This window comes from Manihot esculenta, chromosome 7 (genome assembly GCF_001659605.2).
Source record: "Manihot esculenta cultivar AM560-2 chromosome 7, M.esculenta_v8, whole genome shotgun sequence".
Classification (NCBI taxonomy): Eukaryota; Viridiplantae; Streptophyta; class Magnoliopsida; order Malpighiales; family Euphorbiaceae; genus Manihot; species Manihot esculenta.
In genome coordinates this window covers 32116405-32177352 of record NC_035167.2, presented here as the reverse complement: position 1 = coordinate 32177352, position 60948 = coordinate 32116405, and the positions used below count along the sequence as shown (strand labels likewise).

At 33.4% G+C, this 60948-nt stretch overlaps 7 protein-coding genes, 1 long non-coding RNA gene and 1 other non-coding gene across 13 annotated transcripts; 3 read left to right on the top strand and 6 right to left on the bottom strand.

The window, feature by feature from the left end:
* Positions 1-17826: 17826 nt before the first annotated feature.
* Positions 17827-18853, top strand: LOC110618865. The gene has a single exon (XM_021762138.2). It carries the CDS (start codon positions 17951-17953, stop codon positions 18626-18628), a length of 678 nt encoding a protein of 225 aa, XP_021617830.1. The 5' UTR covers positions 17827-17950; the 3' UTR covers positions 18629-18853.
* Positions 18854-22708: 3855 nt separating this feature from the next.
* Positions 22709-22781, bottom strand: TRNAK-CUU. The gene has a single exon. It is a non-coding gene; the product is annotated as a tRNA-Lys (tRNA).
* A 68-nt stretch (positions 22782-22849) lies between these two features.
* LOC110619688 (dolichyl-phosphate beta-glucosyltransferase) lies at positions 22850-28527 on the top strand. Of its 2 annotated transcripts, none has more exons than XM_021763227.2 (10): positions 22850-23010; positions 23135-23183; positions 23913-24019; positions 24520-24565; positions 25558-25692; positions 25826-25915; positions 26047-26178; positions 26322-26405; positions 26586-26650; positions 27880-28527. In XM_021763227.2, the coding sequence occupies exons 1-10, from the start codon at positions 22892-22894 to the stop codon at positions 28064-28066; spliced, it is 1014 nt and encodes a 337-aa protein (XP_021618919.1). In that variant the 5' UTR covers positions 22850-22891; the 3' UTR covers positions 28067-28527. The 2 variants fall into 2 exon arrangements, with proteins under 2 accessions (XP_021618919.1, XP_021618920.1); XM_021763228.2 differs by lacking the exon at positions 27880-28527 and adding an exon at positions 26798-27048.
* A 447-nt stretch (positions 28528-28974) lies between these two features.
* LOC122724087 lies at positions 28975-30183 on the top strand. Its single transcript, XR_006351362.1, has 2 exons — positions 28975-29524; positions 29624-30183. It is a non-coding gene; the product is annotated as an uncharacterized LOC122724087 (long non-coding RNA).
* A 1761-nt stretch (positions 30184-31944) lies between these two features.
* Positions 31945-34749, bottom strand: LOC110618645 (actin). 3 transcript variants are annotated; one of them, XM_043957998.1, is made up of 5 exons: positions 34591-34749; positions 33758-33840; positions 33039-33432; positions 32331-32944; positions 31945-32234 (listed from the first exon to the last, which is right to left on the bottom strand). In XM_043957998.1, the coding sequence occupies exons 2-5, from the start codon at positions 33815-33817 to the stop codon at positions 32169-32171; spliced, it is 1134 nt and encodes a 377-aa protein (XP_043813933.1). In that variant the 5' UTR covers positions 33818-33840; positions 34591-34749; the 3' UTR covers positions 31945-32168. The 3 variants fall into 3 exon arrangements, with proteins under 3 accessions (XP_043813933.1, XP_021617515.1, XP_021617516.1); XM_021761823.2 differs by having other exon boundaries at positions 33758-33827; positions 34591-34747; XM_021761824.2 differs by lacking the exon at positions 34591-34749 and adding an exon at positions 34524-34567 and having other exon boundaries at positions 33758-33827.
* A 4410-nt stretch (positions 34750-39159) lies between these two features.
* LOC110618652 (actin) lies at positions 39160-41916 on the bottom strand. Of its 2 annotated transcripts, none has more exons than XM_021761836.2 (5): positions 41794-41916; positions 40834-40902; positions 40221-40614; positions 39512-40125; positions 39160-39433 (listed from the first exon to the last, which is right to left on the bottom strand). In XM_021761836.2, exons 2-5 carry the CDS (start codon positions 40891-40893, stop codon positions 39368-39370), a joined length of 1134 nt encoding a protein of 377 aa, XP_021617528.1. In that variant the 5' UTR covers positions 40894-40902; positions 41794-41916; the 3' UTR covers positions 39160-39367. The 2 variants fall into 2 exon arrangements, with proteins under 2 accessions (XP_021617528.1, XP_043813948.1); XM_043958013.1 differs by lacking the exon at positions 41794-41916 and adding an exon at positions 41690-41707.
* Positions 41917-44015: 2099 nt separating this feature from the next.
* LOC110619378 (very-long-chain enoyl-CoA reductase) lies at positions 44016-47924 on the bottom strand. Its single transcript, XM_021762785.2, has 4 exons — positions 47556-47924; positions 47279-47318; positions 44892-45646; positions 44016-44379 (listed from the first exon to the last, which is right to left on the bottom strand). Exons 1-4 carry the CDS (start codon positions 47622-47624, stop codon positions 44311-44313), a joined length of 933 nt encoding a protein of 310 aa, XP_021618477.1. The 5' UTR covers positions 47625-47924; the 3' UTR covers positions 44016-44310.
* A 1417-nt stretch (positions 47925-49341) lies between these two features.
* On the bottom strand, positions 49342-53353 carry LOC110619826 (KIN17-like protein). The gene is made up of 2 exons (XM_021763389.2): positions 51948-53353; positions 49342-49611 (listed from the first exon to the last, which is right to left on the bottom strand). The coding sequence occupies exons 1-2, from the start codon at positions 53144-53146 to the stop codon at positions 49578-49580; spliced, it is 1233 nt and encodes a 410-aa protein (XP_021619081.2). The 5' UTR covers positions 53147-53353; the 3' UTR covers positions 49342-49577.
* A 3544-nt stretch (positions 53354-56897) lies between these two features.
* Positions 56898-59676, bottom strand: LOC110619068. The gene is made up of 4 exons (XM_021762325.1): positions 59130-59676; positions 58206-58917; positions 57804-58121; positions 56898-57717 (listed from the first exon to the last, which is right to left on the bottom strand). The coding sequence occupies exons 1-4, from the start codon at positions 59674-59676 to the stop codon at positions 56898-56900; spliced, it is 2397 nt and encodes a 798-aa protein (XP_021618017.1).
* Positions 59677-60948: the final 1272 nt, after the last annotated feature.

The window sequence follows — 60948 nt, the reverse complement described above, 5'->3', positions numbered from 1 at the left end:
AACAACTCTATTAAACTCCCCAAGAATCCCCTTAAACTCACTCAAACATCCATGCAAAGCATGCAAAAGAAGGCTGGATAGGACACTTTCGGCGGCAGGTTTGGCAGCCGAAAGTCCTCTCCAGAGACGAAACTCATGCACCTTCTGCGGCCGAAACTCTATTTTCGGCAGCCGAACCCTTTCGGGGGCAAGTTTCGGAGGCTGAAAGGTACTCCAGAGACGAAAGTCTCTAACCTTCGGCTGCACCTTCAGCGGCCGAACTCCCTTCCAGAGCCGAAAGTCCAAAAGCTCGGGGGCAAGCTTGGGCAGCCGAAGCCACCTCCTCATGGGTTCGGCGGCCGAACCTGAGTTCATCCGTAAGGCAGAAACTTGCTCTGCCTCTCGCCAAAAGCACCAAAACTCTCTCCAACTCAAACACCTCAATCCCTCAACTTGCATACACTCATGTATATGCTCAAAGGGGTCAAAAACTGCCTTAAAACCCCAAACACACAACACACACAACACATAACCAAGCGTTACTCACAAAATCATCAAAACCTCACAAATAACCCTATTCATGCAACTCTCCCCCAAAACCTCATAAAACCTTCAGAAAAAATAAAAACAAGCTCAGGATCTTCACTTACCTCTTGAAACCAAGAAGATGAACAATCCTAACGTGGAGTTTTGGAGCAACTCTCCTTCAAACTCTCCAAAATACACAACTTTGAGTTTTTAGCTTAAAACCTTCAAAAGAACATAAAAACTAATCAAACCTTTGCAAGATTGGATAAAAACATGTAAAATACTCAAGGACAGAGTCTCACCTCAGAAATCGAAAGGAATCGGCGTGCCTTATCCTTTCAACCGACTGAGGGCCTTTTATAGGTGGCTGGCCAGACCACCTTCGGCGGCCACACGTGAAACCGAAAGCCATGCATGTTCGGCGGCCGAACCTGGCTTTTCTGCCTTGGTTCATTTCACTCACAAACTTCATTCCTTATGCTTTAAAACTATGAACATATCAAAACATTTTAGAAAACCATAAATCTAACCCTTCTCGAGACTTTCGACATCCCGGACTCCACCGGAAAGTAGAATTCCGATGCCGGACTCCAGCCGGGTATTACAGATTAAGTTTAGTTCCACTCACCTCTGGTTGACTCTAAAAAACACCGAAGCAGCTGAACTCACTGCTGGGGTTCTCGGTTCCTCGGGTCTGAACCTACACAGGTGGACTCAAATGAGGGACCTAACATACATAAACATAACTCTAAAAACATCCCCCAAAAACCCCCTAAAACACCTTAAAACAATCAAGGAAATCATGCAAAGGAGGTCTGAACAGGGCACTTTCGGCGGCAGGTTCGGCGGCCGAAAGTCCCTCCAGAGCCGAAAGTCAGGCACCTTCGGCGGCACTTTCGGCGGCCGAAGGTTCCCTCCAGAGACGAAACTCATGCATGTTCGGCGGCACCTTTGGCGGCCGAAAGTCCCCTCCAGAGACGAAAGTCTACTTTCGGGGGCAGGCTTCGGCAGCCGAAAGTTGCCTCCACAGGCAGGTTTGGCGGCCGAAAGTCCCTTCGGCTGCCGAACCTAGTTTCTCCCAAAGGACAGAAACCCGGCTCCAACATGCACAAATGCCTCCCAACTCAATCAATCATGCATTTTCCTATTCTACAACATGCATACTCAAGCATACAAGCTCCTAGGGGCTTCAAACTATCCTAAACCCCAACTACAACACATCAAACAACCCACATTGTTCATAAACATACATAAACCCATAAACATAACAATAACCTAACATGCATTTCTACTCCATAGATCTTCATAAAACTTGTTTAAAATATGCAAGAAAGGTTGGATCTAAGCTTACCTCTTAAAGATCGAGAGGAAAGACGATCCTAGCTTGGAGGTAGGGAGAAATCCACTCTTTGGTCTCCAAGCTTCCAAACTTGCTATTTTGCTCAAGGATCTTCAAACCAAGTGAAAACTCATAAGAAAATCATGAAGATTCGAAGGAAGAAGCTCAAAATCGATGAGGGACGGCGGAGAACTCACCTTGGCCGAAAACGGGGAGAAAAGCTCTCCCGTTCGGACATGGGGACCCCTTTATAGGTGGCTGGCCAGACCACTTTCGGGGGCCTAACGTGCCTCCGCATGCATGCCATGTTCGGCGGCCGAACCTGGACTTCCCTCACTTATGCTTTCGGGGGCCTAACGCACTCCCGAAACACATGAACGTTCGGCGGCCGAACCTGGGTCTTCTTCCAAAGCTATTTTCATTTAAAAACTCTACTTCCTTTTTACTTAAAATTATAAAATACATCAAAACATTTTATAAAAATATGATTTTACCCTTCTAGAGGTTTCCGACATCCGAGATTCCACCGAACGGTAGGAATTCCGATACCGGAGTCTAGCCGGGTATTACATTCTCCCCCCCTTAAGAACATTCATCCTCGAATGTTCACCAAACACATAAGCATAGCAACAAACATGAACACACCTACAAAGCACATAAAACTTACCTTAGAAGAGATGGGGATATTGCTGGAGCATGGACTCCCGTGTCTCCCAAGTGCACTTTTCAATATTGTGGTGATTCCAAAGGACTTTCACCATCGGGATTTCCTTGTTCCTTAGCTTCCTGATCTGGGTGTCTAGGATCCGTACCGGCTGCTAAACATAGGTGAGATCCTCTTGGATCTCCACATCAGGCTCACTAAGAACCTTGCCCGGATCTGACACGAACTTTCTCAACATAGAAACATGGAAAACCGGATGGATTCTCTCCATTGAGGCAGGCAAGTCCAGCTTGTACGATACATTCCAAATCTTTTGCAAGACTTCAAAGGGTCCGATGTACCGTGGAGCCAACTTACCTTTCTTCCCGAACCGGATCACCCCTTTCATTGGAGACACTTTGAGCAATACTAAATCCCCCTCCTGAAACTCTACTTGCCTTCTGCGGACATCTGCATAACTCTTCTGTCTGCTCGCAGCAGTCTTGATCCTTTCTCTGATTATGGGTACCATCCTGCTGGTGATCTCCACTAGCTCAGGCCCTGCCAAGGCCTTTTCTCCAACTTCTTCCAAGCAAACATGTGATCTGCACTTCCTTCCATACAAAGCTTCATATGGAGCCATCCCGATGCTAGCATGATGGCTGTTATTGTAGGCAAACTCCACCAAAGGTAGATGTTGCCTCCAAGAACCTCCAAAGTCCAGCACACACATTCTGAGCATATCCTCTATTGTCTGGATGGTTCTTTCTGACTGTTCGTCCGTCTGTGGGTGGAAAGCAGTGCTAAAATCCAACCTGGTACCTATGGCATTCTGCAGACTCCGCCAAAACTTGGAGGTGAACTGGGGCCCTCTATCGGACACTATTGAAACAGGGACCCCATGCAGCCTGACAACCTCATCAACATACACCTACGCCAATTTGTCCACAGAATAGCCACTCCTGACAGGGATGAAGTGAGCAGATTTGGTGAGTCTGTCCACAATCACCCATATGGAGTCCAATCTGTTGGACGCTGCCGGTAACCCCACCACGAAGTCCATAGCTATATTCTCCCATTTCCACTCTGGAATAGGTAGTGGGTTAAGCATTACAGCCGGCTTCTGATGTTCCAGCTTCACCCTCTGACATACTTCACAGGCTGACACGAACTGTGCCACTTCTCTCTTCATAGCTGGCCACCAATAAACTTTCTTCATATCTTGATACATCTTGGTGGCTCCAGGGTGAACACTGTATCTGGCATTATGAGCCTCTCTCATAATGTCTCCCTTCAGCCCTATGTCATCTGGTACACAAAGTCTGCTCCCATAGCGAAGGATCCCCTTGCTGTCGAATCTGAACTCACTATCCTTGCCTGAATGAACAGTCCTGGCAATCTTCACTAACTCTGGGTCCTCATGCTGTTTCTAAGCCACCTGCTCCAGAAACACGGGTGCCACTCTCATCTGGGCTACTAAAGCACATGTACCAGACAACTCCAACTGTAGACCTTCATTCATGAGCTCGAAGAACTGCCTCACCACTGGTCTTCTCTCTGCTACAATATGGGACAAACTGCCAAGTGATTTCCGGCTTAAGGCGTCTGCCACAACATTCGCCTTACCCGGATGGTACTGGATCTTGCAATCATAGTCACTAAGCAGTTCTACCCATCTCCTCTGCCTCAAATTCAGATCCCTTTGACTCAAGATGTACTGCAGGCTCTTATGATCGGTGAAGATCTCACATTTAACCCCATAGAGGTAATGCCTCCACATATTGAGTGCAAAGATTACTGTTGCCATCTCTAGGTCATGTGTAGGGTAATTCAACTCATGCTTTTTTAACTGTCTAGAAGCATAAGCAATCACCCTTTCATTCTGCATTAGCACACAACTCAGTCCCACACAGGATGCATCGCAAAAGACTGTGAAGTCCTCATTACAAGTCGGCAGAGCTAACACCGGTGCTGAAGTCAATCTCTTCTTTAGCTCTTCAAAGCTCTCTTCACACTGGTCGGTCCACACGAATCTCTGGTTCTTCTTTGATAATCTGGTCATGGGAGCTGCAATTTTAGAGAAGTTCTGAACGAACCTCCTGTAGTAACCTGCCAAACCCAAGAAACTCTTGATCTCTGTCACTGTGGTGGGTCTTGGCCAGTTAGCTACAGCTTCCACTTTCTTGGGGTCTATCTCGATTCCATTTTCTGACACCACATGCCCCAAGAATGAAATGCTCCTCAGCCAGAACTCACACTTGGAGAACTTGGCATACAAGCCATGTTCTCTCAAGGTCTGCAGAACTAACCTCAGATGATGGGCATACTCCTCTGCATTCCTGGAATACACTAAGATATCATCTATGAAGACAATAACAAAGTGATCCAGGTATTGACTGAAAACTCTGTTCATGAGATCCATGAATGCTGCAGGGGCATTGGTTAATCCGAACGGCATTACAAGGAACTCATAATGCCCATATCTGGTCCTAAATGTTGTCTTCGGTACATCCTCTTCCCTTATCCTCAGCTGATGATACCCCGATCTCATATCTATTTTGGAGAAACAACCTGCTCCTGCTAGCTGGTCGAATAGATCGTCGATCCTTGGCAGCGGGTACTTATTCTTGGTAGTGACCTTATTCAACTGCCTGTAGTCGATACAAAGTCTGAGAAATCCATCCTTCTTTTTCACAAATAGCACTGGAGCACCCCAGGGTGAGGTACTCGGTCGGATGAATCCTCTATCTACCAACTCTTGCAACTGCTCCTTAAGCTCCTTCAATTCTGCTGGTGCCATCCTGTAGGGAGGAATAGAGATCGGTCTAGTTCCAGGCATCAATTCAATTTCAAACTCTATCTCCCTAGTAGGTGGTAAACCTGGCAGCTTGTCTGGGAAAACATCTAAGAACTCTCACACCACTGGCACTGAGGCGGGCTCTCTGACATGACTATCCAGCTCTCTCACATGAGCTAGAAAACCCTGACAACCCCTCCTGAGTAGCCTACGAGCCTGTAGGGCTGATATCAAACCTCTAGGTGTACTCCCAGTGTCTCCTTTGAAGACAACCTCTGACCCATCCTGACATCTGAACTTGACTACCTTGTCCCTGCAGTCCAAGGTAGCACCATGGGTAGATAACCAATCCATCCCTAGAATGACGTCAAAATCTGTCAAATCTAGAACCACAAGGTCGGCGGAAAGACATCTTCCCTCCATAAAAACTGGACTATACTGGCAAACTGACTCTGCCACTGACGGGTCACACTTGGGTCCACTGACCCATAGGGCACACTCTAACCCAGAGACCATCAATCCCAACCTCTCGACGGCTCTCGGAGCAATGAAGGAATGAGATGCACCAGGGTCCATTAATGCATACACATCTGAACAACCAATGATGAGATTACCTGACACCACGGTGTTGGATGTGTTTGCCTCTTGCTGAGTCATAGTGAAGATCCGTGCTAGAGCTGATGGACCTTAACCCCTGAAACCCGTTGAAGAAGAGGCTGCCCCTCTCCCTCTGCCTTTTCCAATAGCCTGAGTCGCGGCTGGAGCTATTGGCTGAGCCACACTGCCTGAAGCTGTCTGCTGAGACTGTACCCCAAAAGCTGGCCTAGGACACTCCCGTGCTATGTGTCCCTCCTGCCCACATCTGAAGTAGACTGACGTCCCAACCAGACATACCCCCTTGTATGGCTTCCCACATTTCTTGCATACTGCATTATCTGCACCAGAGCTTGAGCCACTCCCTAATCCCAGACCTGACTTGATCTTGCTCCAAAACTTGTTCTTCTTAGACTTGGCTTTACTCCATCTCTTACTGCCTGAAGCTGCTGCACTCAAAGTAGAGGGATCTAACCTTCCCCCACCTGGGGTTTTAGAACCAGAAGACTGTGCCACTGACTGTTTGACTTTCCATTCGATGATAGCACTAGCCTCCATCCTCCGAGCCATATCCACTATGGCATGGAAACCCTCCCTCTCTGCTGACTGAATCAAGGAGGAATACCTAGAATGGAGCTTCATGATATACCTCCTTGACTTCTTCTGTTCAGTATCCAGATTCTGCCCAGCAAACGGCAACAGCTCCAAAAACCTGTCTGTGAACTCATCCACACTCATCTCATCCGTCTGCCTCAGCTGTTCGAACTCAATCATCTTCAACTCTCTTGAACTGTCAGGGAAAGCCCATCCTGCAAACTCATTTGCAAACTCCTCCCATGATAGGCTGTCCACCCTCGGGCTCACATAGCTCTTAAACCACTCTCGGGCTTTCTTACATTTCAGTGTGAACCCGGCCATCTGAATGGCTCTACTGTCATCAGCTCCTATCTCATCTGTAATCGTTCTGACCCTCTCAAGGTACACAAATGGGTCATCACCGGTTTCAAACTGGGGAGCACCCAGCTTCATGTAGTCGGTCATCTTGACCTTGCTTCCTCCAGATGAGCTAGGTTTAGGGTCTTGGGTTGCTGGGACAGCAGGTGCTGCTGGTGGTGGAGGAGGTGCAACATCCCCTGGGGTAGGGTTTGCTGTACCTGGATAGAAAGATGGGGGTGGGTACATAGGGTACTGTGGGTATGGTGGATAGTAAGGTGGGTATGGCATGTGGGTGGGATAAGGATTAAAGCTAGGGTAATCCGATGTACCTCCCATCGAATACCCGGGATTTTGTGAAAAGGGTGGGTAGTAAGGTGGCTGAACAAATCTCGAGGCCTGAGTGCCTCCTTGGGATTCTCCCATGCCCTCTTCTGACATACTTACTCCGAGACTGCCATCCCTCCTCTGATCCACATCCATCTGATCCCCCACATCCTCTGACATATCCCCTTGCACGGTTCCCCTCACTGATCTGCTTCTACCTAGATCCAAAGACCTTCTAGGGTCTCTTACTGCTCTTTCCCTGCTGGACCTGCTAGACATTGCCCTTGGCAATGCAGGGGGACGGGCACTCATGCCCTCATCCTCCGGTGGTACTCCAGTCAATCGTGCAGATCGACGAGTTCCTCTCATCCTGTTTACTGAAAAACAGCACACATCACATAAACATTAGCATCATATGGTTCATGTGCAAACACATGAACCCGCATCACATACATAACATATCATTAATGCACATGCATATTATCATGACATTACACATCATCATTCAAGACAGGACTCTACATTCTATCCTAGTGGACATGATTTTCCTATTGTGCTTGACCTTCTACAACATCTATGAGCCTAACACTCTAGGTCTGACCATATGAACCTAGGGCTCTGATACCACTCTGTAACGACCCGAAAATCGGACCGCTACCGGCGCTAGGATCCAGATCGGCTTAAGGCCGCCGGGACCCGTAGCAAGCCTAACATGCAACCTGTGAACCTGATTAATCCCATACATGATCAACAATATACATAAAAAAATTGAACTTTTCTTTTTCATTCATAAACCAAACTCAACCTGTGCATGCATTAACATAGACATTAACATTAACCCCACCTTGGAGTCCTCATCGATGCTCCAATGGGGTGACATAATCATGCATTAAGTTTGGTTAAACATAGTCATCCATAAACATTTAAGATAATGTATCTAAAAAGGGATTTACAACATACTATGGTCAAGCACACTTCTAGACCTCAATATCATCATTACATTACATAACTCAACTTTACATTACAATATCCATCATGTCCACTACGAGCTATAACATGACTTAGACTTTACTCTATCCGACCTCCTGCTCTATCATGTACCTGCAAACCTGGGGGTCAAGGGAGAGGGGTGAGCTAACAAGCCCAGTGAGTAGAACCATAAAAACATGTTAACAAACATGCTCATATGAAATGCATCATAGCTCAGACAATTCACATCAAGGGTTGGGTGAACTTGTCACCAAATAGTCCCAGCATCATTTCGTGCCAGGCCGTAGCATAGGGTCCTGGTCTTCCTGTCATGTCATACATTACTTACCATTGCCCCAGGGCCTCCTCTGGACACCTGGTCTTCAAGTTCCATATCTGTGCCAGGCCGTAGAATAGGGTCCTGGTCTTTCCTCAGGGACTAATTGGGTCATCCAACATTCACCCACATCAACAACAGAGAATGCGATGCAACATTTTCGTGAAATCTAATGCAATCATCCTATTGCATAATCATGATGCATGAAAAATGATAAAACATTTAATTTCTCAATTTAAAAGATTAAGTTTAGTTCCACTCACCTCTGTTTGACTCTGACAAACACCGAAGCAGCTGAACTCACTGCTGGGGTCCTTGGTTCCTCGGGTTCGAACCTACACAGGTGGACTCAAATAAGGGACCTAACATACATAAACATAACTCTAAAAACATCCCCCAAAAACCCCCCTAAAACACCTTAAAACAATCAAGGAAATCATGCAAAGGAGGGCTGAACAGGGCACTTTCGGCAGCAGGTTCGGCGGCCGAAAGTCCCTCCAGAGCCGAAAGTCAGGCACCTTCGGCGGCACTTTCGGCAGCCGAAGGTTCCCTCCAGAGATGAAACTCATGCATGTTCGGCGGCACCTTCGGCGGCCGAAAGTCCCCTCCAGAGACGAAAGTCTACTTTCGGGGGCAGGCTTCGGCAGCCGAAAGTTGCCTCCACAGGCAGGTTCGGCGGCCGAAAGTCCCTTTGGCTGCCGAACCTGGTTTCTCCCAAAGGACAGAAACCCGGCTCCAACATGCACAAATGCCTCCCAACTCAATCAATCATGCATTTTCCTATTCTACAATATGCACACTCAAGCATACAAGCTCCTAGGGGCTTCAAACTATCCTAAACCCCAACTACAACACATCAAACAACCCACATTGTTCATAAACATACATAAACCCATAAACATAACAATAACCTAACATGCATTTCTACTCCATAGATCTTCATAAAACTTGTTTAAAACATGCAAAAAAGGTTGGATCTAAGCTTACCTCTTGAAGATCGAGAGGAAAGACGATCCTAGCTTGGAGGTAGGGAGAAATCCACTCTTTGGTCTCCAAGCTTCCAAACTTGCTCTTTTGCTCAAGGATCTTCAAACCAAGTGAAAACTCATAAGAAAATCATGAAGATTCGAAGGAAGAAGCTCAAAATCGATGAGGGACGGCGGAGAACTCACCTTGGCCGAAAACGGGGAGAAAAGCTCTCCCGTTCGGACATGGGGACCCCTTTATAGGTGGCTGGCCAGACCACTTTCGGGGGCCTAACGTGCCTCCGCATGCCATGTTCGGCGGCCGAACCTGGACTTCCCTCACTTATGCTTTCGGGGGCCTAACGCACTCCCGAAACGCATGCACGTTTGGCGGCCGAACTTGGGATTCAGCGGCCGAACCTGGGTCTTCTTCCAAGGCTATTTTCATTTAAAAACTCTACTTCTTTTTTACTTAAAATCATAAAATACATCAAAATATTTTATAAAAACATGATTTTACCCTTCTAGAGGTTTCCGACATCCGAGATTCCACCGAACGGTAGGAATTCTGATACTGGAGTTTAGCCAGATATTACATACATGATTTACAAGGATTAGTTAATTAACCACTCCTGAAACTTGTCTTCCAGTAAACAAAATGATTCTCATGCGTAAATAAGAATGCCTCAGCAATTGGGGTTTTTATTTAAAAGGTATTAAAAAAATTTTATTCACGAAGGAGAGGGCATAAGAAATTATTTATGAAGTAGGTGAAAAATACCATATCAATAATGGGTGTTTGTCAAAATATTTTACCCCTGTATTGGGGCTGTGCACAATTCTTTAAAATTTTAAATCAAACTGAAAAATCATATTGAATTAAAATTGAAAACAAATCAATTGTTGAAAAATCAAACCATATAAAATTTATTTAGATATTTAGTTCTGATTTTTTTATCAAAAATTATATCAAAACTAAACCAAAATCTTATTGAATCTGTACTGAAAAATCAATTTATATATATATATATTTAAATAATTTATAGTCGCACGAAATAATATGTAATTTCAATAGTGTATTTTATATATTATACAATTTCAATAAAATTACACATTATTTAATTATTAAATATTTTTTTATTATTTTATTTAGTAAATTTAATTAATTAATTATAATCTGTAATATATATATATATATATTACAAAATAGAATCAAACCGTTTTAAAGTAATAATTGAATTGAATCAAAAAATTTCTATTCGTTTATTCATTTCAAAATCCCCTTATTCAATGAATACCTTGCAACATCAAAAATAAAATTTCATCCAAAAATTAGCAATAGAACAAATCTAAAATACAAACTCTAAACCCTTACAATTTTGATTTTTCATGTAGAAAAATAATCATTCTTAATTCAAAAAATTTCTTTCATTATTGAAAAATCTTGCATTTAAAATTTATCAACAAATAGATTTAGAAATATAAATAGATTTAAAAATACAGAATGCAGATTCTTTCACAAAATAAAAATATGTAGATTTAAGAAAAAACAAGCAAAACAAACGGCAACCGTGATGATAGTAGAGGGAGACCACAAGCAACACGAGAGATAGTCTACGTCTAGCTCTATAGCTTGTAAAGTAAGAGCGACAGTAAGATTGAGAACAATAAACGGAGAGAGCGGCCACGACATAGGCAAAGTGAGAGCAGCACAATGATACCAGTGAAGCAAGCACATCAGCAATGCAGGCAAAGCGAGAGAAGCAGCAACGCAGACGAAGCAAGAGCAGCACAACGACACCGGCAAAACGAGAGCAACAACAGCACACAAGCAGGAGCACGAGCAATGGCCGAAGTGAGAGAGATAGTGAGGGGCGAGAAAAAAAAAAAAAAAGGGTATAGCAATCGGCTGCTGAAAGAGAAGATAAGGGAAAAATTCAGGATTTTAAAATGATAAAGTGATGAATTTATAATAGTTTTTCAATGGTTCATATTCCTTCAATTAAAAGGAACGGCGAGAATCTTATTAGTTTTAAAATAAAATCAGTTTTGTAATTTTAATAAAATCAGCTTTTAATTTTTTTTATTACAGAACTGATGGAATGCTTATATCTAATTTAAAAGCTATGATATAATAAAATAATTTAATTTCAAAATTTTTTAAGATATTTAGAATGTGAAATTTTGGTGTTATTGAAAAATTAATCGAAAACTCAATCAAATAGGTATTTCAAATAACTATTTAAATATTAATATTTTTTTTTGAAATAAATTTAAGTTCAGTGACGGTCACAAAATAGTAATTCACGAAATAATAATTTAATTTAGTGACCATAAATTACGTGTTTTTCATTTTGAAAAATTCATAATTTTTCAATTTAGGGAAGAAAACATAAAAAAAAATAATTATTTCAATATTTATTATTTGATTTATAAAATTTAGAAAATAAAAAATTTATTTTCTATTTTTCAATTAAAATAAAAAATTAAAAGGAACATATTTTATAATTTTTAAAAAATAAAGAAAATTTGTTTAAAAAACAAACATATTTTGTATAACTAAACACATTCTAAAATTTTAGATTTTTTCAAAATTATAGCATAATTTTTTAATTTTAATGACAAAATTCATTCCTCAAATTTCATTATAATTACAGCTAAACATTTCAATTAATTTTGATTAAAAACCATCAATTATAATCAAATAATTAAATTTCTATTCCTTAAAACTCCAAATTAACAAACTCATATCTCTAAAACCGAGCAGCATCCAATCCTTTGCCTGTGTCAAGCTAAGCCATCTGTGACCAAGAAGGTAAGTTCTATAACATTTTACTCAAAACTAATTTGCAGTGCAAAGGTGACGTCAGGTGATGGATTGGTTTATGGCAGGAATGCATATTTGAGATCAGATCAGGTGCGGAGCGAGCAGTGGGCTAAGGGACTTTTGGCTTCTGAAATTTTTTAAATTTTTTTGAGTATATATATATAATTTTTTTTAAAATATAAAAAATTATTATTAAATTATTATATATTTAAAAAACTTATGAGCCTCATTTTTATTTTAAAATTATTTAATTAAATAATCATTATATTTTATATAATCAAATTCTTTAATCTATTTGTTAAATTTTTTTTTTACCATTTAATACCTAATTTTTCTATTATTTTTCAATTGAAAAATTTTAATTCTTATTTTCAAAATTTTAAGTCTAAATCTCTATTTAATTTTTTTTTTTAAATTATGCGCTATTATTTAATTTAATTTTATATATTATTTTTATTATTATCTAATAATTTTTTTATTTATCTCACTTAATTATTAATTTATTTATATAATTAAAATTTAATTTTTACATGTTATAATCATAACAAATAGAGATTCTTTTTGTAATAAATGTTATTAAAAGTGGACTATATAATAAAATTAATGGTAAATCATGAATAATTAAATGATAATTTATATTAAAAAATATATTTATAAATATTAATAATGATATCAATAAAAATATTTTTTAATTAATAAAAAATAGATGAAAATAATCATAATTTAATTATAATAGTTTATTCATTTTTTATAAAAAATTTTATAAGAATTTTTCTTTTTGAACATGTATTTATTTTATACTCTCTATCCCATAATTTTTATTCATTTTAATTTTTCACAAAAATAATTTATTTTATTGAGTTTTCAATTATAATCATTTTAAAAATATTAAATTTTATTAAATATTAAGAAATATTTTTAATACTTATTTATAAAAAAAATAACAATTGATGATAGATTAATTTGGAAATAATATAAATTTATATAAAATTATAATAATTAATTATATGTTATTATAATAAAAAAAATAGACAATGATTTTGAGATAATAAAAAAATTAATAAAATAACAAAACGTGAAAAAATATATTTTATTTACTTTGATTACTTATTTAAATTAAATCTTCTAAATTAAATTTTTGCATCTGCCGCCCGGTGTTGAAAAAAGATATTCAGATTTAGGGATTTGAGTTTCCTAAATTGAAGGTTTTGGGTGAGCTTTTATTAGGTTTATGGAATTAGCGTTTCAAATTTGGAAGTTTTAGAGAGTTAACGGTTATAAGGTAATTCCTTATTTTGAAATTAAAAATTTTAAAAAATTAATGTGGATTTTGTTTAAATTAATTTAATCGTTTAGTTATAATTATAATAAAATTTAAAAAATATATATTTTGTCATTTAAAATTAAAAAATCACATTATAAAAATATAAAGTTTTAAATTTTAACCTTGACTAAAATGAAGCAAATTGATTAATTTTTAGATGGATAAATAAAATTTTAAAGATGAAAATAATAGCAAATCTAACGTGGTCTGCGTGAGCATTCGGTCGATTTGATTTAAAATTAAATCAAACTGAATAAATTGAAAATTAAAATTTTAGTATTTATGAAAATCAAAACAAATTGATTTTGATCAGAAACCGAATTAAATCAGTCTGATTCGGTTTGATTTGACCGGTTTTAATTTTTAATAAAATTTTTATTTTTTACATTTTATTTTTAATATTTTAAAATTTAATTAAAATATTTTAATTTTAATATGATTTAATTTTTCTATATTATTAAAAATAATATATTATTATAATTAATCGATTCAATTTAATTTTTTTAATTTTTTTTTTATGAAAACTGAACCAAATCGAAATAACCGAAATTAAAAACAGAATCAAACTGAATTAATAAAAAATCAAATTAAAATTTTAAATTAATTTAATTTAATTAATTTTTTAATTTAAATCGAATACTCATGAATAACAACTATCCAACTATTTTGTCCTAGCCTAGAGAACAACCGCCAACCTATTTTGTCCTTATGCAATGATCTCACATATAAATCTTAATCTCTCCCGTTACTATAATTTTTTCTTAAATTATTTTGATCACTTCCAAAAATCAACAACGAAATCTAACCTTACATTCTTATTAAACAAGTTACATAAGCTGTTGGATTATATTTTCTAGTTGCTACTTCATCTATGTGCAACAAAATATATATGCACTCTTTTTTTTCAATTTATTATTTTTATTAAATCAAACCCATAAATTTGTATTTAAAATTAAATAAGTCCTGATTTAATAATAAACTAATATTTTAACTTTAAACACTAAAAGTATTTATTCTTCTTATTCTTGTATTTTTATATTTTTAATTTGTAGCTTAATTAAGAATAATATATAATTTTTCATATATAAAATAATATCTTATTGTTAAAACTAAAGTTCATAATTTAAATTTGATAAAATAAATTAAGGATTGATTTAAACTTTTTCAGTTTAAAATTCTTCGAAATTAAGTTTATATCCCAAAAGGAATTTCCTAGTGGAACTTGTTTTTCCCCCTAAAATCAATAAGCATTAATTCATTGTGCTTCTTGTGATTATTATTATTTGCAATGCCTGAAAAGGATAGGAGCACTTGTGCATTAGGAGTTTTTTCTTTTTAAAAAAGATGGTGGATATTTATGCTTATTTTAAAAAATTGAATAAATAAATAAATTATAAAATTAAACTGAAATTTTGAAACTCTTCAAAAAATAACATTTTAACATAGAATGAAACTCTTCAAAAATAAAAATTTAAAGATTAAATTATTTATTATTAAATAAGAAAGATTAAATTTTAATTTTGTTAAACTTCAAAAATTATACTGTAAATTGTCTTTTAATTTATTGGTACTAACTAAAATTATTTTTAATACGGTGAAGTTTTAAATTTAAGTTGAATCTGAATCGGAATTAATCGTGTAAAAAAATTAAAAAAAAAAAAAGAAAATTAATAGCTTGAGCTAGCTTTGTTGATTGGATTTGCATCCTCTTGCTAGCTAGGTACTAACTAAGTAAAACTTATCTATCAATTCTGGTATGTGAAATTGATATGAATCCCAATTGTTTGATACTAATGAGTCATTAATTTTATCATTTATGCTTCTTGTCATGTTGAATTTAGGCTACACCTTGGTGTTATGCTAATTATGATATATAAAGCAGATGAAATTAAATTAAATTTTAATAAAAAAATTAAATTTTTAGAATTTGGTTAACAGTCACATGTCTATATATATTTTATGAAATTTCTTGGATGAAATTTCTTTCAAAAATACTGTTTTATATATATATATTATTAAATAATAATTAGCGAAGTATGTAATGATACATCTTTTCAAAAATATATATATAATGATAAATAATTACTTTTTTAATTAATAAATCTAATAAATCTCATTATAATATATAAATTAAAAGAAACTTTTTTTCATTCACAGTTAAAAATATAATAATATTCATTATAAAAATAAAAAATAGCAATGAGACTTATCAATTAAATTATTAAAAAATTATTATTCGATAATTATTAAATTTTTAACATTCAAACTGAGATTGACTTCTTTAAAAAAAAAGTTCAAAGTCTATTAGAATTCATTAAGTAAATCGATCTATCAGCGTGTCATTCAGTCCGTAATTAAAGGAGGTTGGACTGATCTAAGGTTTGAATCTGTAAAAAAAGAATTTAACTCGTGTGATGTGACGGAAATAGAAAAGCATACTCGCCTACGCGACGACCCAATTATACAAATTTATATTCATATTTGTATATTCTAATTTTTTTAAGAATTTCAAAACATTATTATTAAAATAAATTACTGATCCTCTATCAACTATTTAAAATACTAATATAAAATTAGTGATGGTTTAAAAAAATCATAATTATATTTTTATTTCCTTTTAGTGATTATAATAATCCACCTATTAATGTAAGACTAAAAGGTGAACCCTCTGGCAAGAATGGTAGCTAATTTAGAATTATAGTTGGTCTCCTCTCAACGCCTCTGGAATTCTCCAATTCCCATGATCTCATTAAAAGCAATGGTTCCTTTGGAAGGAAACAACTTTGAAGAGAAGACTATTGGCTGTCAAAATAGGTGAGCCAACCTTGTCCCTCTCTCCTTCTCCACTAATATAGCACATTTATCAATCAAAGCTAGCCACTTCTTTTTTTTCTTTTTTATTTATTATTTTTTTAAAAATTTCAAGTATCTTCTTCTAATTAAGCAGCCTCTACTAGCCAATGGTAATGGGTCCAGTTTCCAGCCATTGCTGATCTAATCAACCAGTTTAAAATCTAATCAACTCACGACTCGAATTAAATTAATTTGATTCAAATTATTTTTTTTTTAAATTAATTCAGTTTAAATTTTACAAATATTAAAATTTTAATTTTATTCAATTAAATTTAATTTTAAATTGAACCGATCGAATACTACCTTTAAATAGTGTAATTCGTATTTTGTATCTAAAAAATATCAAATTTATATATTATATATAAATGTAATTTTACCATCAATCACCCAAGAGATTAACCATTCCAACTCAAGAAAATGGTTACTAAACGTACAAAAACTGATTTCAAGTAGAGAAGAGGAAACTGCATTACAACAGCATTCTAACTTGATTGACAAGTGAATATAAATTAAGAACCAACTTTTTGAATAACTCTACATACTTTAATATTTTAATATAAATGATTTATTTTTTGATGAAGCATATGATAGCAGAATAATTAATTTTAGATTTTACGACAGATTTAGATCACGTTTAAGTTTTAATAGTCCGTTGAGATCTATGATAATTTTTTTAAAAAAAAAAATTAATATACACAATTTTTAAAAACGTGAGCAAAGCCGTAAAGCTATTATAAAATTTAAGACGGAAATTTTATAATTTAAAGAGTTAATTTTATATTTTTATTATTTTTTTTATAAATTTTTTCATAATTTTTCATATTAGTATTTTTATTATTTAAAATATCTTTTTAATTTTTAAAAATTCTATAAAAAATTTATTTTTTAATTTTATATTAATCACACGATATTAATTAAAATAATTATAGAAATTTAATCAGTAATATTTACCACAAATTGCTTACAACATTTAACACCATTTTTCTTTTCTTGGAGGTTTGATGTATCTGTGGATATAAATTGATGAAGCATCATGTGTACAGATGTGCACTTACTTGGAAAAGCTTAGAGAGAAAAGTATGGGGGCACTCAAGAACTCCAACATTTCCTTCCACCTCAAACCATGTTATTATTAATTAATAGAATGCAACACTTAAGGAATCAGGATTAAATATTTAAATATAATTAAAAGTTAAAAGAACTGGTGTAACCTCTTCATCAATCATGGGAATGACATACATAACAGACATTTAAAATGATAACCTAGAATAAAGAATACACAATTTGTGTAAAGTGGTTGCCCACCCCTTGACTGTAATATCTCAATCAGCCAAAAAAAAAAAAATTAAAAAATTATTTTTTAATTACTATATTATAGGGAAATTCATACATTGATTTTTTATTTTTAAAAAACTCCACATATTTAGTATATCATCAAAAGGCTTAGATTGGTTGGTTTCATGGTTATCACATAACAAATTAAACCAATCCAGGCCAAAAACAGCACAACCACCTGAAAAAACCCACAAAAAACCATGGGAGAAAAAGAGAAGAAGAAGCAAAATAAGAAGCAAAAACACCAACATCCTAATGACCAAACCACAAAGCCAGCCTCAGATTTTTCATTCAAGCCAAGCTCAGAAGTGAAGGGTCTTCGTTTTGGAGGCCAATTCATAGTAAAATCTTTCACCATCCGACGAGCAAGGCCACTTGAGCTTCTAAAACTTCTCTCTTATCCACCAACAAATCGCAGCAACAGCAGCAGCAGCAGCAAAATCCCTTTCCCTTCAACAATAGCTTTCTTGCCGACAAACTTCACTATCTTAGCCCATCAAGCTTGGCACACTCTAACACTTGGCCTTGGCACCAAGAAATCCAAAGTAATAGTGTTTATTTTTGAATCTGAGTCTTTGAAGTTGGCTGTAGAGAGAATATGGCCACAAGAGATTCCTCTAGGAGAAGTGAACAAGAAGCTCATTAGAGGCCTAGCTGGGTCTGAAATGGCGAGGTTTAAGTTCAGAAAAGGATGCATCACCTTCTATGTTTATGCAGTGAGACGCATTGGAAACTTGGGATTTTCTTGTGCAGATGATTTAAGAACAATCTTACAATCTGTGGTTTCTTTAACTGATTTCTTGGATCACACTGCTATGCTTGCCATGCCTCATCAGAGAAGCATCAACTATCAAGCTCCAGTTGCCATGGCTCACTAGTCAATTTTTCTTCCTCTGATCATCAATGTGATCATCTTCTCTTCTTGATCTTTTAGATCTTTTAAATTCTTTTTGTTGATTTTTTTTCCTTGTTAAATACTTTTTTAGTGATGGGTTAGAGGGATTGATTTAATTTTGTACGGGTTTTTCTTTCTCCATTTATTTTTAATTTTTTAAAAAAATTGTATTTTAATATGAATAAATTGGAGTCTATTTCACAGAGAATTTCTGTGTCCTTGTCTGCAATTTGTTTTTTTTTTTTTTTACTTTGGTTACCGTCTCCGACTCTCCAACTCCAACTGCTCTGATAAAGTGGCAGTGGTTACTGGAACTTCTGCAACAGAAGGTATGCTGAACAGTTATATATTCTTAATTATCTTGAAGAATAATTGCAGAAATTCATTAGTTCCTTCTACCCATTTTGGTAAATTACTTGAAGAATTTTCTTAATTTCCTTTCATGGCTAATAGTTAATGCTAGAAAAATTTCTTTTCTAGGAAAATACTTAGCTTTGTGATTCTATCTGCTTAGAGGCTATGATCTGATAAAACTAATGGCTATAGTACAAAAATGAATAGTTTTCTCCTCAGTGCATGAATCTCGTAAGTTGATGTTACTCTGTTTGATCTTGTTTTGGTCTCTCCCCACCACTGTTTTCTTGTAACTTGTGCTGAGATCTTAACCCATGAACCCAAATGCTGAAGTTACAGTTGCAACCCTTTAATTGTTATAGAAATTAGAACACTCAGACTCAATTTTGATAATTCTGATGAACTTTGTCATCTTATAGATAGGATAGTGTCAAAAATTTTCTTCGTAATCTCACAGGTTCTCCCCTGTTCTACAGTAACAAGTGGACAAAATAGAGACTCAATAGATGTGGTGAATCAAGAAATTATACCTAATACTGTGTGTTTATTTCAACCGTTTAAAATTGAACCGACAGACAGATACCCAGTAAAAAGAGAGGGCGAATGAAAAGAAAAGAGGCAGCAAATGATGATGCAAACTGGGGCAGGATTAAGGGCCAACACTCTCCACCTCTAACAAAGCTTTATGGTGTAGAAAAGTGAGGGGAAAAGAAAAAATCTTTTTCTTTTTCTTTTTCTCACTCCTTCATTGTAGCTTTAATCATGCCTAGAGAAGGGACCAGATGTGCAAACCAACTTTTTCACAAGAATCATGGACTTCTCTTACCTTCTGCTGTGTGTAAACTTGAATAAAGAATAAAGAATTGGCTATCTTATGAGTCTCTGTCTGCTGGATGTTTACCAATGCATCAGAGAGGTGAATAGTGCTATTGTGGGTTGGAAATCATAAGTTATAGCAGTTAATTATAGGGTGTCACATGTGATATCAGATAAATTTTTTATTATATTTAATTGTAATTTTATTTTATTTAAATAATTTAATATCTAAAACTTACTATTTTAATTAATTTAAATTCACGATATTGAGAAATAAAATGTTAACTTTTAAATTTTAAAAGTGATTTATATTTTATTTTCAAACTTAAAATTCTACTAGTGATGATATATTTAATTAAATAAATATAAGGTGATTCTAAGGTTTTTTTAAAATAAAATTAAAAAAATAAAATTTGAGATCGTTCAAATTTATTTAAATACGACTAAATTCGCGACTCATATATTTCAAAATAAAGGTTTTCTAAGTAGCAGTTTCAAAATGAACGTCAAAAAGACAAAAAGAGTGAAGTGATAAAAGTCGTTTTGGTAGGTAAATTAGAGTTTGAAGCAGCTGCATGAATTACGGAAAATCAAATAATTTTTTTTATAAAAAAATCAGCCTCTGACAATAAATTTTATAATAAAATATATAAAATTTTTTTTTCACGTTTTTGAAATAATTTTCAAGAAAATTATTTTTTATAACGTTTAATTAAATACTATTTAAATAATTATTACTCTGCAGTTAATTACTATTACAATTATTAATATTACCGAACAAGGTCTTAAAAAAACCATGAAAGGATTGAAAGTAACAGATTTTATTATTAAATGACATGAATAGAAGAAAGCTTGATTTACAAAAATAAGAAACCCTAATGATGCTTAATATAAAAATCATTACTAACATTTTAACGTTTTCAGCGTTTTTAATGACTTTTTTTGGCATTTGATTAATACATTGCTTTCTATTGGAATAAATGAGGTAAAAAAATTAATTTTCACAAATTAATTCTTTTTCATATAAGTTTTAATTTTTAAATGATATTTTAGTTAAAAATTGAAGTTTTTCACTTATCACATTTTTTTTCTTAAATTTTAAAAAATAATTAATTGAATTAAATTCTAATAATTTAAAAAAATTATTTTTTATCAGAAGGTAGAGAAGTACATTAAAAAATAAATTTAAATACAGAATTACAAATTCTAAAAAAAAAAGTAATACAGGACTCAAGGCCTAAAACTACACCTGAACTGAGCTGTGGATATAACACACGAACTCTTTGCCGCCGCAGCTGCCTATCTGAAAAAATAGTCAGACCTTAATAACAACAAAAAAAGCACCAGACGGAGCCGAAAGCCGCAGAGATTTATCCATAACCTCCAACCATTGGAGCACCAAAAGCCTTCAACAAGAAATCTCTTTCCAAAGCACACTCTAATCTAAAGTAAAGAGCACTAGAAGCCACATATCAAAGAGAAGAAGATGAGACCAAATGCATGCAACAATCAACTTGAGCCATGAGACTTAAGATCAGGACGGTCAGAACAAAAATGAAATTTTAAGCATCGATTAAGGAATAGACTAGATTTGAGACGGAAACATCATCGATTAACATGTATTGCTTCTTTAAATTCTTTTAACTTTTGAGAGATTGGATCTCTAATACGAGAGAAAGAAAAAGCCACACCGATCAACAGAGAAAAAGATCTGTTTCTAAAAATTAAAAACACCCAACAAAAGAAAAAGGCTCTTCCTCCGAAAAGAGAGGCGTGTGCTCAGCGGCCAATTCTTGGATCAGCATTAAACAAAATTTATTGGTATACTAGCAAAGAAGTCCTTGCATGCCATTATTGAATCTACTTACAAAAACTGATCAAATTCAAAAATTTAACATATTTTTCTACTCCTTTTTTTAGTAAAGTCAACTTTATTATTACCATTAACTATTTATCATGCTTTATTTTAATGTTCATAATGTATCAAAATTCTTAATCATTTACTTATTTAATACTAAATCTCACTATTTGAGATTCATCAATCATGAAAAATATAATTACAAAAAAATTGATAAATATAATAAAATTACATTTGCGATACTACTTACAAACTAAACAAAGAATGGAGTTTTAAGTACTCACATGTTTAATTTGATAATAGGTACATTTAAATAAATTTGACAGGTCTCAGGTTCTATTCTCTCAATCTCCAATTTTCATTTCAAAAAACATAAGGAATGGGGTTTCAAATTTTATTATGAATCGCATTGTTAAAATGAAAAATATTTAATTTATTTTTATAATTATGTTTTAATTAATTTATAAACTTAATTAAGAATATTTATTTAATTATCTATATAAATGATTTTAGATATTAAATATTAACAAATAAAAATTGAGTCTTATTTAAATACAATATGTGTATTACTTTTAAACTTAAACTTATCTTAAATTTAAGTATATACTGTTTAATATATTCTAATAAAAGTCTGATTTAATCAATTAATTAAATAATTTATTTTAATTTAGTAATTTTTTAATAAAAATTTTAATTCACTAATTGAAAGACATGTTATTAATATGATAATTTGTAGTTAGTACTCACCTCTAGTTCATTCCTTTAAAAAATCATTAATCCCTTATTTAATATGATTTTTTTAAAATTTTTAAAAATTATTATAAAATTATGCAAGAATTAATTTTTTTTAAATAAAAAATTTTTAGATAAAAAAAAAAGAATTTTTTCATTATTCTAAACGAGAGAATTGAATTTTTAATTTCAAACCAAATTGAAAATATCCTTCCGAAGGAATTATCCCAGAGTAGGTGAGAACAGTGGGAAACGACATCGTTTATTTTAGACAGATTTCTAAAAAACAGAAAATAAAAACTTCGCCCACCGTGGGGCTCGAACCCACGACCACAAGGTTAAGAGCCTTGCGCTCTACCGACTGAGCTAGACGGGCTTGGTTGAAAGTAAATTTGTCTAGCTTAATTTTGCAGCTTAGACATGGCGTACCTGGGTTGAGTATATTGGTGAAGGTAGAAGAGGAATTAGAATCAAGAGCAGAATCAAATGGGGTTGGGGTTTCTATGGACTGCGGCAGAGCGTCTCGTAGCGTTGGCTCTGTTGATACCTACGCTGTTACTCTTTCAAGTTATCTTTGAAGCCTACAAGCGAAGACACCATAACAAGTAATTCTCTTCTCTTAATTTCATTCTTATTTCCTTGCATTTATCGCCATTTATCTTCTTCTTCAATTTAGGATTTAGTATTCTCTGTTCGTTATACTTATTGATGCCTTTTTTTTTTGGATAGGCACGTTAATGCTCCTGCTATCTTCGAGGATCCAAATTCGTTGAAACAGGTAATTGGAAATATCTTTTTTTTTTAGAGAATATGCAGTTGGTTTGTTTGACCTTATTTAAATTCCGCTTGGTGGCTGAGAAAGTGAGAAAAAAATCTGATTGTTGCTTGGTTTTCTTATTTACTAACGAACTACTTAACCTAGATGAAGCTGAATGCCTTTGATCAAAGAGAAGAAGTTCTTTTTTTCTTTTGAAAAAAAAGTTACGATTTGTATTAGAAGGCTGTTGTTGTGTAAGCTAATAATTCAAAAAATGAGGTGCGTTGCCTATCAGTGAGATGATCTTTCTCACTTCTACCCAGTGGTTCTTTGAAGTGAAAAAGTCAATGGGCTAGATTGGCTTTAATTTTAATATTGATGGATATATGAAGGCTTTTCTGAAAGGAAAATCTGATCGCAGATGAATCAAAATTTTATTTTGTCTGCTTACTTGGCTTTGATTGTGCTCATCGTCACTTGGTACAATTGGGTCTTCAAGTCTTCCCTTGTTTACACTTTATCAGTATTGAGTAAAGACTTTACACAAAAGTGTTTTCAGTCTTATGTTATGGTAATAGGATGGTTTTGTAGATTGTTATGGTACAACTTCAATTTGAATATCTTTGGCTCTTGAAGGATACAAACTGTCTAGCCATTTTTGAGAATAACTAAGATTCATTCATTTTATTATTCATTGATATTTGAAATGCTTCTTAATTAACCTTACCATTCTTGTACTGTTTCTCACAGGTTCCATGCCCTCATGTCAATGATCCAGCAGAGAAGTATATATCTTTGATAGTTCCTGCATTTAATGAAGAGCATAGGCTTCCTGCAGCACTTGATGAAACCATGAAGTAGGTTGAAGCATATTCATTTATTCTATTTTAACCTACTTTTTTCTTTCCGTTGAGTATGTTATGACAGTAAAATGAGGTTTTTGTGTGTTATGGAAGTATAGCACTTTATGTCCACTGCAGTGCCAAGAAAAAGAAATTGGGAAAATCTGGTTGTATTTCTTTATCCATTATCATTGCATGAATGGTAACAATATAGTTATGTGAAATATGTACAATATAGCTAATACAATCCACAAAAATGGGAACCTTGTGACAAGCATCTTATTTGTAGCTTGTAGCTATAACTGCAAATAATCAAATGTTGGCACCGCCAAAGACTTTCAAGTGTTTTTTAATTGTGCAACTTTTGTCTTTTAATGTACCTAATAACAATAGGGATTGGAGGACAAGCATCTTGTTCCAGAAGATGCATCTAAAAGTTATTAATTTGATTTATGACTACTGCAAAGAAAATTACAATATTAAAGCATAATGATGTTTATGTCTTTACTTTGTAGTTATCTTCAACAACGTGCAGCAAAGGATAAGTCATTTACTTATGAGGTATAATTTTATTCTTCTGATTTCCTGAATTGCCTGAGTTAGTTTCCCTTGCTAATGATGAATATATGAGTGAGAACATAAGATTGTAGTTAATTGACTACAAAGAAAATAAATTAAGATATTTGTCTTTCAAGCTTTTCATTTCAACTGTGTATAGGAAAGAAACATACTTCAGCTAAGAAATGATGAATGTGGGTTCTGATTCTAAGTTTTTCTATGGTGATGGCTGTAAAATTGTGTGCTTCATCAGGAAAGCTAATTTATTATGCAAATTCATGCAATTTTCCTAGAATAGGGCGTTGAGGCTAGCATTAATTTGAGGATTCAAGCTATAGCATTCACCAATATCTATATGCTGAAGTGCGTATTTTGATGAAGAAGCATTCAGCTTCATGTTCTCCTATAAAAACTAATTTATTAAACTCTTTCAACATGCAAGATTTTAGTTAACTCTTGAAAGTTCATTCTGGTGATTGATTAACATTGTCCCCATCACCAACTTTTATTTGAAGTCTCTTCTGCTTTCAGCATGTTACTGTTTTCTTTACAATAGAATTAAGAAGGCTACTTTGTCCATTTGACCTTTCCTTATCTTTGCTACTGAAGAATTCCTTTTTGGAAAGCATTCTGATTTTTGTGCTTCTTTGGATATATGCTTTTTCTGAGTATTACTTGACTACCCTTCAAGATGCTATTCTCAGATATGTTCTTACATCATTCAAAACTTAATATTAGAATGAAAGCCTTTTAATTTAAATTACTGTATTTCAAGCATGCACATGTGTCTATGGATGCAACTATATAGGGCATAAATAGGTAATATTCCTGAAGGTGAAATGCATTGTTTGAGCTGTTAATATCAACTGATTGCTGTTAATATCAACTGATTGCTGTTTGCCTGTTGCATTGATAACCAATGAACATTTGAGGATGTGCTTTGCGTTTCTCATTTTCTTCAGCTTTATATATTTAAATTGATGAGTATTAAACAGGTGGTGATTGTTGATGATGGAAGTTCTGATGCCACAAAAAGAGTAGCTTTTGGCTTCGTGAAAAAATATACAGTGGACAATGTGAGGGTTATCCTTCTTGGGAGAAATCATGGCAAGGGAGAAGCTATTCGAAAAGTGAGTCTAATCCAAACTGTTCTTTAGTTGAGTGATAGTATCTTTGTTGAAGAGCCCTCTTTCCTCTCTTGTGTACAATGAGTCAATGACAACCATTGAAGCTTTTTACCTTTGTGAAAGCATTGTCAAACAGGGCATGCTTCATTCTCGTGGTGAATTACTTCTAATGCTGGATGCTGATGGGGCAACCAAGGTTGATGACCTTGAGAAACTTGAAAATCAGGTTTGTGTTAGCTTTGGCTATGTGGACTATGTGTATCCTTCATGAAATATTTAGTTACTGTGAAAATTTCATTTTAAAGTGTATGGAAAAGTTAACATAGTTACTTTGGCTACTTGATGATTGCCTGTTAGATTCATGCTGTTGCCAAAAGGGAGTTTAAATTAGGAGATGGAGCAGATACATATTCAAATTCAAGAATTTCTGATTTTCCAATTGCTGCATTTGGTTCTCGTGCTCATCTTGAGGAGAAGGCTTTAGCAACAGTTGAGTTTTGCTTATGCTTCATTTCTATTCTTTTCTTTGTTTACTTGTGATCTTTATTTTGAATTCTCATGGTTGATCCAATTGGTACCGTAATTTTTTATTTTGAATTCTCATGGTTGATCCAATCTGTTTTGTTTTTCAGAGGAAGTGGTACCGTAATTTTCTAATGAAGGGCTTTCATCTTGTTGTGCTCTTAACTGCTGGTCCCGGAATTCGTGATACACAGGTAGTTTTCTGGAATATTTATGTTTTGCACTTGGTGTTTGTTTTGACAGTAGCACAGATGCCCAACTCCCTTTGCAACTTTTGTTCAGATATAGACACTGAAATTACATAAGGATGATTGTTCTTTTCCCTCTTCTGTCTTTAATTTTTTCTGCTGATCTGGCCTTTTCATAAATTACAGTGTGGTTTTAAGATGTTCACCAGGGCTGCAGCAAGGAAACTTTTCACGAACATCCGGCTGAAAAGGTAAGCATTACCATTTTCAATGTGTTGCATATATTTTTTATGTCCTCGCATTATAAATTCAATTCAAGCGAGGTCAACCTAAAAGAAGGAAAAAATGACTCTTGCTTAGTGTACTCCACCTTTCATCCCCCTGATATTGTGCCCTAGGTGGCATGCCAGTAGTTTTATTGCTCAGAACCCAAAATGCATGGGGCGCAGGGTCATTTAGATTGTCATGTTGAGGAAGGAGTACAATGCAAAAGTATGTATACAATACAAATGCACAGACACATGCATACATGAGAAGGAATTGCTCCATGAAATCATAATATTGTGGTTATGCTTCTTGTATATTCTGTATTCAGCTGTTGTTCAATATTAATTTCTTGAATGTTAGCCTACAAAATATTTGTAAACTCATTTTGAATTTGCTTTGTTTTTCTCTTCTTTTTTACTTTTTCTGTTTAGGCAATTAGTAGTCTTTGCCTTTTTAGAGAATAACAAACTTGGAACATACTATTCAAAAAATGGGTAGGAAGTAAGCCTTCCTCAAACCATTTTTTTGAATAGTTATCAGCTAATGTAAGAAAGAGTGGTGTTAGAAACTTGTTCTTATACTTATAAATGAAACAGTAAGAAACTTGAATGAATTTTTCTTTGATCCAAATCTTTGGAAGGGATCTTCAAATAAAATCATCAATTATAAGTTGGTCTCTTGCGGGTATCCATCAACTGAACACATGCAGGAAGTAGCAGACTTGGATCAATTTTTCTCATATAAATTAATTCTAAATATGTCCTTGCGCAAATCCAAAGGGCAAAAGCTAGTGAACTTAACAGCAGTCTCTTGATTGAAAATAACCTTGTTTGGGTGGAAAAGTTTTACAAGGTAATGGAAGGATTTCTAAGGTTTTGAAACCTTGAATGTATTTGGGAGAACTCATGATCTTTTAAATTAAGATTTTTGTTGGTTTTTGAGTAACTTATATTTTCAAACCACCAAATCAATAGATTGAGAATATTCTCTTTAAAACCTCCAGATATCTCCATATCCCTTCGATTCCTCTCTAGCAAATACCTTAAATCTTACTCTAGTTCACCTCATCCCAAACACGGTGTAAAAGGGACACAAGTTTTTCTGGTCAAGTCTGGTAATATTGTTGACCGTCTTTGTTATATGCTGTAATCAGTGGTTTTATTTGCTTTGGATTTTGTGGACTGATATTTAAAGAAATTGGATGTTTATGCAGATGGTGCTTTGATGTTGAGGTTGTTTATCTATGCAAACGTTTCAATATCCCCATCATTGAAATATCTGTAAACTGGTCCGAAATTCCAGGATCCAAGGTGAATCTTTTAAGCATTCCCAACATGCTTTGGGAGCTTGCAATCATGTCCTTGGGATATAGGACAGGGTTGTGGGAAATTCAGAAATGATTACTCATGGAGTTTATTTATGAGAACTGTTGCGACTTCTTCTGATCTCATGCGATTCGAGACGAAAGAGATGAAAGAAACTGATACGGCCTCAGCCTCTGGGGTGAGGAGAATTTGTGAGGAGCAAACTTCTAATTTTTATCGAGTTTGAAATGCAAGCATAGATTTTCAAAAAAAGAAAAGCAAGAATAGTCTCTAACCGTTCAATCATCACTTTGTAAAACTATTTGAGGGATCACATTTTTTCAGTTTTATTTATCATTCCTTGCGATCACTGAACACAAAGAGTTTAGCTCCTTGTTTCAAGAGCTATATAGTTGAGTTTATACAGTACATTCATATGAGGCCACAAGTGATGTTAAAGAGACTGATCCCTGACACAATTTCAGACAACAATCGAAATGGCAGTCACCGTTGTATGTTTTAGATGCTAAGAACAATAGAGGGTGTGTTTTTTCTTAGCTTGCGTCAGTCTCAACTTCTAGGATTGGCCTAGAAAAAAGTTTTTGGAATGCCAAACTAAATTATTACTTTTTACTACGTGGAAAAAATCCCTTTGAATGATAATAATATGAAGAAAAAAAAATGTTTTTTATATGCAGTCTATAATTTTAAGGAAATACAAATATCGTAATAATTGAAAATATTTTTTCAAATGATTACTGACGATTAATAATTATAGTAATATAAATGAAAGAAATAGTATTTAGCATTTAAGCATAAGTATTTTATTTTTTATTAGTTGTTTTCAATTAATAATTTTTTAAAGTAAAATTTTGATTAATTTATATTTTAAAATTTTAGTGATGATTTAAAAATTTAAATTTATTTATTTAAGATTTAATATTTAAAAATATAAATATATACATTTACATTTTGTTAATTATTTACACAAGTTCAAGAAATGAAAATGTAATTTATAAAATTTGAGATAATTTAAACTTCAGATAAATATCTATTTTTCTTAAAATTTAAATTCACTTTAAATTTTAATTTTATTTTATCTACTCGTGGCTGGGTTAGGTTTTCTGGTTCATTAGGCATTGGCATGAGACTGGAGTGGCGTTGCCCAGAGCAAACTGAAGAAACACAAGCTCAAAGCCTTACCTGGGCAAACTGGGAACAAAAGAGAGACGAAGCTCCGAGCAACTCTTTCTGCCATCTAAGGCTGTAAAACGTCAGATTGGCCATCCAGGCATAGCTTCTATCTTCTTCAAGGAGAAGATCCAGATTGCTCGCTTGGCACTAACAGAAGTTACACCAGCACAACTGTAAGTTTTCTAATTTTCTACCTCTGTAATTCAAAACTAACAAGTTCTTATCTTCTGTTCGATTTTAAAGATTGACAAAAGAAGCTAGGTATGGATATTTTGGGGTACCAGATCTATGTTGTGCAATTTCAAGGGCTGCCTTTGAAGTTGATGATTATTGGAGAATTGTGGACATTCTACATGAAAGGTTTCTTTTATTGGATCTGGGTTTAGCTGTTTGAACCAACGTAGTTGTGACCTGAATAAAAGATTCAATGAGATTCTCCTGTTTCTGTTGCTTTTTCAGGTTGACGAAGTTTAAAAAAAAAAAAAATGGTGGATTTGCTACAGGACTCTACTTCTGATAGAACATCTTCTAAGATGAATTTCAGAGAGATAAAGAAGCCATTAGGAAGATGGAAAGCTTTCAAATTGTTGACGAGAAAGGGTTGGTCTAGTCAAATTTATATTATTACGATAAACATCTTGGTTTGCATGCAGATTCAACTAGGGCTTGCGTGTTAGAAACTCATCTGCAAGAATACTGAAGTTGCTCGAAAATAAGCCAAGGGCAAGAGCTCGTAAGTTAACACGAGCGATTCAGGGGTTTGGCAGCTTCTACAGGAATATTAGAGAAGGAGAATGAATATGCAAGCAAAAACCATCCATTCTTTCTCCCCTAGCTACTCTAGAATTATTGAGTCATTCAGTAATTACTGGAATTTTGCTAAGAAATTCACAAGGCTTACAAATTTGGATTTATCATATGCTTACCCTTTATTACTACTAGCTCTCTTTGGGAAGAAATAGTTAAATATATTTGATATGCTAGTGGGGTAAGTGCTTACTGTTCTTTTTTTTTTTTTTTTCGGTGAAAGAAGAAAAAAAAGTTAAAACTCAGAGCCGACCAAAGCTGGCCACACTACCACCATGATGTCTCTTTCTAACCAGAAAAGAAAATCTCGAGGAGTTCTTCAGGATCCACAGACCTCTTAGGTGAGCCTTCCATTTGTCTGCACATATATTTACGGGTAAGAAGGGGTGTAAACAAACTCGTTCGACTAAAAGTTTAAATTTGGTTCGCTTAAAATTTTTTCGAATTCGAGTTAAATTTGAATTTTACTCATTTAAACGTTACTCAATTCGAACTCGAACCGAGTATTAAGAAGTTCAAACTTGAATCGTTTAATAAACGAGTTTAGACGAATCAAGTTTTTATCGAATTTAATTTCGAATAGTTCACTAGTAGTTAAATTTATTTACATGTATAACGAATTTTAATTTAAAATTAATAAGTTTAAAACTAAAATAATTTTAGTTAAATAAATATATCTTATGAACTCAGTAACGAACCTAACGAGATTGTTTACGAGCCTATTCACGAATCTGCTCATGAATTCAGTAATGAGTCGAATACTATAGAGTTCAAATTTGGCAATTAAATTCAATATTGACTCGTTTTGAAATCGAGTCGAACTCGATCGAGTTTTTATTGAATCGAATTTCAAATAACTCATGAACGATTTGGTTCATTTATAAATCTATGGGTAAGCCTTACTGTTCTATGATGTCTTCATTTTGCATATTAATTTGATCTCTCTTTTATGGTATATGAACTAGTTAATAATGCATTAATTATTATTTACGTATCCAAATATTAATTATTATTATCATTAATTAATAAGTGACTTGTTAATTTCTTAATACTTCACATAAATTAATATACATTTACAATTTATGAATTATAATTGTAAAAATATATACTCATTAATAATAATAATCATAATAATTAATGTTTATATATTTAATAAAATTATTTTTCTTATATATATATATTACTTATTAAATTTATGTTCAAGTTTTTATTAGTATATATTTATCAGTATAACTATTCAATTTTTTAATTTTTTTAATATAACATCTATATAAATTTATATCTATATAAATCTTATAAATTAAATAAGATGACAAGTACAAAAATAATTAATAAACATAATGAAAATATATTTGAAAATAATGAACCAAAGTTCTCACAAAAAATTATTGAGGCATATTCTTAAATTTAAATACTTATATTTTAATATATTCTAAATTTATATACTAAATTTTTATTACTAATTCTATTTATAGTTTTTAAAAATAGAAATTTCCGCCAATTGCATAGGCACGTTTCTAGTTTCTAACATAATTTAAGTGTAAAAAATAAATTCATTTGATAAAAACATTGACATTCCAAATAAACAATTACTTCAATAGTTCCATCTCAGTCTCTAAACTTTTATTCAAAGTTTAAATAAGTATTGACCTAATAAAAATATTTTTTTAATATTAAGATATTATCTTGTAATTTTAAATATTAAAAATATTTATTTTTTATTGAAAAAGTTAAAAGTAAATACAAGCATAAAAATAATAAATAATTATAATATTTAAATTATATTTAAATGTAAAGTTCAAATTTATATTTAATTAAAACAAGTTAAATTAAACTTATTTAATGGTAGAATAGAAAGGTTAAATAAATCTGTAGTTGTGTACCAATTGACACCCAAAACCAACTCATAATTGTAATTACTAAGCAAAAAGCCCTCAAACCCATCAATGAAATTGAGGGGTGAGCATCAAAATGCATCTAAAAAAAGATTTTCAGAATAATAATAATGAAAGAATTGGACCATTTTGGCAATAACTCCTAGCCTTCTCAAAGTCATCACTCCAACACTATGATAAACACTGAAGGACAACAAAGCTAGAATAGAAAGGGTGGAAAGCTACCCACTTTTTTTCCAATAAATAAAAATAATACTTTTTTTTTTCTCTTCTTCAACAGTCCTATTCTTGTGAAATTATATTTAGAAGCATTTCCTATGCACAATGGATGGTCCAGATTCATCATATTCTGCCTTTGCAATCCACATCTGTACTCAAGAAACAAGAAACAAAGTCCCCAATGAGAAATCAAAATTAGAAGTAATTTTCAAGTAAGAAAACATTTGTGTAACATTTGAACCAACCTGCTGGAAAGTGCTGAGAGATGCCAAAATGGAGCCACCAATCCAGACACTGTACTTCCTCTCTGGTGGTGCAACCACCTTGATTTTCATGCTACTTGGGGCTAATGCAGAGATTTCCTTGCTCATTCTGTCAGCAATACCTGGGAACATGGTTGTGCCACCACTGAGGACAATGTTACCATACAAGTCCTTCCTGATGTCCACATCACACTTCATGATGGAGTTGTATGTAGTCTCGTGGATGCCTGCAGCTTCCATCCCAATCATGGATGGTTGGAAGAGGACTTCTGGGCAACGGAAACGCTCAGCACCAATGGTGATGACCTGCCCATCAGGCAATTCATAGGTCTTCTCAACAGTTGAGCTAGTTTTGGAAGTCTCTAGCTCCTGCTCATAGTCAAGAGCAATGTAAGCCAGCTTTTCTTTCATGTCCCTCACAATTTCCCGTTCAGCTGACGTGGTGAAAGAATATCCACGCTCAGTGAGAATTTTCATCAAGGCATCAGTAAGGTCACGGCCAGCCAGGTCAAGACGAAGGATAGCATGTGGGAGGGCATATCCCTCGTATATGGGGACTGTGTGACTGACACCATCACCGGAGTCCAACACAATACCTACATAGCAAATTGAACCAATGGCATTATTAGGCACATAAACATTATTATTAGCACATGGAATTTGAATAAAGAAAAGCATTTGACAGCTTACCAGTCGTACGGCCACTGGCATATAAGGATAGGACAGCCTGAATGGCAACATACATAGCAGGAGCATTGAAGGTCTCAAACATGATTTGGGTCATCTTCTCACGATTAGCCTTGGGGTTCAGTGGAGCCTCAGTTAGAAGTACAGGGTGCTCTTCTGGTGCAACACGAAGCTCATTGTAGAAGGTGTGATGCCAGATCTTTTCCATGTCATCCCAGTTGTTGACAATACCATGTTCAATTGGGTATTTCAAAGTTAAAATACCACGCTTGGACTGAGCCTCATCACCAACATATGCATCTTTCTGGCCCATGCCAACCATCACACCAGTGTGACGAGGACGACCAACAATGCTGGGAAACACGGCACGTGGAGCATCATCTCCAGCAAATCCAGCCTAAAAGCAAACGTTGAAATCAGTTCCTCGAAAACCAATATACAAGATTAAATAAATTAAAGTTCAAACCGGCCTTCTTGCAACTTACTGGCATGAATGCTATAGCAAAAGGAAAATACTAGCCTGTTGACTCTAGTTTATAGAAAGATATTTTTCTTCTTGAAAATGAAAACTATCCCTTATCTGAAAATGCTTTTTGCCAGAGTGCTTCACAAACAGCTTTCAGAAAACATAATGAAAACAATCCTCCATGCCCAAAAAGAAAAGGAGAAAAGACTATGCAAACACTCTCCAGGTTTGAAATTTCAGTCAGATTCCAACATACCTTAACCATTCCTGTTCCATTGTCGCAGACAAGGGGCTGAATATCCTCACCATCAGCCATTTTCTACTGCCTGACAAAACAAACTAGTAAAGCTTTAAAATTGTTAATAAAATGCACCACCATCAGTGTCATTTTCTTCCCACGTTTGTTAATGGCTCATAGCATTGCACTCCTAATCTAAATAAGTCCGTCTAGTCAATTGATTGATGAAAATTAAGACAAAGACTGCCATTGTAGATAACGTGATGCAACACAATCATAATATTCACCAAAGTGCATCACAGGAGATAATAGTGTAAATTGGCAATTACAGAGGAAGAAGGCATCTTTCCACAGATGTCAAATGAAAGTGAGTAAACAAACGATAGTAATGCAATAAATATATCACTTGATAAATGAAATGAAGGCAATGTGGCATCTTCATGTTAGCATTATCGATCATACACCATATCAGGCCGTATAACATTGGCTCTTTTGGCTGATACAATCCTCTCTTCTTGTTTTGGTTTTCTTTACGTAAAATTCATATTTGTCTTGATTAATTTCTACAATGACACTGCAATCTGCTTCCATTTTCATTCCTGCTCAAGCTATAACACATAAATTGAGGTCCCATCATGACAAAAAAAAAAAAAAAAAACAACGAACCCACAAGTGTAAACAAAAATTCTGATCTCAAACTCAAATAATATAAAAATGGGGAATCATTATATATCTTCAATCCAATCTACAACATCAATAAACATAGCGAATAAAGAAAACAAACTTTAACAATTCCGCAAGCAGATTCAATCGCAGATCAACAGAGAGAGAGAGAGAGATGGGAAACAGACCTAAATCAAGGAAAGGAGAGAGTTATAGAGAGAGGGAGAGAGCTGAGAAAAAAGCGATGAATTTGAAAGCGAAAATAGAGAGGGTGATTATATGGAAGAGCGAGATGAAATAGAAGCCGTTGGATCCGTTGTGATGGTTTTGTGTGGGCACAGCTTATAGAGGAGAACGCGTCACGGGCTTGCTTCCTTTATTTCTTGGTTTTCAAACTTCAAATCCGCCTTTCGCGCGATGTTTTTTAGGTGCTTTTTTCTTCTTACTCATCACTCCTTTAGTTCAAAATACACTACCAGCTTTTTGCTCATAAGATAGTTATTTTTGTTAATTGATAGCTGACTGGTCAGTAATTTATTTTAAATATTTCATAACTTTTATATAATAATTTCATTATTAATATATAAAATAACTAATAAATATATATACATATAATTTTTTTATAAAAAAAAACGGTCTTTAATCGTGATAATGTTATGAGAATAAAAAAAAATACTTTGTAAATCAGCCTTTACTAATTTAGAGTAATTAGGATGTAATAATTTTTGTATAGGCTAAAATAAAAAATAAAAGAGATATGTTCAAAAAGAATTTAAAAAATTTTAGAGTAAATATGATAAAAATAGACAAAAATATGGAGTCATTCTGTATTTCGCCATTGTACATATATTTTATTCGGTTTTTATAAGAAAACTTGATTTTCAAAATTTATTCTTAGAATAAAGATTACAATGCACTTGAGAAAAAATTGACAGATTTAGGAGAAATCCATACATCTAGAGTTTTATTTCTTTCTTTATTCTTTTATTTTGTTATTCAAATTATTTTAAAATATTTTAAATAAGTTTTAAATTAAATTTATTCTTCATTCTTCGACGATGAGTAGTTAAATTCTTTTGCTAAGAAATTTCACATGGCTTGGATTATGAATTCTTTTTAATTCATCCGAGTTGATTTTTTTTATCTAAACTATTATTCAATTATTGAAATTAATGTTTTTAGTATTTTTTTGAAATGTTTGAATAATTTTATTCTGAAATTAATATAAAAAGAAATGTTTTAAAACTAAATAGATAATTAAATATTACAAAAATATTAATTGAATTGAGAATAAAAATTTGATAGATGAAGTATTTGCAAAAATAATCGGTGTTTAGAAAATTAATTAAAAAATTATTAAATTATTGAAAGATATATGGTAATTTTTAGTTAATTAAATTTGAGAGAGATGATCAGTTACTTAAAATTATTTGCTTTTAAGTTTAGTAATTAAAATTGGATTGTTAATTGAATTAGAATGAAATCAAATATTTTAATTTTTAATATTAATTATTTTCATAAATTCTATATTGTTTAATTATTTAATTTTATTATCTTATTTTATTTAAATTTTACAATCATCTTTATAATTAATATCTAAATAATAATTAAATTTATATATTGTTTGATACTTAATTTTCTGTCCTACGAATATATACTCTCTTTACTATTTCATATGGCCCGGTCAACTTTAATTTTTAAAGAGTCTGACTTTGGTCAAACCAGTTTAAAGTTTTTATAAAGCATAAATTTTACCCGTCATTCATGAAATTGCCTTAAACTTTATTTTGTAATATAATTTTTTTAAAAAAATAAAGATTAAAAATTAAAATTTAAAATTTAAAATCTCTCATAATTATTCGGATTTACCACCAAACTAAATTTATAAGTGTAATAGAAAACCCTTTTAAATTTAATCTAGCTAATATAAACATCATTTTAATTTATAACTGCAGACTTATAGATAAAAATTTAATTTAATCTATTTTGAAATTAACAAAAAAAAAACCTTTATACGTTTTTCTTTATTTGCTCACAGTCATCCTCATTAATATTACTCTCCATTTAAATATCTCCGGCTAGTGGTGTAATGAATCGAATCAAATCGAATTTTGAAAAGTTCAAGTTTAGTTTTTTAAAATTTTTTTAAACTATAACTTTACTCATTTCGAATTCGAGTCGAATATTAATAAGTTCAAATTTGGTTCGTTGAGTAAACAGACTTAAACGAGTTGAACTTTTATCGAATTTAATATCAAATAGTTTATAAACAGTTTAATTTATTTACATGTATAATGATTTTTAATTTAAAATTAAATAATTTTAGTCATATAAATATATATACAAATAAGTCTACAAATTTATAAAAAATAAGATCTTAAATTTTGATGACATGAATATTTATAAGTTTTAAAAATATAATTAAATTATATAAAGTTGAATTTTAAAAATTTTCGTTTAACCCGTGAAAGTAAATAAAAGATTTGAATTTATTTCTATTATGATATTAATTTTAATATACTTAATGAGACGATTTACGAGTACGTTCGTGAATCTATTCATAAACTTGAAAACAAACCGAATTTATAAATTTTAAGAAGTCGAATATTATGAAATTTAAATTTAACTCGTTTATTATGTGAGTCTAAAAATTAAATTCGAGTTTGATTTTTTTAAAAATAAAGTCTTAGTCAGAATCAATTTTTTATCAGACTTGAGTATCTTACAATCTATTTGGTTCATTTATACCTCAACTCCAGCCTCCTTCTTACCACACAAACAACAATCATTTTGCATCTTTCCATGTCATTGTTAAAAACTGAATTTCAAACGATTCTAGAGAGTTGAAATCACAATCAAAACCCAAAAAATTCTATGGGTTCTAAGGCCATCTCCAACCCTATCCACTATTTTTTGCATTATTTTGGTGCTTTATACTAAAATGGTGCAATATTCTCTCCAACATTCTGCACCAATTTTAACATCAAAAAAAATATTTTATTTATATTCTTCTCTCTCTTTAATATTATATTATTTATTTTACTCTAATTTTATTTATATATTTTATTCAAAAAATTCATATAATTTTATATATTCACTCTAAATATTTATATAATTTATATTTTCATTCAATATTCAAATATTTAATTATTTTATAAATAAACAAAAAAAATTTCAATAATTGTGAATATATTAATTTAAATTAAATTTCAATAATTATAAAAATATAAAATAAATTAAAAATATAATAAATTATGAGAGTGAAAAAAATTAAACTTAATTAAAAATATATATAAATTTTAAATTATATTATAATTTAAAAAAATAGAAAAAAGATATAAATTTTAAATTATATTATAAATTAAAAAAAAAAAAGAATATGGCGTGACACTGTAGCAGCGTGCCAAAATCCCGTAGGATTTTGGCACGCGTTGGAGGGCTATCTCCAACGCCAAAATAGAAATTGGCGGAGCGTTGGAGAGGGCCTAATATTTAACAATACCAAAATAATTATTTTCTTGGTATCCATAAATCGGGAAACTCCGACCAAAGATAATTGAGATTTGTATTATTAAGATCCCGTGCATCATGGGAGGTGCATACAATAAATAATTGAACAAAATTGATATCAAAGAACCCAAGAAGGTGGAAACAGATAATGAGGGGAAAATAACAACAATTTCAGAAAGAGTAACAAGAAGAGGAGTTTCAGAGCTTGCCTCGCCACCGATGGAAGAGGTAATACACCACCGAGAAAAACAAAGTGAACAAAATGGCATTATTCGATAGAGTAGCAGCAAAAACACGATCGATGTTTTTCGAAGTTTGATGAAGGGCGATGAACAAGTGCATAATGCTTTCAGTGGTGGAAGGTGGCCCCATATGGTGCTGGAGCATGGTGTTAAAATTGCTGTCAAATCTTTCAGTGGAGTAGAGAAGAGCTATGAAAGGTTGAGATCTGCAAAAATATGCAAAATAATGGAATTGTTGGATCACTTCGATTCTAGTATTATGAAGAGGATTTTAGATAGAGAAGAAAAGTAAATAAGGTTGAGATTACTTCCATAAATGGGATATATAGAGTATGGTATTTCATTGATGAAAATGGAAAGGATAGCAGTGGGGGAGAAAGAGGTTGAGATAGAGTATATGAGAAGAGATGAAAATATATTAATATAATGTTGATAGTTGCTATTTTAATATTTAATTCATTTATGGTGATTATATATATAATTAGTGACAATTACAGTTATCGGTGGTAATGGCAACATCAAAGGCAACGACAGTAGTAGTAAACTAGTAATACAATAGCAAGGAGATGACGCTAGCGATAGCTAAATGATGGTAGTTATAGTTTGCCTAGATGAAAATAATGGTAGTGATAGCAAAGGGTAGTGCTGGCTAAATGGGGTAAAGGTAATAGCGGTGATGATAGTAATTAAAAGAGACAATGACAGCAATTGCTGGTAATAATAGTGACTGGAAGATGGTGATCGTTAGAAGATAATAACCGAATAGCTACCGAGTGGGAGTGGTGATTGTTGACAATGGCTCAATAGGAATGTTGATGATCAATAATAAAATAAATAAATCTAAATAAGTAATTGTGCTTATTTCCACATTTGTATATAATGAGCATAACGTCATCGTACATTATATAATTATTTTTTTATTGCTAAACAAAATAATCAAATATGCAATGTAATTGCAACTATATTGCATCTTTGATTAACTACCAAACACAGCCTTCTCAAAATAACGAAAGAATAGTGAACAGGCCATTTTGGCAATGAACTCATCGCCTTTTCAAAATTATCATTCCAACAGCATAGTAAACATACAAGAACGAAGATGAAATAAATAAATAAAATAAAAAAGTGGGCAAGCTGCCCACTTCTTCCCAAGAAACAAAACAGAAGTTTTCTCTTTTCCCCTCTTCCTTCAACAATCCTAATCTCAAAACATTTAGAAACACTTCCTATGCACAATTGATGGCCCAGATTCATCATATTCTGCCTTGGCAATCCACATCTGCAAATAAAGAATAAGCTTAGGTTTAACTTCAAGAAGAAAACATGTGTTTATATCCATGAATGAATTTGAACCAACCTGTTGGAAAGTGCTGAGGGAAGCTAAGATGGAGCCACCAATCCAGACACTGTACTTCCTCTCTGGTGGTGCAACCACTTTGATTTTCATGCTACTTGGTGCCAATGCAGAGATTTCCTTGCTCATTCTGTCAGCAATGCCAGGGAACATGGTTGTGCCACCACTGAGGACAATGTTACCATACAAGTCCTTCCTGATGTCCACATCACACTTCATGATGGAGTTGTAAGTAGTCTCGTGAATGCCTGCAGATTCCATCCCAATCATGGATGGTTGGAAGAGGACTTCTGGGCAACGGAAACGCTCAGCACCAATGGTGATGACCTGTCCATCAGGCAATTCATAGCTCTTCTCTACATTTGAGCTAGTTTTGGAAGTCTCTAGCTCCTGCTCATAGTCAAGAGCAATGTAAGCCAGCTTTTCTTTCATGTCCCTCACAATTTCCCGTTCAGCTGATGTGGTGAAAGAATAACCACGCTCAGTGAGAATTTTCATCAAGGCATCAGTAAGGTCACGGCCAGCCAGGTCAAGGCGAAGGATAGCATGTGGGAGGGCATATCCCTCGTATATTGGGACTGTGTGACTGACACCATCACCAGAGTCCAACACAATACCTACATAACAAATTCCACAAATCACTAGGCTACTCAATTTGCTAAAAAAAAATACATGAAACCCTTTGAATAAAGAAAAGTGTTTGACAGCTTACCAGTTGTACGGCCACTGGCATATAAGGATAGAACAGCCTGAATGGCCACATACATAGCAGGAGCATTGAAGGTCTCAAACATGATTTGGGTCATCTTCTCACGATTAGCCTTAGGGTTCAGTGGAGCCTCAGTTAGAAGTACAGGGTGCTCTTCTGGGGCAACACGAAGCTCATTGTAGAAGGTGTGATGCCAGATCTTTTCCATGTCATCCCAGTTGTTGACAATACCATGTTCAATTGGGTATTTCAAAGTTAAAATACCACGCTTGGACTGAGCCTCATCACCAACATATGCATCTTTCTGGCCCATGCCAACCATCACACCAGTGTGACGGGGACGACCAACAATGCTAGGAAACACAGCTCGTGGAGCATCATCTCCAGCAAATCCAGCCTTAAAGCAAATGTCAAAATCAGTTCCCATAAAACATTTCAATTTTTTGAAAAGAAACAGCGTAAGAAATAGTAACATCTTCAGTCTTGTTTCCAGAGGAAGGATGTAAGCTGTTATTTTTCCTAAAAGTAAATTGAACAAGGGTACCCAAAACAGCTTCCAGAAACAACTCCCACACTGAAAAAAAAAAAAAAAAAAAAAAAAAAATCAAGGACATACCTTCACCATTCCTGTTCCATTGTCACAAACAAGGGGTTGAATATCCTCACCATCAGCCATCTTTTATGCCTGCAAATACCGTTATCTGGTCAATCTATAAAGTTCATAATTTTAATATATCACTACAAGCTAACCGAATCATTCTCTCTCTTGATGCTCACTCATGGCACATTCACATTATATTATTGAGGTCAGTACAACTGATTTTGAAATTGATTAATTAAGAGAAAAATTGCCATCACCCCAAATACTAAATATTAGGCATTGTGTAAAATTCATATTGTCAAATCAACTAATTTAAAACTCTACTTTTTTTTCTTCATGGGTTCTGGGAAACAACTGTATCTAACCGAATATATTAGAAAAGGGTAGTCATAAAGACACGACCTCAACTATATACCATCCTCAACAGGATTCGAATCACCTCTGACCGAAATGACAGATTTATAACTAAACAATCGATGGCAAAGTTACAGCATACAAATTTCTCAAAAACTAATTGCTTTAAACTCTGACGATCAATTTGTAGAAAAGGAATACAAATCGAAATTGCACCAGTTCAGGCATTCAACCAAACAGAGTGCACAATTGAGACGTTGCCAACGAATCCTCCATCAAAATGCAAAAACAAGTACATAGGCCAAAGTTTTTTCCAAAATGTGCATGCAGTTTAATCAGCTGGTTTAATTCATTTATATTTCGGTAACAATTGAAACAATGTACCATCAACCAATCCAAAAAATTGAAAACAACCACAAAGAAAACAAAAATCATATATCAAAATTAAAAATCCGCAATAAAATCAGATCTCTGAATGCATTCAACATGAGATAATGAAGAAACAAGAGGAACAAACTTCAACACAACAGGAAGATCCAAATGCAGCTTAACAAATCAACAATGGAGACGCCAAGCGATTGAGAGAGAGTAAATAATTAGAGGTTAAAACAGAAAAGAGACCTTAATTAGGAGAGGCAGAGAATATCTGTGAGAGAGAGAGAGAGAGAGAGAGAGCACCGGAATAGGCCTTTCCTTCTGAAAACGAAATGGAATGGGTCATTATATGGAAGCGCGAGATGCAATGTGGGTCCCTCGGATCTTTTACCTTTTTCAAAAAAAAAAAAAAAAAGAAAAAGGAAAAATCTCGGAGAGAAGAACGCGTCATGGGCTGAATTTCTTTTCATCGGAGATTATTTTTCCAGCTCCTTCCGGTTATCCAGTCGTTTTATATTTTTCAGATGTGTTCCCCATTTTACCCTTCTCTTTTTTATTTTACTTAATTATTTTCTTAAAAATTTTATTAAATATGCATTTATTATAATTAAAAAAATTATTATTTAGGTGGAGGAATTAGTGAATATTTTCTTTTCTCAATAAACCAATATAAATTAAAATTAAATAATAAATAAAAAAATTGCTAGTAAATATTTTTTACATATAAATTATTTTTCATAAATAAATAGAAATTCTATTTATTTCTGATTATAATTTTTTTAAATAATTATTTAAAAAAAGAAAAATAAAGAATTTATTGTTTTGAATAGGAGAATTGACAAAAAATAATTAAATTAAATTAAATTATTGTAAAAATTTTGAAGAATTGTGATTCCAAACTAGGTGGAGGAAGCTTTTCCAGCCTACAATAGTTGTTGAGCAATCCAAATAGATGAAGGCATCCACTTCAACGACAATTGTAGACAGTAGCCACCACAGCCTTTGAAAGTGGCAATGATGATGAGCAACCTTTGTTCCTCACCTGCTGTGTTTCAATCATCAGATCCATTGGAACTGTAAGCTTTCAAGTGAGCTCTTGCTTTCATGTCTGGGCAAAAGTGCTTCTGCAGATCACATGCATGGCTTTAGCACTATAACTCTGTTCATGTAAATTATTTTTTAACATCAATATGAATAATGGAATATATAATTAAAATTAATAATATTAAATTTATTTAAAGTCTAAATCATCCTAAAAATTAATTTTAAAAAAATCTCTAGAATATTTATAAGAGAAGGCTCAATATAAAATGATAAACTAGTTAAATTTGAGTTAAATTTAATTTATTTAAAAAATTAGTTCATAAAAGAAGTATCTAAAAATTTACCTTTAATTTTAATTTTTTTTAATAAATTTTACTGTATAATTCACAAAAAAAATCATGTGATCTTAGTAAAGTAATATTTTTCTTTCTAATACTATTAATAAAGGTTGATATATGTTTAAAAATTAAGTAAATTTTAATTTTAATTAGAATAAATTATATTTTAATTTTTAAAGTTTTATATAACATATAATTCAGTTCAAATATTTTTAAATTTAGTTATAAATTTTGTTTTATAATAAAATAGACTCTTTAGTTATTATTCATCCTATATTTTTACAAATTAATTTTTAAATATTAAAATTATTTACAAATAAATAAGTATATTTTTTGTAAACTAATATCCGTATTTATTAAATTTTATATCTTACATTTGGTAATAAATTAATAAAATAAAAATTAAATCAAGAATCTTTACACAATAGCATTTAAATCCAAGTCTATAAAATTTTTGTTTTTAATTTTTTCTTTCTTGATGATTTATTTTTTATTTAATTAGGGCAAGAAAATTATAGTTTTTTTATTTAATTTTTACTTTATTATTTTTCACATATGAAATATTAAATTTAACAAATAAAAATATTAATTTATATATATAAAGACCTATTAATAATTATAATATTTAAGACTAATTTATAAAATTATAGATATTAATTTTAAAAATATAAAATTTAAATTAAAAAATTATTTTATTAATCAAGCAAAATTTAAAATACTAAATTTAGAAAAATGTAGGAACTAAAATGCAATTTTACTAAATATCAATGTACTTGTAATTTACCAAGTTTCAGAGGAAAATACTCAATTGCTCATGGCATGAAAGTAGAGTTTTTTTTGTTGCAAATTAATTTAATTACATGGACTAATGGCAAAATACAGTTCGTATTCTTCTTTCAAACCTTCCTTCCAAAATCAGCGGAGAAGAAGGAACGTTCTCTGTGCACTGAGAACTGCCCGACAGTTTCTGTTTCATGATGAGAAATGTTGCAAATTATCAACCAAAAGTTAGCTACATTTGCAAGTTGAAAATCAACCCATGATAAAATCTAAGCAACCATAAGAAAGAAAACCAAGAAATAATGATGATCATCAAGAAGCCACCATTCAATAAATCGCTTACACCAACAAGAGTGGTGAACCTCCACATGTAATGCAACAGTTCGGCGAAAGTTCTAATAAAAGAAAACATTTAACAAGATTATCCTCTAGCTTCCAGTAATTTTCTGTCTTAAGTAAAAGAAACTATGATCTTCAATCAATTTGGTGAAAAGTGCGAGCTCGATCAAATATCTAGAAGAATGAACCACAATCTGGAATTCGTGATGTTGCCAAAACCAAGCCGAAAGCAGTGAACAAGTAGCAGAATAGCTGGTCATTTCTACAGGAACGGAGGCAGGATAACCCATCTGCGTGGATATTTAGGCCGTCCATCCTTCCCGTCAAATAGCTGCAGAAGATAAATGTTAAAGGAACATTAAGCAACAGAAGAAAAAAACAAATGAACGTAAAGTCGCACATTTTACATCTGAGATTATATTTCAGCTCTAGTTGAAAGAAAAATTTTTTGCTAACCATGACAGATACTCACCAAGATATTCATAAGTCCAAGGAATTAGAAAATAGGTGAATGATACTAATATTCCTAGCAACGTTCACCATAATTAGCTTATTGCCACCTAATCTAGATGTCCATATGCTACCTTTGCTCCGATAATAGTGCAATGCGTTGTAATCATCAGGCAAGAAAAAGGAGGAGATGTGGTGATTACAGATAAAATGAGGAAAAACAGGCCATTAATATGTTCATATTGAGGAATCAAAACTTCTGGGAAAAATCATGCATGTAGCACAACATATAGACATCAAACCACTAATGCCGCATGTGGTTTACCATTAGAAATCAAACTTCAAAAATAATTAATAATAATGTAAACTAGCTCAAAAATTAGTGAACGTTACCTTCTTCAATCGCCGGTGCTTTGCAAGGGCCCAATTGGTCATGATCACAGTAGCAACCACTAAAAAGACATAGCCTGCAACAGTCTGTGTTGCAATATTGAAACCTAACCACTGATAAATCTCAGTTGTGTAATTTGCACATGTCACAATATTGAAAAGAAAACCACGTGGGATTTGGTAACCTCCACTTCCTTCTGGAGTGCGAAGATTTTTCAGCAAGATGTGGCAATAAAAGTTTGCAACTTGACAAACCAAACCGAATCCAAAACCAATCTTCATTTGAAGATCACTAACAGGAGTGTAAAGTGGGTGGTTTACATAGTAGGCAATGTAGGAACCAAAGGTCCAATAGTAAGCACAATTTCGGAAAACATTGGACAGAGGTGAAGTTGCATGGCTAAATCGGTGCACAAAAAATGTTTCCATGATACGTTTGAAGTAGTGGAAGCACCAATAGTATAAAGCATATGTCTGAACTGGATGGATGACACGTTCCCTCTTGTAACCAAAGTACTCATAGACAGGGAAGAAGTAAAAGATAGGATATATGATCAATGGACCCAAGTACTCCCAGAAGAAAAGTGTGCGGTAAGAAACTTGTGGACCCAGGTCCTTGAAAACTACAGTTATGTTGTCAGAATTCCCATCACAGTATTCCTTAAGACTCTTCTTGTAATGAAGGACGACAGGCCTCTCCCTTGATCCCGGTGGAAGAGGCAGTGTCAGTCGCTGTCTTGAAGGATAGAACTTTTTGGCTGTTGATGTATGCAGTGATTCAGATCATTAAAATAAAATCAATCTTCTGAATCCAATGCATATATAAACAATTAATTATTTGCATACTCTGTGATAAGTTCGGAAAATCCTTATTTGCACATTCACATCTGAGTCAGTAAGTCTCCAATGATGAAGTAGGGAGACTTACTGACTCAAATATCTTTCAGAATTTTACATGGAAAGAACCAGTCAAATTGAATTTTAACACCATATGGCAATTTAACAAAAAATTGAAAATTGAACCAAGCAAGCAAAAAATAACAAATAAAACTCAACAAAAAAGTAAAATTTCTTAATATACAATAACCATAGATATTTAGGTGGCTCAAATTTTGCAGTTTTCTATTTAAGAGTATGAATTTTATTTCTGTGTAGTTAAATACCTGAAACAGAAATCAATTTTGCAAGCAAGTACCTTTATACTTTCTAGGTGATTGAAAATGCATAATAGATTAAAATAATAAGAAAATTGACTTTTCTTACCATGTCAACTGACAAATGAAATATTTAATACTTTTAAATAATGTGAGTATTTTATCTTATCTTATACATTTGTTATTAGATTTTGTAGGAGTTTTTTATCTAATAGTTCTTTGTATTAGACTTCTACTCTAATTAGAAGTATTATAATTGTATGAACCTCCACTACATAAAACATTTATTTTTATTCAATAAAAACAATCAGAATTTATTCCTAATTGTGAGATTTAGGACTCTCTCATTAAAAAGTCTGAGGTGTTAAGAGCTCCCTCTAATGATATCAACCACACCCTGACGCAATCCATAAACCAGGACCGTAGCATTCTCCTTCTAAGCCTTTTCTGAAATTTCTCATCTTATAACCTTAAGAATGCATGAAGGTGTCACTTGAGGACACTTCCTTCTTTGAAACTAAAATAGGCCGTGTATTTGCAAACTTCATTGCACTTCCAGTCCCTATGAAAATGCAAAAGCAATTTTTTTTCCCTTCTATTCAGGCACACAATTGCGCAAAAGAAAAGTACAATCACTCAAATAGAAAATTCCAAAATACTTAAGCACTAAAAATATCATCATCTCTAACACAGACAAGTTTCTAGTTGTTTCAGCCAGTAAATTCAATTTGCCAAGAATTAGAAATGATTTAGATGTACCAAAGAAGCAACACTAAAAGCTCTAGAGCCAGCATCAAGCAGATATAACAGATTACAGAAAAGGTTACAAGGAACAACGTATACATGTAAGAGGAACAAAGAAGTGGAACAATCTATTCTATTTCATGCTTATCTACAGAAGAAGAAGAAGAAGAAAGAAAGAAAGAAAGAAAGAAAGAAAGAAAAAGGAGAGAAAAAAAAAAAGAGATATCAAGGAGATGAGATCAACCAAAAAGGCAAAAAGAAATTCTAGCCAATCGAATGCTTGTGTGGTATTCCCTATGCTATAACTTGACTAATTTCGAATAACAGAAAAATTCTCTTTTTCACTCCTAACTAAATTTGATAATCATAATACGATCTACAAACTTGACTCAACTTTTCCTCGAAAAGAAAAGGAAAAGAAAAAATAATTTCGAAGTTCCAGTCATTGAAATAAAGCTCAGAATCAAAGACTGAAATAGAAGCAGCACTTACTTCGCTTATAGATTGCCTCCTGCAGATCAGCCACTGTAGCCTACAAAACAACCCAAAGACATAAAATTACAAATAAAATCAACAACAATCAGGGACAACACAGTTCTCTACTTAATTGAACCAAACAAAAATTTTCTTTTCTTTTCTTTTTATTTCTTACTCTCCCATTGAGTCAAAGCACAAATTAATACCATCTTCATTTTTTTTTCGACTACTCCCACAGCAACCAAACATACAAAAGTAATTACAAATCTGGAGAGAAAGAGAGAGTACTTACTGAATCATTAATCTCTAGGCCTCCTTTAACAATCTCTCTACCACTGCGTGAAACTATAGTAACCTTCATTTTGGAGTTGAAATAAAAGAGACCCAATTCACCAAATGTCAAAACAAAACAAACCCTTCAAAACTTGAGGATTCAACTCAAGATTCAGAAAGAATCAAAGGAAGAACTGAAACTTTTGAAGGAGATCTCATACAGAAACCAGCTAAAGCAGAGCTCGAATACAAATGAGGAGATGGGTTTGGGCCTATTTTATGGGGAATACAATAAAGAGGTGTGGTTGGAAGGTAGGAGAGCTAACAACGTTGGATTGATGAACCGCCCATCCACCTTAATTGCCATGAAGCTAACAGTATTGGATTTGATAGCTACTGGTTTTAGTTCCCCTACCAAGTATATTAATTAATAATATTAAAATTAATTTAATATACTTTAATTATCAAAATTTAGAATAATACATTTTTTTAAAATTATTTTTCCAATCTCAAACTCTAAATTTCTTTTTGGAATAAAAATTTTTATCAGAATTTAATTAAATTAATTTTTTAATAACTTTTTATTTAAAATGAAACAATTTAAATTTTTTTAGTTTTAAAATTTTATTTTAAAAAAATAAAATCATATATGATTTGTAAGAATATATTTGAATTTTTTTATAAAATAAATTATATTAAATTAAAGACAAATTAAATCTTAATTTTTTAATAAATTATATTTTTTATATTTATATTATATCATTTAAATTCATATTATTTTAAATGGAAGCATCTCTATTTTACGAGTTTATTATGTATTAATGTCCATTTATTTATTTTCAACTTTTATTAGTAAAAAATAAAAATACTTCAATATCTTTAAAAAAATAAATTATATTTTGATTCTTTGAAAACTTTTAGCCCTTAATTTTACTATTATTAATCCTACTTCCAATTTCCTAACCACTTTGGATTGTTTAAAGATAAGAGTTAAGGGAAATTATTGCTTATGACCTTCTCTTTGTAGTATTGCTTTAACCACCAACTAATCCATATTAAATTCGGATTCTAAAAACTGGGATATGATGTGAAACCATATGATTTATAGGAAAAAAAATTATTTTTTAGTCCTTTTAATTAAATGAAATTAACTATTCAGTCGTCTAATTTTTGAAAATTTATTAACTTGTTTGTATCCTTTCAAACTATAACTATGTAGCCCTTCCCATGAATTGTAGGCTTTTCAAATTGTAGGTGCTAAATAGTTAGTGGTTTGAAAATACAAGAACTGAAATAATTTTGATATTATAGAGATTGAAAAGTCATATTCTGAAATTTATAGATAAATTAGAAATAAGAACATTTTTAATTAGTTCACAATAGTTAAACAAGATCTAACTGATATGTTTCTAAAAATAGAAAGATTAAATTGTTAAATTCACTGAATTACATGGATTAAATGATAAATTTTTCTAGAAATCACTATATCTCTCAAGAGAAAAACTAAAGTTGAGAGGGATATCAATCGTAAAGTGGCCAGTTTAGTAAGATTCTACATCAAAACCAGGTTTTCCTTTTAAATAAAATTAGAACAAACCAAACTCAAAATCAAAACCAGGTTTTCCATGATTTGGTTTGCGCCCAGAACCAGACAAACCAGCCTTAAAGAGGCCAGTTTAGTAAGATTCTATATCAAAACCAGGTTTTCCTTTCAATTAAATTTAGAAAAAACCAAAACCAAAATCAGAGGACCGGGGACCTATCTTAACCCGGTACCATTAAACCAATGAACGAAAACCAGCCCAGACAGAATCAACATGTCTTTTAATATACAAAAAGATATATTCTAACTCTTCAATTCACAAACAGTTCACACCAAAATTAATAAATAAAAACTTTGAGTTTTCAAACCTTCCAAATATACAACTAAAAATAATAATAGAAAAAAAACTCTCATCACTTTTATAACTGCCTAACAGCTAACAACTCTCTCCAATTCTTAATTCTGTTATTCCCTCCCATTACTGATTTTCCCTCCAGTTTACAGCTGGCTCTTCTTATTCTTCTTCTGTTTCCTATAGTATGTGACAGATCACCATAGGGAACTTAGTGATTCATTCAACATGAGAACACAAAAATAATGGTTCATTAAGTCAAATTGGGAAAAGGGAAAAAATCAAACCAAAATCATATGAGACTTTAACAATAGCTAGATAATGGAAAGATGAACAATAGTTGACAACTAAATTTGCTGATAACATATATTCACATCTGTAAGTGATTTGACAATCCAAATTATGATTTAATACCATAATTGCACTAATCCAAGTCGATATGATTCTTCCAAGTTGATCACAAACACACTGTCAAATGTGAAACCTATGGAACTTATATTTTGCTCTTGATAACTTTCTAAACCAACAATGACCTTTGGTAGTGGCTATCAAAATGTTCAATTAGTCTAATGCAAGTTAGAATCTATGCAACAAAAATTTGCAAGTTAAGAAGTAACGCATATTAAATGCATGATCTGCCTAACTGAAATGCACTCACAAGTATGCAAAATTTATTGAGCATGTGATTCATGGACCACTAGTACCACTTCTCCTGGTATAGCCAAGGAAGTATCTGTGATTCATGGCTGTCTAAAAATGTGCACGTTAAAGCAACTGAAAACTAAATATAAGCCATAAAAAATCTGTTCATTTGGTAACGGTGCATCTTGCATGTATTTTTTACTTCTGATTCAAAAGGAAGTATCCCAAGATAATTGATCTCAATCTCAAATGCATCCAAAAAAAGGGAGCAGCATCTAGATAAAATTGTGAAGCTAAGTAAGCATCAAGAAGCTTTTGCAGAAGCAGCATTCAATTAATGAAAAAGACGGAAAAAATTTTCTTAAGGTAAGCAAACAAGCAAAAAGTTTATGGACAACAAATTTAGCATGTAAACTTATTAGCTAACATAGGTATGCCTAGAACATAACTCTTCAAAAAATGACTTTGGCTAAAGGGTTTAGGGTATTTGCAAGATCATCAAATGCTAACTCTCAGTAGGTATGACAAAAAACTAAATCGAATTTTAGTTATTCATAATCAAGGCAGACAAAGAAACTAAAGCAAATTAAATGCCGATTTTAATACATAGCGGGGCAGACAGAATTTATCCAGCAAATTTAGATGGTTCCATTACCCCTAATAATTGCAAAAGGGAACTGATCAACTGAATAGGCAACAATAGCAAACTTTAATCCTTAATATATAACCAGCATCTTTTATTTCAACTTCAACAGTTTATGATCTAGAATCTGGAGCGCAAAGCACTAATTTGAGAAATAGGTTTAATCCTCGCACAATATTCATATGCCAAATCTGTATAAAAGAAATTTTTAAAAAAATAAAAAAATAAATAAAAGTTAAGTAATAGCTTCAAAGTTTTAAACCTTATATACACTTCACCAGATAGAGTAGTTTAGACTCTTGGGCTTGAAATTCTTAAGCAGCTGGAAATAGAGCAAAATATTTAAACCATCTGTGGAAGTGGCAATTTTCTTTTTTATTAAAAAAAAAAAAAAAAACCGATGACATGGGTTTAGAGATTTTTATCCCTTCGGAATCCAAACCAACAAGTTACTAATCTTTACAATACAAAACTGCAGATATATAATGTACTTCCGATGCGTACTCATGAGCTATTAATCACCAAGAAGCAAACTTCAAAATGAATGAAGGTCACAAACCATTATGAAGAAAGAATTTGGACAATCAAAACAATGACTCAGAAAGGGGCTCCAACGAAGAGTTTCAACAGTAATTTAGGGTATGATAATGTTGGTTATGAGTTATGCTACTTGACCAATCTATGATCTCTGAAGAGGAACACTTAAACAAATGCAGCCTAGCACTTCCAAATCAATAATTTTATACAACATTGCTTAGCAATTTATCTGCATGTCAGTCAGATAATTATGATGCTGAATCTTTCAATTATCTATTTCATTAGTAAAAAAGAAGAAGCAAAATCAGCAACTTTTCCTACAATTCTATAATGATTGAAATGAATTGTGGATATAAATTCTACTTTCACTGACATTCAAGCTTATCTTGATGTTGTTACAACAGCGCAGGAGAGCAAGAAAATTTATGAGGCACATGACAAATTAACAACCAGAAATTAAGCATCTAACTTACAAAAGCTAAGGGGTGTGAAAAGCTGGAACTCTTAAGATGAGTTTCTCAATTCTTTTGTCCTTTTATAAACAATTTCTAGATCATCAATCGTTAATTGAAAGATACAACATGAGAAAGATGCATCGACAGATACCAGAAGAAAATTCCACATCATGGGGAACAAACAAAAAGGTTAAACTACAACTCCTAGCAGCAAATAGAAACGCATCCACTAAACTCACTGAGCAAGTTTGCATATGTCCTCATACTCCACAGCCTTGAGCACTCTTCCATCATAAATTCCCTTTTCTACCTGCACCTTGGCGCAAAACTTCTCTGCATCCACTCCCAATAGTCTCGCATTTGATCCTCTGTAGGCTCCATTAACTATTCTGACCAGACCCCCTATATGTGGAATTACAGTCTCAAGTTCTTCTTGGTCAACTCTCAACACATGCTTACTCTCAAGCATCTCAATTTCTCCAACATACTTATCAATCACTTTCCTCACAACCCCTTTCTGCTTATAGTAACCTTTCTCTGCCAATGTCTTGCTCATTACCTTAACAATTATCCCTTCACATAACCAATAATCCTTCCTATTGCTCCTCTCCTTTGCCTTCTCTTCCTCCCTCATCAACTCCTCCAATGTCGATTTTCCACTCTTACCCGTACTACCATTTTCTTTAATTTTTGTGTTCATTCTTTCCTTCTCTTCGTTTTCTTCAAATACCAATCTAGAAGAACTCTCTCCTTTTTCCTTACCAACATTACTTTTTGAACCAAGAGCAAAGCCGATCTTAACCCCACCCTCCAACTTCAATTCCTTAAACGGAGGCTCCGCCGATTCAATATTCTCTTTCTCAACATCCCCATTTCTAACTGTTGAAAGAAATTGCTCAGCTTTCTCAATCTGCTTCTGAATTTCCCTCTCTTGCTTCTCCTCCTCAGCCAAATCCGCTCTAATTCTCTTATTCTTCATCTTCTCCTTAAAAAGAGTCTCTGAATCTCTATCAATATAAGTAATAAACCACCCTTTGGGAGTCTCTTCAACCTTGCACTTCCCCGTGCGGCCCAAGTACTTAACGAACTCCGTCAAAGTAGCCCACTGCGTTGAGTTCATATGAACGTGATGCCTATCATGGATATACTCATTGTAAACGACAGTAGCGGCCACCCGCGAGAACCGGTGGCTCCGCCTCATCAGATCGAGGAAGCCGTTCTCGAACTCCTCGGAGTAGCCTTCGACAATTCGGTGAGGGTTTTGGCCGAAAATTTGCATCTGACGCTGGTGGCTCTCGCTCATACAGTGGCACTTGAAGCCGTTTTCGTCACGGCACTGTTTCTGGCACATCTGACAGTACCATCGGAGCTTTTGGAGACCTTTGGCTTTGATTCGATTGGCGATTGCTTTTGGGGTGAGGAATTCGTTCTTGCCCATTTGAGATTAGAGATAACTGAAGATCAAAGACAGGAATTTAGAACGTTTATAGAGATGAAATGGATTTATTATAAATATGCAGCAGCAATTTGAATCGAAGAGGACGGATTGAATCAATATTTAACTGGGAAAGAAACAAGGGCAAAGAGCTTAGGAACGGAGAGATAGACAGGAAGAAAATTCCGTTTTGATTTTCGGGTTAATGTAGTGGTCATTTATTGTTTAGTCACCGAATATTATTATTATGGAAATTTTACTATTTGATATATATAATTTAGTAAAATTTATTTTTTAGCCTCTCAATTTAAGAGAGAATTAATCTCTTAGCCCTAAATTATGAAAATTTTACTCTTTATCATGATAAATGTAGTTTAATAAAATTTATTATTTAATCTCTTAATTATAAAAAAAATAATTACTGTTATATTTTTATAATTTATTTTAATTAATTAAAGTATTTTTATAATTTTAAAAATATATTAAAATATTTTTATAATCTTATTTTGCTAACTAAAAGAAATGTAGTTACTTTTTATTTATTTTATCATTAGTCTATTAATTAAAACTGAAAAATATTTTAGTATAATTACTACCAATCATCTCTAATTTTATCTTTAACTAATTAAAATATTTTTATAATTTTAAAATAAAATTATGTAATTCATATAACTTTTAGACAATTATTTAATTTTTATAATTTAAAAAAATAATTAGTCAGTCTTATAATTAATAGAAATGGTTAAATAATTAATTATCTAAAACGATAATGATTATTTAGCTTTTAATAACTAAAGTGATTAAATAATTAGTTTAACTAAATTACAACACCAATCAGTAATCTTTTCTATTATTATTAATAAATTATATAAAATTATAAAATTTTTATTCCAATGTATCCTCATTCTCATTATTCCTTCTTTCACATAAACTTTCAAGGAACTACTGTTCAAAATCTTAACTCTCCTTTTTTTAATTTTTATTTCCTTTCTCTGCCTCTTCTTCCTCAAGTATTACACTAAGTTGTTTTTGTTGCTTTCAATGGTTTTTACTGCCAGCCTTGTTCGGATGTAGGTTTTATTATTCCCATCCATTTGGATTGTAAGAGAGAGCATGTTTAGGAGTGTAAATGAACTACTCGAAATTCACTTCGATGACACGTAAGAATCATTTCTCCCTAATGGGTTTAATTGATTTGTTGGACAATGCAGGGATGAGAAAATTAGGAGAATGACTTGCACTATAAGAAAATAAGAAATTACTAACAAAAATTTCTGTTGGTAAAGACTGATATTCCGTTGGTGAAATTTGTCAGTAATGGATCTGTGACGGATTTAGTCCGTTGGAAAAATTTTTGTTGATAATTTTACTCACTAACGGAATTAGTGTCCGTTGGTGACACTAACAGATCACCAACGGTAATTTCCGTTGGTGTCACCAACGGATCACCAACGGAAATTCCGTTGGTGACACCAACGATCACCAACGGAATTCGTTGGTAAATCATAAATATTTTCATACCTGTTTCCCCGGGGATTCATATTCATCCAATTCCGTTGGTAAATCATAAATATTTTCATACATGTTCCCTTGTGCATTCATATTCATCCATCATCATCCATCATCATCCATTCATATACATCCATCATCATGCACATTAATAATACTATAAACGTAAAAAATCAAATTACTCATTTAAATATATGTGAAACTTAAAGAATTTGTACTACAATTATAATTTGAAATAAAAAATATCAACTGCTCATAACAAAATATACATACTAAACTAAACTAGCAAGTTCATCATCTGTATCATCATCACTGTCTGTATGATGATCACCAATGACAGGGGCATCATCATGCTGCTACTGTGGAGACATAGCTGGAGCTGCCCTAGGAGCAGATGACTGAGTGGATGTCCCAATACCCTGTTGTGACATCATCCTATGTATAAACGTCTGCAACTCGTCCAGCACTGTGGTAATTCAACTATTCTCTGTCTCTAGCCGATCAATTTTATTCTGCATCATGTTCATTGCTTCAATTGTAGGAGGATCCACTGGGGGTGCAAAAGTGTATGAAAAGGAAGAATGAGATGGCTCATGAAAATATGTTGAAGCCTGGGACCCTAATCCATAAACTTGACTCTTTTTCTGCCCGCCAACCACTTCGTAGTACAGCTGGGCCTCATTTATGGGCGTCGGCTCATTGTTTCCCTCCTGTTACTGTGTTGCAGCCTCCTTCAATTGTACGTATTTATCCTGTATTACAAATTAAAAGTAACGTATTAGTAAAACGACTTAAGTCCATCAAAATTGTTACCAACTACATTTAATATCAACTTACATAAATAGCTTTTGACCTAGCATCAACAAACTCGTCCGTCCCCTTTCTCTTATGTGTGGCCTCGAAAAGCTCATGAGGATGTGGTTCTCTGCCTAGTCTTTCTCTCTGTTACCAATTATAAGAAGTGTAGCATTTATCATCGAAACAAATTATTTATAAGAAGTTAAACATAAAATAAAAATATTTACTAATACCATCCTCTGCTGGTGGGTATACTGTGAAATAAATCCGCATGCGTGCCTGGAAATGCCAAATCCTGACCCTCCAGCCTCACTGCACCTATTGGCAGAAAACTTGTCACACTTCTCTTTGTAATCAGAAGTGTTCCAAGTTTCCTGCCACTTCCTCAAAACAGAATCTGGTGTAGCAAGATTCTTCGTCTTCCCTTTCCTGATTTCCCACATTAAGCCCCTATATCGCTCAGCTGCTTTTTTCTGCCATGCAATTTTTACCAAGCTGTCAATTGCTTGGTCCCATATGAAGTATTTCTGCAAACAGATTACATTTTATGAGTAGTTAGTAATTAAACATTTCATAATATAGGTCAAACTGCTAAAATAATTATGCTTCACCTTGAATTCCTGCCAATAAAACTCCTTAGTTTCATTGGGCACTGTCTTCCAACAGTGGCCTTCCTCGACCAATCTTTCTTTCACTATCAGAGTAATCCTGCGGCTGCACATCTCCGACGGATGTAAACTACATGAACAATGGTGAGTAAGTAAATGGTAATATTTAAATTAATCTTAATTAATAAACAATTAACTATTACTTGTTGTTAATGAGTGAAATAGTCTGTCGGAATAACTGTGTTCCGCCTACAGCAGTGGTCGATGCAGGTGATACTGGAGCAGATGCAGGAGCAGATGATGGAGTAGATGCTGATGCAGATCCTGTCCCTCTAGCTGATGCAGTACCAGAAGGGGATACAGGTTGAGGTGAATGTGTATGTGATACCGCTGGTCGTGGAGCTGCAGTAGGGCGGTGAGGATGTAGACTGTGACGGTGAGGAGGTGGAAAGGGAAGGGGAAGCTGTGTATCGGTACATGGTGGAACTGGTGTATATGATCGATCTCTATGACATGGATGTACACCGGATGCAAGTGGTACCCATATATGAAGTTTCGTATCCCCAAGTCCCGTCGGTGCCCGTGGTGAATGCGGCTGATGCTCTTGTCCGTCATCTGTAGTCGCGACCTCTTGACTTGCACTAGTAGGAAGTTGAACCGGTCCTCTGGGCTTCTTAACTCTTCCACGTCCCCTCATCTGTCAACAAACAAAAATTGTCATTGTAAAAAATAATATAAAGTTCATAAACATTAAATTAAAAATGTACAAATGTATTAAGTTACTCACTGAGAAATAAATGAAATATACAACTCCAAACTGATTTACAATATAAATGAATTTAGTTTGATTCATATGAATTGAACTCATTATCACCATCTGCATCTGCATCAAAATCAGGGTCACTAAGGAATTCGTCTTCCTCTGTCGAAACGTCATCATGAATCTCAGTCATTCCTCCGCTAGGATCATTCAGGCAGTGTTGTTGATTAATATCATCCATATTTACTTCAGCATAATCTAGGTCATCTTCTTGAAAAGGTTCATATATCTTTGAAGATGTTTGAGATACTTCAACAACGGGTCTACCTTTAACTTTCATCACAGCCCACCAATCATTTTTGTCACGACGCTTGCTCGGGTATGAAGCATAAACGACTTGTGTTGCCTGAGAGGCCAATACAAATGGCTCGTACTTAGTGTATCTACGCTTATTGTTAATATCAACAATTCTATACTGTCTATGCACCTTGGTGCCCGTATTTAGTGTTGGATCAAACCAGTCACATTTGAAAAGTACAGTTCGCTTAATTTGTAGCCCTAGATACTCCAATCGCAACACCTCGACCAACTGTCCATAGTAGTCACTTTCTTCAGAACTGTAATTACTCCCTTTTATACATATACCAAAATTCATTGAGTTACTACTTGAACTTCCATTGATTGCGTTGAATTTACATCCATTAACACAATACCCATTAAAAGTGGTGACACTTCTGAGTGGTCCCTTTGCCAGATCTTGTATAAGCTGATTTTCTACATTGTTCTGCAATTCATGGGCATACTTGTAAAACCATTGGACAAACTCTCTCTCTAGTTTTTCATCAACAGCTGCATCTGTGATATTTGGTTGTGCCGACTTTACTCGCTCTACATAAATGCTATACATACAAAGAAACAAGTAATGTTTAACAATAATGTACAATATAAGAGGTATTAGACTCTTAGTATAACTACCAATACTTACTCAATATATGTTTTCACCTCTGGACAATTTAATAGAATATATGTTTGAGCAGCTTGGATTTTATCTTCAGTCATATATCTGGATTTTCCTTTTCCGATAGTTCCACCTGTGCATTTGAATATGCTTAATTTACCCGGTACGTCATCATCAGAAACAAATTCATGCAAGTTGCATGGAACCTTTCGCTGTTTGGTCATTACATGTGCTTCAAAATAATGAGCAGAAAATGCACCTACTTCTTCTACCAAGTAAGCATTGCATATTGAACCTTCAACCCTTGCTTTATTTTTGACATTGTTCTTTAACTTTCTCAGGTATCTAGTGTGTGGAAATAAAAATTAGATATGTATACTAATTAATTCATCATGCTAAGGAGTGCGAGTGAAGAATTAGTACGTGTACCTCTCAAATGGGTACATCCACCGATATTGTACTGGTCCTTCAATTAATGCCTCATATGCAAGGTCTACTAGTAAATGTTCCATTGAATCAAACAGACTTGGAGGAAAAACTCGTTCAAGCTTACAAAGGATCACAGGAATTTGTTCATTTAACCGTTGCATGTCCCAATTAGTAAGTGTAGTTGAGGTGAGTTCTCTAAAGAAATTGCTAAGCTCTGTTATTGGTTGCCAAACATTATTTGGTAAGAACTCTCTGAGAGCTATAGGAAGAATTCGTTGCATGAAAACATGACAGTCGTGGCTTTTCATACCAAAAAGTCTAAGCTTTCGACTATCAACACATCTCCCTAGATTGGAAACATATCCGTCAGGAAATTTTAGTGTTTTAAGCCAATCACACAGTATCATCTTTGATTGGTTGTCCAAACAATAACATGCTTTTGGATATTTTCCGCTAATTGGATCTTTCTTCAATTCTGGTCTCTTGCATATTTCATTTAAATCTTCCCTTGATTTTATATTGTCTTTTGTCTTCCCCTCCACATTCATCACTGTATTAAAAATATTTTCAAATACATTTTTTTCAATGTGCATTACATCAAGATTGTGGCGAATCATATTTGAAGACCAATATGGCAAATCCCATAATATGCTCCGCTTACGCCAACCAGTTCTCTTTGAAAGCCGACCATTTATTTCATGACTGTCAATGTCTATTATCCGCCTCAACCCAATTTACTCAATTTCTTTTAGCAAGTATTCCCCAGTTCTAATTGGCGGCGATGACTTCGATACACTTCTGTTTTTAATAAAAGATATCTTGTTTCGACGAAAAAGGTGGTCGTCAGGCAAAAACTTCCGATGGCTGTCAAACCATGTTTGTTTACCCCCCTTTTTAATGTAAATGCATCTGTGTTTTTCATACAGTAGGGACATGCAGTGCGTTCTGCTGTGCTCCACCCTGAGAGCATTGAATAAGCAGGGAAGTCACTAATAGTCCAAATTAAAGCAACACGCAAAGTAAAATTGTTCTGCTGGAAAGCATCGTAAGTATTCACACCAATTGCCCAAAGTTCTTTCAATTCTTGCACTAATGGCTGCATGTAGACATCAAGCTTCTCTTTCGGATTCTTGGGACCAGGTATGATAATTGTCAGGAACATGTACTCATCTTTCATACACATACCTAGTGGCAAATTGTATGGAGTTAGTATTACTGGCCATGAAGAATACTGTTGTCCAGATTGATCGAATGGTTGAAATCCATCAGTGCAAAGGCCGAGTTTGACATTTCGGGCCTCCAGTACGAAGGTTGGATGAGTTTGGTTGAAATGCTTCCAAGCAGGAGCATCTGAACAGTGACGCATCACCCCATCCTCAGTTGCATGGTCATTGTGCCAAGTCATATACTTAGCTGTAACACACGATGCATAAAGTCTTTGCAAACGTGGTGTAATGGGGAAGTAATACATTTTTTTGTATGGTATTTGACTCTTCCCTTTCCCCACGGTGTGCTTGAGGCGTTTGAATCTTTCATGGTCACAAAATTTGCATCGTGTAAGTTCTTTATCATTTTCCCAATAAATTATACAACCATTAACACAACAGTGTATCTTTTATACAGGAAGCCCCAATCCTTGGACTAGTCTCTTTGTTGAGTAAAAGTTGTTCGTCATGACATTGTCACTCGGTAACATCTCCTTCATGAGTTCACATATTTGATCAAAACACCGTTCTGAGAAATGATGTTCCGCCTTCAGATTTAGTAAATGTGAAACAGCTGATAACTGGGAGTGAGTTTCACATCCAGGCCATAGTTCTTGCTTAGATGTATTTAACATATCATACAGTTTCTGTGCAGCCGAGTTTGACATCTCATATGTATCATTATGCATTACATGACAGCTTGTTGCATCCATGACCATGTCCTAAAAACGATTGAAATTGGGTGATTAACACTGTCAGAACCATAAGACATGTCTAATAGTGTATCACCATATCCGTCATGCACTTCAGTTTCACCGTGCAAATACCAAACAAGGTAATTTTGCACAAAACCATGCTTCATTAAATGATATTTAACTGTATTTTCATCTTGAAAGCTACGGTTTTGACACTTAAATCGATTGCAAGGACAGCAAATCTGATCGCCATTTAAATATTCTGTGCAGGTCTTAGCCTTCTCCATAAATTCATTGATACCCTCTAAATATCTGGGATTCAGTAAACCATCTCTAAGACGGGCATACATCCAACTTCTTTCAGCAGTCATATTAACTACAATAAAGATGCTGATATGAAAACAAAAAACTTATAAACCCTATCTTCGAACAGAGCCTGAAAACCAACAATTAAATTATGCATTATATATAAAATATGCAGTAATTATATCATGTGTAGACATTACTGAATTTCAAAGTCAAATCTAAATGATAATCTGATAACGTCATTAATTTTGGAACCAAACATAAGTAAATTTCAACTTGCCTGATATCAATTGCAGTATCTTCTACTGGAGGGGGAGGTGGCGGGGCAGTATAACCAGGTTGGTTAGGCTGTTAATGAGAAATTTTAGCAATCAGTACATGTATTCAGCCATCATCCATATCAAAAGTGCTTCATGTTTGGAATATCTACCTATCCAACCACACTTAGTTTAAATGTAATGGCTTAATACATTTTCATCATATCGGTAATTGAGGATGTGGTGAAAAGAAATATTATTATTGTGAACCACACTTGGT

Bases quoted from the DNA above. Each gene is read 5' to 3' on its own strand.
- LOC110618865 (XM_021762138.2), top strand. From the start codon at position 17,951: ATGGGAGAAAAAGAGAAGAAGAAGCAAAATAAGAAGCAAAAACACCAA.
- LOC110619688 (XM_021763227.2), top strand. From the start codon at position 22,892: ATGGGGTTGGGGTTTCTATGGACTGCGGCAGAGCGTCTCGTAGCGTTG. The intron at 23,011-23,134 runs GTAATTCTCTTC...TTTTTTGGATAG, and splicing joins AAGCGAAGACACCATAACAA to GCACGTTAATGCTCCTGCTA. The intron at 26,651-27,879 runs GTAAGCATTACC...ATGTTTATGCAG, and splicing joins ACGAACATCCGGCTGAAAAG to ATGGTGCTTTGATGTTGAGG.
- LOC110618645 (XM_043957998.1), bottom strand. From the start codon at position 33,817: ATGGCTGATGGTGAGGATATTCAGCCCCTTGTCTGCGACAATGGAACA. The intron at 33,433-33,757 runs GTATGTTGGAAT...GTTTGCTTTTAG, and splicing joins ATGGAACAGGAATGGTTAAG to GCTGGATTTGCTGGAGATGA. The intron at 32,945-33,038 runs GTAAGCTGTCAA...TTTGCTATGTAG, and splicing joins TGCCAGTGGCCGTACGACTG to GTATTGTGTTGGACTCCGGT.
- LOC110618652 (XM_021761836.2), bottom strand. From the start codon at position 40,893: ATGGCTGATGGTGAGGATATTCAACCCCTTGTTTGTGACAATGGAACA. The intron at 40,126-40,220 runs GTAAGCTGTCAA...TTTGTTATGTAG, and splicing joins TGCCAGTGGCCGTACAACTG to GTATTGTGTTGGACTCTGGT. The intron at 39,434-39,511 runs GTTGGTTCAAAT...CTTTATTTGCAG, and splicing joins CCCTCAGCACTTTCCAACAG to ATGTGGATTGCCAAGGCAGA.
- LOC110619378 (XM_021762785.2), bottom strand. From the start codon at position 47,624: ATGAAGGTTACTATAGTTTCACGCAGTGGTAGAGAGATTGTTAAAGGA. The intron at 47,319-47,555 runs GTAAGTACTCTC...GTTGTTTTGTAG, and splicing joins GCCTAGAGATTAATGATTCA to GCTACAGTGGCTGATCTGCA. The intron at 44,380-44,891 runs GTAACGTTCACT...TATCTTCTGCAG, and splicing joins AGCACCGGCGATTGAAGAAG to CTATTTGACGGGAAGGATGG.
- LOC110619826 (XM_021763389.2), bottom strand. From the start codon at position 53,146: ATGGGCAAGAACGAATTCCTCACCCCAAAAGCAATCGCCAATCGAATC. The intron at 49,612-51,947 runs GTGAGTTTAGTG...CACATACTATAG, and splicing joins GACATATGCAAACTTGCTCA to GAAACAGAAGAAGAATAAGA.
- LOC110619068 (XM_021762325.1), bottom strand. From the start codon at position 59,676: ATGTATTACTTCCCCATTACACCACGTTTGCAAAGACTTTATGCATCG. The intron at 58,918-59,129 runs GTATGAAAAACA...GGCGGATAATAG, and splicing joins ACGCACTGCATGTCCCTACT to ACATTGACAGTCATGAAATA. The intron at 58,122-58,205 runs GTACACGTACTA...TCCACACACTAG, and splicing joins TGGATGTACCCATTTGAGAG to ATACCTGAGAAAGTTAAAGA.